At 40.5% G+C, this 72,089-nt stretch overlaps 1 long non-coding RNA gene across 1 annotated transcript; it reads right to left on the bottom strand.

Annotated features, from left to right (window-relative positions):
• Nucleotides 1-21,590: 21,590 nt before the first annotated feature.
• On the bottom strand, nucleotides 21,591-50,049 carry LOC129651683 (uncharacterized). The gene is made up of 3 exons (XR_008714270.1): nucleotides 49,869-50,049; nucleotides 47,965-49,515; nucleotides 21,591-21,713 (listed from the first exon to the last, which is right to left on the bottom strand). It is a non-coding gene; the product is annotated as an uncharacterized LOC129651683 (long non-coding RNA).
• Between the last annotated feature and the right edge of the window lie 22,040 nt (nucleotides 50,050-72,089).

Here is a 72,089-nt window from a genome sequence, read left to right as displayed (position 1 = left end):
CATTTGTACAAGGATCTGTGAGGTTAGCTGTGTGGTGAGCCTATACATTTATCTTAAGAGTGGTGGTGGGATCTTGAGTCTTGGCATGAGCATGTGAGAACATCATGGAGATTGTCCTGCCAGCTCTTCCTGAGAACTGTGGGCTAGGGTCAGTATGAGGCACTGCCTCAGGAAAGGGGGTGGGGGTTTAAAGAGACAGAGAAGAGAACCTGGAAGACTTTCCTGATTCCACCAGTAGTACAGAGCCCAACATTGCAGTGTGTGTGCTCAGTCACTTCAGTCGTGTCTGACTCTCTGCGACCCCATGGACCATGGCCCGCCAGGCTCCACTGTCCATGGGATTCTCCAGGTAAGAACACTGGAGTGTGTTGCCATTTCCTTCTCCAGCGATAAAGCATGAAGTGAGTGAAGGGAGTGAAGTAAAGTCATTCAGTCGTGTCCGACCCTTTGCGACCCCATGGACTGTAACCTACCAGGCTCCTCCATCCATGGGATTTTCCAGGCAAGAGCACTGGAGTGGGTTGCCATTTCCTTCTCCACAACATTGCAGTAGGACATGACTATTGATTTTCATCAAATTCATATAATCTTCCTTTTACTGAGAGTAAGACCACCTTTTATTCACTTTCTATTCCCAAAGTACATAGCACACAGGAGATGCTAGTACATGTTTAATTGATATCATTAGTTCTAGGCTAAGCTACTTCTGGTCAAATGTCAATTTTTCTCCTTACTCTTTCATCTCCCTACAGAAGATCATATTCATTAACACCATTGATGGGGTTTCTCTTTCTTTAAAATATTATAAATCAAACTTCAGATAACCAAGGTGGATACATAAGTGATCGGGGGTCATATTTTCCAATAAATGTGTCCAAGAATTAATAAAACATTTGACATTTAAAAAAAAATCAGGGACTACAATCCAGCTTCTAAAAAGAAAGAAAGCTGGTCACATTCATGACAACATGGATGACACTAAAGTTATGCTAAGTGAAATAAACCAGACCCAGGAAAACAAAAACTGCATGATTTTACTTACATGTGGAATCTAAAATGGCCAAACCCACAGAAGAAGAGAGTAGAAAAATAGTTATCTTTGGAGGAGGGGAAAGGGAGAGATGTTGGTCAGGAGTACAGTTTCAGTTCCAGTCACTAAGTCGTATCCAACTCTTTGTGACCTCATGGATTATAGCACGCCAGGCTTCCCTGTGTTTCACTGTCTCCTGGAATTTGCTCAAATTCATGCCCACTGAGTTGGTGATGCCATACAAAGATCCAAAGATCCAAAGATCTAATGTACAGCAACATCACTGTAATTAGCAATACTGTATTGTGGACTTGAGATTTACCAAGGATCTGGTGCTCTAAATATAAGAGAAAAAGAAGAAAATGACATCTGTGTGAAGAAATGGGTATATTAAATGGCTTGATTGTACTCTTTATCTCGCAGCGCATACAATATGTCAACACATCAGGTTGTACACCTTAAGGATATACCATTTTTATTTGTTAATTATACATCAGCACAGATTGGGAAAAATCACATCATGCAAAATATAAAACTGAAGGCAATGCTCACTGGGTAATCAGCAGAGAAACCTCCCACTGAACATGACATTTTGGTGCTAGATGATTCACTCAGTGCACATTAAGAGCTTGAAATGGAAAAATATTAAACCAGCCAGGCAGTCAGTCAGTCAGTCCTTCCATTCTTGTCACTAGTGTTTATTTCAGTTCCCATAACAAAGTGGGCTTGAGTGTTTTCCTTTTCAGTAGATTGAAGTATATGAGTAACATCTGTGGGGTGTGTTGGTACTGTTGAATGAAAGCTCAGAAATGTCAGCTTGAAATGAGTAAGACTTGGACGGGACTGATTGTAGGACAACTTCAGGTTCTCGCTCATCTGAGACTCAGCATAGAAATAAATCAGAAGCTATGACCTCTTGCCCCTCCTGGTTTTCAGAGGATGAAAAAAGCATCTAGTATAATACTACACCTCCAGGTATCAAGACAGAAAAAATAAGTATTCATTTTTTTTGAGAGGAGGGTAAAACTTATGAAAATATTCAAGGGAATAAAATGTTTTTTGAGAACTGTTGTTTAGTCACTAAATCATATCCAACTCTTTGTGACCTCATGGACTGCAGCACACCAGGCTTCCCTGTCCTTCACTATCTCTTGGAGTTTGCTCAAACTCATGCCCACTGAGTTGGTGATGCCATCCAAACATCTCATCCTTTGTCACCCCCTTCTCCTCCTGCCTTCAATCTTTCCCAGCATCAGGGTCTTTTCCAATGAGTCAACTCTTCACATCAGGTGACCAAAGTATTGGAATATCAGCTTCAACATCATTCCTTCCAATGAATATTTAAGATTGAGAACTGTGCATGGATGTGTGTTAAGTTGCTTCAGTAGTGTCTGACTCTCTGTGATTCTATTGACTGTAGCCTGCCAGGCTCCTCTGTCTTTGGGATTCACCAGGAAAGAATGTAGTCAGTCACAATTGCCTGGGTGCCTTTATTTGTGCATCATGCAACCATGTTTGAAGATGAGGACTCAGATTCAAGAAAAGGATATAATTGCTTCTGATAGCAGCCTTGAAGGTTTTAACTCACCTTGAAGAAAAGATGGTAGAGAAAGAAATGGTAACCCTAGAAAGACTTTACTGTCCAAGAAGGAGAGGCTGGTGGGCACATAGCTGGGGTGGGGGGTAGCAGCAACGAAAGTCATTTTTCTCTCTACTTATATTCTTCAAAAATGATTTCTTTTGAAAAAATTTGTTCAGAAACCATACTGTATGGTTGTTGTTGGAAGTATGATGAAATTAGGGTATGGAAAAGACAATGATAAAAGATCTGAGACTTACAGAGAAGGTAGATATAAATCCCCATGTCTCTGAACCTGGTTCCCACCAGCTTGAACTCTCTCCTTACTCACATATAATCAAGGAGAAAAACACAGAGTAGATCATCAAAATACAATTGTGATCACCCCAGTGAAGTGAAGTGAAGAATCTAAAGCAGAAAGATCAGTGAGGATCAGGGATTAAGAGACAATCTTTAAAATTGGGTATACTATATATAGGACTTAAATGATGAGTAAAAGTTAGGAAACTGTTAGACTGATGCTGAAGCTCCAATATTTTGGCCACCTAACGTGAAGAGCTGACTCATTGGAAAACACCCTGATCCTGGGAAAGATTGAAGGCAAAAGGAGAAGGGGTCAGCAGATGATGTGATGGTTAGATCACATCACTGACTCAATGGACATGAGTTTGAGCAAACTCTGGGAGATACTGAAAGACAGGAGAGCCTGGTATGCTGCAGTCCATGGGGTCACAAAGAGTCGGACATGACTTAGCAATTGAACAACAAGATTTTATCAAGGAAATTCCTATATGCAGATTGAAATTAGGCTGTGAGCCAAACGGACTTATGCCCTTTGGACTGCTCTGTGTTTTTGTTTGTTCTTTTTTTCCCAAACTTGACAAGCCAGATACAGTTATATTTGTAGAACTCAATTCTCTCCTTTTGGGCATCAGAACAAATGTACTCAGCATTTACCACCAATGTGTTTCTTTTTTTATGTTTGTGTTTTTTTTTTTTAATTTTTATTTCTGTTGATTTAAAGAATAACTTTGTAGGGAACCAGCTCTGCCTTTCAGGGAACTATTACAAATGTGGACCATCTTGGAGAAGGAATAGATCAAAGAATTGTTAGATGTTCTACAGAGAAAGTTAATTAATTGAAACAATGAAAGTTTGAAGACTTTGAAGACATCAGAGAGACATACAGAATTAGCATCAACTGTGTAACAAGGTTCTTGGGCAACATGATTAAAAAAAAAATCATAAATGCCAAAACTGGGTCTATTCTGGAGGTCCCCACAATGTTGGCCCCAAATAAACTCTGGTTTCATCAAAATATTTCACAGATTATTAACAGTAATTCCAGAAACTCTGTTACCAATCTTTATGGGATCATCTGATGTTTCAAACTTTTATTGGCTTCTGCTTTCAGCCAATCATTTCAGGTCTCTGAGCCTCAATTTCCTCATCTATAAAATGAAGTGTTAACTAAATTATTTAAATATACCATTACTCTTTTAAACTCAATGAGGTCTATAACTCTTCTTTCAGATATATTGCCTTTATTTTTTAAAGCAGAAAAATTACACAGATAATGCAAAATCTATTTCTTTATAAAAGAAGTAAAACATTGTAAATTAAAGTCAAGTTTATCATTCCCAGTCCCAGTGTCCTTCCATCTCTTCTAATCACCATGATTAGCTTGCAAAATTTTTAAATGCTTTTGTCTACTTATGTTTGCTAATAGAAAATATATACCCATTTTATTTGTATGTTTTCACATACAGTGTACTTTATTAAATATTTTTTTCTGTGATTTGATTCCTGTTCATTCCATAACATTCATAAAGACCTTCCAACATCAGTGCATTGAAATCTACTCCATTTCATAGCATGCATGTATCATCATGCTTCCAGGCATACCCATATTAATGAGCATTTGTTTTACTGAACATCTCTGAAAATGCCTTCTTGCGTGCATATGTAAATGCTAGAGCCAAAGTGCAAATGATTTTTATGAGTCATGGATAGGAATCCTTTAAATTTTACTAACTCCCAAATTATCCTCCAAGTAGCCATACAGGTTGATAGCAGCAGTTCATGAGACTTTCCTCTCCTCACGAAGACTCTTGCTTAAGTCAAACTTTAAAAACTTTTACCACCAGACTGCATGGAAAGTAACATCTCATTGTGTGACCCCAATTATTGGTGACACTGAGCACCTTTTCACATTACCTCTTTTTACATTTCAAATTTACCTATGGTGTCCACTCAAAGCTTACTGGAAATGGTCTCAAGGGTCTGAGCTCAAATCCTGTCTCTGGTATTTCTTGGCTGTGTCAAGTCACTGAATCTTTCTGTCCATATTTCCCTCAGCCATAAAAGAAGAACAGCAGCACCTGTTCCGTCTGGCTCAGTAACAAAACTGATGATACTTTCTAGGCATTGTTGAGAGTTATGCAACTATATCAGCAAAGGTGATCAAAGAAGAATCACCAAGAGTGATATAAAACAAGGGATTTCCTACAGGAATATGACCCACAATGAATGGGTAAGGACAGCACTGTTGTCATGACTGGAACTGGCTCTAAAGTTAGAGGGCAGGAAGTTGGAAAAGGGCTGGAGAGATGGAGCTGGAGTTGAAATGGTGAGAGCAAGGACAAACTGGGACCCCTGACAATGAGCTGGAACTCATAAGGACAGACAGAAATCCACATTGGTCTCTCCAAAAATTCAAATTAAATGAGGGGACTTTAGGGAACTCCTTGGCAGTCCAGTGGCTGCAGGTGGTATGGGTTCGATCCCTGGTCAGGGAACTGAGATCTTGCATGCCCCGAGGCACAGCCAAATAAATTAATAAATAAAAAGCAGTTGTTGTTATAAAAAATTAAATACATAAATAAAATGATGTGACTCTGGCACCTTTCATCAAAGAGCAAAACACACACTGGGCCCAGAAGTCGAAGAAGTTGAAGGGTAATCCAGCGGACCTGGAGAAGCTACCATCAAGATACAGGAACAGCCACAGGTGAGAGCTGAAATAACACCAGAGCTTGGCCCAAACTTCTGGGGGTAAAGAGAACACTGCTACGAGTCACTCCCTCCTCCCACATCTTATGGCTCTTGTCAACCTGGGACCCCACCAGCAGAGATTTCTGGGAAATGTAATCTCAGCTAAGTGTGCAAGCAAATGGGCATGCACATACGCATGCACACTACAAATCCGTAACAGCAACTCCAGGGAATAAGGACAAATATCAGTTTTGCTAGTTGCAGACTCATCAAAATGTTTGATCTGTGTACCTCCTGCTCATTTCATTCTACAGGCTGCCTTGTTCTACTCTGATCTGTGAAGAGTAAGATCAAGGGAGAGAAGTGATCAATTTTCTACACCTTCACAGGTCAAAAGGAAAACAAAATTTTATAAGAGACTGGTAAGAGAGACTGAAATAAAATCTGTGGATCTATGTGTTGCCTTTGAGGCAGACAGAAAAAGCTGAATTTAATTCCACTCTTTGTAGATCCCAGCCATGCATAAGTGCCTGGAGATCCCAACCTATGGGTTTTTCCTATTGCCAAGTGAAGTGCATCTTTGTCTCTTGGAACAGTACTGTGTTACAGGGAAAGAATTAAAAAGCGAGGACCATATAAGGACTACACTAATTATGAGCTGGAATGTGTCAGCCAGAAATGAGTTACAAGCTGGCCAGGGCCTGCAAACTATAGTTAGATATTTAATAAAGTTCAGGCATGCAGCTGCGAGCACTCCTGGATGTTTGCCACCTTTTATTATGGTGGCGCCTGGCAACATGCTTGTAGTGAAGGGTCTGTCAGTCTTTCCATTAGAAACTCCATCTTTTCAGGACCTTTCTAAATCTCTTTTTTACATCACATGCATTAGAAACTTGTACATGGCTTGTCCAAAATGAGGCTGTTTTTGTGGTGGTTGTTATCACTTTGCTTTTCAACTTTGAAGAAGTTCAATCTGGTTCTGCCATTTACTATACCAAAAAAAAAAAAAAAAAAAGGAAGGAAGAGGAGGAAGAGAAGGGGAGAGGGAGGAAGAAAGAGAAGGGGAAGAGGAGGGGGAGGAGGAGAGGAAGAAAAGGAGGAGGCACCTAAAATAGCTAATAGATAGATTGTCAGTTTGGTCCTAATTTTTCTTATAGAAATGACATGCTCCTTCTGGGACCATACTGAACAAGGAAAATACACTTCAGCAAAGTGTTTTGCTGAAAAATATAAAATTTGCTTATCTGGAGAAGAGAATGGCTACCTACTCCAGTATTCTTGCCTGGATAATTCCATGGACAGAGGAGCATGGCAGGCTACAGTCCATGGGGTCGCAAAGAATCGGTTTAAATAAACCCAAAGATAGCTAAAAGGTGGAAATAAAGTTTTCTATTTCTTAGCTTGGTATGAGATTGTTATCTTGATAACAAAAAAGAAATCAAAGTTTATGTTTCTCCATATATTTTTCCCCACCCCTCATCTCTGATAACCACTAATTTAATAAAGCAACTTTCCGCTAGGAAAATTTTATACACAACGCAAAAATACTGGGTTAAATAGGAGAATTTGCAATAATTTCCCAGTTCTAAGGAAGAAAGACAGGAGGGAATGAAGGAAGGAAGACAAAAAGGAAGGTATTACTTCTATAAATGCACTCATTGCTGTTAAGATGGATCCCAATTTCAGAAGAAAGTATATATGTGTGTGTATATATATATATATATATTTTTTTTTTTTAATGAGGGAAGAAGAAGAGTTTTAGAATAAAGAAATAGGACATACAGCTATTTATCATTTACAAGGAAATTTCAACCAAATTTTGCCAAATCATCCTTCTCTGCCCTTGAAATACCAGGCAGATTCCATTTTTTTCTAGCTACTTTTCAGGTTTAAAAATGCCAGCTAAATGTAGAATCAAACTGCCAAGATCTTATTGAATTTAAAATTTCTCCCCTGCCTCAGCTTGAGCCTGAACAAGCTTAGACGTTTGCAGGAGTGAAAGGGGTATGCTGAATCTCTCTGATTTATTTACGTTGCACTTTCCCTTCTTGTCCCCTCTCTCTGCTGCCTCTGACTTCTCCAAGTTTGCAATGAGGTAAGGATTAAATCTTAGACTGATCTGACCGCTACAAGACAATCCTGTAGTTACCTTGTTACCTTGGGGGCTTCCAATCATACCTGTTGTCTAAGATGTTTCCATGAAGTGTTTGTAACCAACATTTACATGCAATTCACTAGGGGGGATCTGGTAGACCTCCCCTCCCTAGGACGAGCTCCTGCAATAGTTTTGTCTGGTAACATGGGAAAATCAGGGAAAGAAGACAGAGCTCCCCAGTGACGTGGTTAAATCTGAATGATGTCCACAGTAGTAGCTGCCTCCTTTTACCTGACTTTTTCCAAATAGAAAGAGACAACATTTCCTTTATCAGGACAGAACGCAGACCATAGCTGCTGGCATGTTAGTTTATCAGGCAGTTGTGCCATGGCCGCTGACTTAGACTACACCATAGCCTTCAACACGCTGAACGCAGTGAGGCTACCAAGTGGGGAGGATGAGAAATTGTAGACTGCTTGCATGTGAAATATGTGTGAGAAACAGAGGTTGAGAAATCTCACCATGTAGAGGGTAATATGAAAACTTTTACTACAATGTTTTCAGTGTTACCCACTCCAGTACTCTTGCCTGGAAAATCCCATGGATGGAGGAGCCTGGTAGGCTCCAGTCCATGGGGTCACTAAGAGTCGGGCACGACTGAGCAACTTCACTTTCACTTTTCACTTTCATGCATTGGAGAAGGAAATGACAACCCACTCCAGTGTTCTTGCCTGGAGAATCCCAGGGATGGCGGGGCCTGTTGGGCTGCCGTCTATGGGGTCGCACAGAGTCGGGCATGACTGAAACGACTTAGCAGTAGCAGCAGCAGCAGCAGCAGCAACTATTTTATTCTTTGATAAAATAAATATATTGTAGATAACAGGAGTAGATTTTTGAGACTAGAATGAACTTATGTGTTGGATTGGAACAAGAGATATGAACTCATGAGTTAAGAATGAACTCCATATATATGCAGATAGATAAATATAGAAATATAAATATATTTGTGTGTACATGTTTCCTACTTGTGTTTGCTGAGGGAAACTAGGAGCAATGACAACCTTATAGCATTTGAGAAGACTTAGAACCCAGATCTTGATTTCATATACCAATTTCCAACTAAAAGATTCACGACTCCTTGGGAAAGATATTGATTCCAGGCTTGGGCCAGGAAAAATACAAGATGAGCCTGGAAGATCTTGTGATGCCAAAAAATAAGGAAGCATTTGAGAAAAAATAGAGGTATGCCAAAGAACAAAAACCCAACCTAGAGGGGCTCCCCATTGTCAAAGCTGCAATAATTTAATCAAAAATCAATTACAGTACTTGATTATAATCCACAGAATAATACAGTTATCAATGAATTCATAATGGTAAAAGTGAATAAATGGATCATTAAATAACGGGAAGATTGCACTTCTTTACAGAAGAATTTCAATTAATTAATGTAGAAGAAATGAGGGAAATTTTAAAAATCACCATTAACCAATACCACAGTAATAATTGTTGCAGAAAAGCTGTACCAATGGATGCAAAAACCACTGGACAAAACTTGAAGAAAAACAAGGTATCAGCATAGTCACAAAGTATCTCCCCTAAAAAGATATTTATTGATTACATAGGGGAAAATAGTAACATTACAACCAAAAAAAAAAAAGAAAAGAAAACCAACAGACACTTTAATCAAGTGATTGAAACTGATACCATAGTCAATAAAACATTTAATATCATAAATACTCTGATATGATGCACTAAGGAGCACACAATATCACTTCTGTGGTATTCTTGCCCAAAATGCACTATCTCAATATAATCACAAGCAAGCCTCAAGTAAACATGCATTGAGAGATATTTTACAGAAAAAGCGACTGCTGCTGCTGCTGCTAAGTCACTTCAGTCGCATCCGACTCTGTGCGACCCCATAGACGGAAGCCCACCAGGCTCCCCCATCCCTGGGATTCTCCAGGCAAGAACACTGGAGTGGGTTGCCATTTCCTTCTCCAATGCAGGAAAGTGAAAACTGAAAGTGAAGTCGCTCAGTTTGTGTCTGACTCTTCGCAACCCCATGGACTGCAGCCTACCAGGCTCCTCCATCCATGGGATTTTCCAGGCAAGAGTACCGGAGTGGGTTGCCACTGCCTTATCCAGAAAAAGTGACTAGTATTCCACAAAGTGTGAAGGTCATTAAAGACAAGGAAAGAATGCAGAGCAGTCATGACTGGGGGAGACTAAGGTGACACAAGAACTGAATGCGATGGCACTGGGTCCAGGGATAGGAAAGAAGCAGAGAAGAAAATTTGCTTAAATTTGAATAAAGTCTGTAGTTTACTTAGTAATATTGTACAAATGCTCATCTCCTATTTTGATAAGAGTACTCTGGTTATAAAAGCTGTTAAATTAAAGGAAACCAAATAAAGTTTATGTGTGAACCCTCTGAACAATATTTTCAACTTTTCTATAAGTCCAGGAGTGTTCTAACATAAAAGATTTACCAAAAATATCCTATAGAGGAGAAAAGTATTTTGTTGGGTTTTTGATTATCTATTTGTTTTATTGAAGCATAGTTGATTTATGACATTCTATTTGTTTTAGGTGTACAGCATAGTGATTCAATATTTTTATAGATCATACTCCATAGAAAGTTATCACAAAATAATGGATATATTTCTCTCTGATGTACAATATATCCTTGTTGTTCATTTATTTTATACATACTAATTTGTATATCAATCTCCTACACCTTTCTTGCTCCTCTTCTTTTCCCTCTCCCCACTGGGAATCACTAGTTTGCTTTCTATATCTGTGAGTTTATTTGTCTTGTGTTATATTCATCCATTTAATTTTTTAGATTCCACATATAAAGACAGTATTTGTCTTTCTCTGTGTGACTTATGTCACTAGGTAAAATGCCCTCTAGGTCCATCTTGCTGCAAGTGGCAGAATTTCATTCTTTTTTATGACTGAATAGATTAATTGATCATATGTACATGGGTTTATTTCTGAGCTATCCATTCTGTTCCACTGATTTGTCTGTGTTTTGGGGCCAGTACCATGCTGTTTTGATTACTATAGCTTTGTGGTATAGCTTAAGTTCAGAGAGGATGATATTTCCAGCTTTTTTCCCTTCAAGATTGCTTTGGCAAATTGGCATCTTTTGTGATTCCATATGAATTTTAGGATAATTTGTTCTAGGTTCATGAAAAAAAAAAAAGCCATGGATATTTTCATAGGAATTGCATTAAATCTAGAAATTCCTTTGGGTGTATAGTCATTTTAACGATATTAATTCTTGCTATCCATGAACACAGGTATCTTTCCATTTCACTGTATCATCTTCAGTTTGTTTCATCATTGTTTAACAGTTTTCTTTCCCTTCCTTGGTTTAGTTTATTTTCAGGTATTTTATTCACTTTGGTGTGCTTTTAAATGGGATCACCTTATTGCTTTCTTTTTTTGATAGTTTTTTTAGTAGTGTTTAGAAGCAACAGATTTATTAATCCTGTGTCCTGCAACCTCACTGAATTCATTAGTTTTAATAGTCTTTTGATGAAGACTTTAGTATTTTCTACATATAGCATCAAATCCTAAAAGATGATGCTGTGAAAGTGCTGCACTCAATATGTCAGCAAATTTGGAAAACTCAGCAGTGGCCAAAGGACTGGAAAAGGCCAGTTTTTATTCCAATCCCAAAGAAAGGAGATGCCAGAGAATGCTCAAACTACCACACAATTGCACTCATCTCACATGCTAGTAAAGTAATGCTCAAAATTCTCCAAGCCAGGCTTCAGCAATACATGAACCGTGAACTACCAGATGTTCAAGTTGGTTTTAGAAAAGGCAGAGGAACCAGAGATCAAATTGCCAACATCTGCTGGATCATTGAAAAAGCAAGAGAGTTCCAGAAAAACATCTATTTCTGCTTTATTGACTATGCCAAGCCTTTGACTGTGTGGATCACAATAAACTGTTGAAAATTCTGAAAGAGATGGGAACACCAGACCACCTGACCTGCCTCTTGAGAAATCTGTATGCAGGTCAGAAAACAGCAGTTAGAATTGGACATGGAACAACAGACTGGTTCCAAACAGGAAAAGGAGTATGTCAAGGCCTTATATTGTCACCCTGCTTATTTAACTTATATGCAGAGGCTCCTCCATCCATGGGATTTTCCAGGCAAGAGTACTGGAGTGGGGTGCCATTGCCTTCTCCATATATGCAGAGTACATCATGAGAAACACTGGGCTGGATGAAGAACAAGCTGGAATCAAGGTTGCCCGGAGAAATATCAATAAGCTCAGATATGCAGATGACACCACCCTTATGGCAGAAAGTGAAGACAAACTAAAGAGCCTCTTGAAGAAAGTGAAAGAGGAGAGTTAAAAAGTTGGCTTAAAGCTCAACATTCAGAAAACTAAGATCATGGCATCTGATCCCATCACTTCATGGGAAACAGATGGGGAAACAGTGAGAGACTTTATTTTGGGGGCTCCCAAATCACTGCAGATGGTGATTGCAGCCATGAAATTAAAAGACACTTACTCCTTGGAAGGAAAGTTATGACCAACCTAGACAGCATATTAGAAAGCAGAGACATTACTTTGTCAAGCAAAGGTCCATCTAGTCAAGGCTATTGTTTTTCCAGTGGTCATGTACGGATGTGAGAGTTGGACTATAAAGAAAGCTGAGCGCGGAAGAATTGATGCTTTTGAACTGTGGTGTTGGAGAAGACTCTTGAGAGTCCCTTGGACTGCAAGGAGATCCAACCAGTCCATCCTAAAGGAGATCAGTCCTGGGTGTTCATTGGAAGGGCTGATGTTGAAGCTGAAACTCCAATACTTTGGCCACCTGATGCGACAAGCTGACTCTTTTGAAAAGACCCCAAGGCTGGGAAAGATTGAGGGAAGGAGGAGAAGGGGAAGACAGAGGATGAGATGGTTGGGTGGCATCACCGACTCAATGGATGTGAGTTTGGGTAAACTCTGGGAGTTGGTGATGGACCAGGATGCCTGATGTGCTGCAGTCCATGGGTAGTAAAGAGTCAGACATGACTGAGCAACTGAAATGAACTGAACTGAACTGAACTGATATATAGCATCATATCATCTGCAAAGAATGACAGTTATTCTCTTTATTTTTCTTGTCTGAATGCTATGGCTGGTACTTTCAGTACTATGTTAATAGAAGTGGTGAAAATAGGCACCGTTGTCTCATTTCTGATTTTAGAGGGAAAGTTTTTCACCATTGAATTTGATGTTTGCTGTGAATTTGTTATCAATGAACTTTGTTTTGTTGAGATATGTTCCCTCTAACGGAGAAGGCAATGGCATCCCACTCCAGTACTCTTGCCTGGAAAATTCCATGGATGGAGGAGCATGGTAGGCTGCAGTCCATGGGATCACTGAGAATCGGACACGACTGAGTGACTTCACTTTCACTTTTCACTTTCATGCATTGGAGAAGGAAATGGCAACCCACTTCAGTGTTCTTGCCTGGAGAATCCCAGGGACGGTGGAGCCTGATGGGCTGCCGCCTATGGGGTTGCACAGAGTCGGACACGACTGAAGCGACTTAGCAGCAGCAACAGCAGTTCCCTCTATACCAATTTTGTCATGAATTGACATTCAATTTGATCAAGTAGTTTTCTTTATTTAGATTATTCTGTGATGTTTATTCTTCCTTTTGCTAATGTGGTGTATAGCATTGATTAATTTTCAGATACTGAACCATTCTTATATCCCTGGAATCAGTTCAGTTAAGTCAGCAGCATGCCAGGCTTCCTTGTCCATCACCAACTCCTGGCACTTACACAAACTCATGTCCATCAAGTCAGTGATACCATCCAACCATCTCATCCTCTGTCATCCCCTTCTTCTCCTGCCTCCAATCTTTCCCAGCATCAGGGTCTTTTCAAATGAGTCAGTTCTTTACATCAGTTGGCCAAACTGGATTATTGAATTCAGTTTGCTAGTATTTTGGTGAGAATTTTTCCACCTATATTCATCAGAGATGTTGGTAGATTGTTATAATTATATAGATTGTTAAGTAATCATACAGATTTAATAATCACTTGAGCTCAAGGCAATATTAAGAACTGTCACTTTTTTTTTTTTTTTTTTAACCCTGTGTACGAGACAGCAAAAGAGACACTGATGTATAGAACAGTCTTATGGACTCTGTGAGAGAGGGAGAGGGTGGGAAGATTTGGGAGAATGGCATTGAAACATGTAAAATATCATGTATGAAACGAGTTGCCAGTCCAGGTTCTATGCACGATACTGGATGCTTGGGGCTGGTGCACTGGGACGACCCAGAGGGATGGAATGGGGAGGGAGGAGGGAGGGGGGTTCGGGATGGGGAACACATGTATACCTGTGGCGGATTCATTTTGATATTTGGCAAAACTAATACAGTTATGTAAAGTCTAAAAATAAAATAAAATTAAAAAAAAAAAAAAAAGAACTGTCACTTTCAACCAAGTTGGCACTTTACAGACCATCTTCAAGTAACACAATTATCGGAGCCAGGGGTAGGGTAGGAGGGAGGTGTCATTTGAACTTTAAAGATGAAGAAACCCTAGCTCAGGCATGTAAAGTTCCATGTCAAGCTAATGAAAGATAGAATCTAAAACTGAGTGTGACTGACTCTAAACCCGAAGTTCTTCCTTCTGTGCTCTAACTCCACTGTAGAGAAACCAGTTCTGCATGGAGCAGATCATCTTTTGTGGATGTCAGTATAATTTAGAGCCTTATAGATCAGGCTTTGGAATCAAACAATCCAGTTCCCAGCTCTGCCATACCTTAGCTATGGAACTTTGAATGCTGAACCTTATTTTTCTCATCCACTAAATAGGGATAATGGTGGCTACCTCACATGTTCATTATAAGAATTTATAAGATTTTAATATTCAGCTTAGTTCCCAGCACCTAGAAAGCTCTCAAGAAATGATAACTTTGTATAATCAATTTACCCCCCTAAAAATATATGAATAAAAGAACCTTTTTAAATATCACTTCCTTGATGGTTCGGCAGTAAAGAATCTGCCTGCAATGCAGGGAATGCAGGAGACACATTTAATATTACTGAAACTCTAGTATCTAAGTGCTCTTAATAAAATGTTCAGTAAACATTTTATTGTTCATAAGAAATTTTATCAAAGGTTGGGAGTGGGCAAGTTATACTTGGAATTCAACATAACTTAAAACACAGCTTATAGTATTTTTTCACCATCTTCCCTTGCTATGAATGTGTGCGTGCAGCATGCTCAGTCATGTCCAACTCTTTGAGACCCCATGGACTGTAGCCTGCCAGGCCTCTCTGTCCATGGAATTTTCTAGGCAAGAAAAGTAGAGAGAGTTGCCATTTCCTACTCCAAGGGAATCTTCCCAACCCAGGGATTGAACCCGAGTCTCTTGCATCTCCTGCATTGGCAGGCAGATTCTTTACCACCTCACTACCTGGGAAGCCCCTTACTATGTATTCTAACTACCATTTTATCTTAAATTCTGATACATGCAAGGAAAACTTGACATTGCTTATTATTAGTTTTCTATTGCTGCTATAACAAATAACCATAGAGATTTGGGTTAAAACAACAAAAATTTGTTTATCTTACAGTTTCACGGGTTAGAAATCCAACATGATGTCACTGGGCAAAACTCAGAGTTGTCTTCACTTCTGGAAACGCTAAGAATCAATTTCCTTACTTTTCTAGTTTCTAGAGACTGCCCGTATTCCTTGGCTCATGGACACTTCCTCATCCTTAAAAGTCAACAAAAGTGCGACTTGTTCTCACATCACATCACTCTGACCTCTCCATTGTTACCTCTTCATTTCTGACTCTTCTCTTGCTTTCCTCTTTCACATTTGAGGATCCTTGATATTACATCATGGTTCCCAAATAATCCAGAATTATCTCCCTATTTTAAGGTCAGCTGAATATCAACTTTAATTCTACCTGCAACTTTATTTCCCTTTTGCTGTGTTATCTGAAATAGTCACAGGTTCCAGGGATTAGGGCATGGTTATCTTTGTGGGGCCTTTATTCTGCCTACCAGGCCACTTCACTAATTAAAAAGAGGATTAGCTAATAAGGAGTTGCAGGCAGAACCAAAGGAGCCAAAAGGTAGAAAACTACATCCTTGACAGTTACGTATGGAGAAAGCATAGAGCTCTGGTTAAAATAACACATATTTAAGGCCATTATCTTAAATCAATGAGCCTTTTGAGTGGAAGACTGGATCAAACAGAGCTCTGAGTTTTGGCTCAACCCACTACTTGTGTTAACTTCATCGTAGCATATAACATTTCTGGGGTTCAGTTTCCTCACCTGTCAGATGGAGATGATACAATCTCAGAGTGATTGTGTGAAATAAATAGGACAGTAAGTATCATTTTTTCTTTTTTAAATTAATTTTTGTTGGAGTGCAGTTCCCTGTGCTACACAGTACGTTCTGATTAGTTATCTATTTTATACATAATAGGGTATATATGTTCATGCCAATCTCCTATCTCATCCTACCCCCTTTCACCCCTGGTACCCGTACGTCTGTTCTCTGAGTCTATGTCTCTATTTGAGCTTTGCAAATAAGCTCATCTGTATAATTTTTCTAGATTCCACATATAAGTGATATTATATGATATTTGTTTTTCTGACTTACTTCACACTATATGACAGTCTCTAGGTCCATCTACATTTCTGCAAATGCACAGTTGTTCCTTTTTATGGTTGAATAATATTCCATTATATATATGTACCACATTTTCTTTATCTGTTCTTCTGTTGATGGATATTTAGGTTGCTTCCATGTCCTGACTATTGTAAATAGTGCTGAATGTATCTTTTTGAAGTATGGTTTTCTCTGGGTATATGCCAAGGAGTAGAATTGCTGGGTCATATTGTAGTTCTATTTTTAGTTTTTTAAGGAACTTTCATACTGTTCTCCATCAATTTACATACCCATCAGCAGTATAAAAATGTTTTCTTTTCTCGATACTCTCTCTAGCATTTATTGTTCATTTTATAATACAATAGCTTTAATAATAATGGCACCCCACTCCAGTACTCTTGCCTGGAAAATCCCATGGACGGAGGAGCCTGGTAGGCTGCAGTCCATGGGGTCGCTAAGAGTCCGAAACGACTGAGCGACTTCACTTTCACTTTTCACTTTCACTTTTCACTTTCATGCATTGGAAGAGGAAATGGCAACCCACTCCAGTGTTCTTGCCTGGAGAATCCCAGGGGCGGCAGGGCCTGGTGGGCTGCCGTCTATGGGGTCGCACAGAGTCGGACACAACTGAAGCGACTTAGCAGCAGCAGCAGCAACAAGGACGTGTGGTAGACTTAATACCAAGTGCTATGGTAAGAGCTTTAATATTATCTCTTTAATCCTCACAACCACCCAATAAAGTGATACTTTTTATTTTACCCATTTACAGAGCAGAAAACCAGGACTCAGAAACACTAAGTAATCTGCCCAGCTCGTATATAGTCAAGCCAGGAATACAGTTTTACGCTGCTCCAAAAACCTCTGCTCTGAACCACTATGACAGAATACAAATCTAAGGTATGAAAACCAGTTCAGGAGTAATTTATTCTTTAATTTTAAAAAATAGAAAGAAAGAAAAAAGACTAACACCTTGAAATGAACAAGTTCTCATGTGACACAACTAAGGCAACCCACTGTTCCCACCCACCACCTGCAACGGAGAGCTTTGCTTGGAAGCCACTTTTAGGGTTCTGCACAGAATAAGGTGATGTGATGCTTGAATGTATGTGTGTTTCTGAAAGGGCTGTAGGCTGAGACTCCACAAGATTTCATCCCAAGGGTTTCCTGACTCAATCATATTCCCCTCTCCCTTGAAGTTTTCACCCAAAACAGACACTTGTTTTCTGTTCTAGACTGATTCTGCACTGAACACTCCCAGGAAATCCTGCCATTTTGTTTTCCAGCACATTCTTTTCAGATAACAAGCCAAAAATTATTTCTGCTCTTTCACTTAATAAGAAAGCAGTGGTGCTGGGAAAACTGGACAGCTACATGTAAACGAATGAAATCAGAACACCTCCTAACACCACACACAAAGATAAACTCAAAATGGATTAAAGACTTAAATGTAAGATCAGAAACTATAAAACTCTTAGAGTAAAACATAGGCAGAACACTCGACGACATAAATCAAAGCAAGATCCTCTGTGATCCATCTCCTAGAGTAACAGAAATAAAAGCAAAAGTAAACAAGTGGGACCTGATTAAACTTAAAAGCTTTTGCACAGAAAAAAAAAACAAAACAAAACTATAAGCAAGGTGAAAAGACAACCCTCAGAATGGGAAAAAATAATAGCAAATGAAACAACTGACAGAGGATTAATTTCCAAAATATACAAGCAGCTCATACAACTCAATGCCAGAAAAACATACAACCCAATCAAAAAGTGGGGAAAAGACCTAAACAGACATTTCTCCAAAGAAGACATATAGACGGCTAGCAAACACATGAAAAGATGCTCAACATCGCTCATTATGAGAGAAATGCAAATCAAAACTACAATGAGATATCACCTCATACCAGTCAGAATGGCCCTCATCAAAAGTCTACAAACAATAAATGCTGGAGAGGCTGTGGAGAAAAGGGAATGCTCTTGCACTGTTGGTGGGAATGTAAATTGATACAGCCACTATGGAAGATGATATGGAGATTCCTTAAAAAACTAGGAATAAAACCACCATATGACCCAGCAATCCCACTCCTAGGCATATACCCTGAGGAAACCAAAATTGAAAGAGACACATGTATCCCATTGTTCATTGCAGGACTATTTAAAACAGCTAGAACATGGAGGCAATCTAGATGTCCATGACATCTAGATGTTCCTCACATCTAGTGAGGAAGTGGCAACTCACTCTACTCTTCTTGCCTAGAAAATTCCATGGACAGAGAGGCCCGGCAGATGAATGGATAAAGAATTTGTGGTATATATACATAGTGGAATATTACTCAGCCATAAAAAGGAACACATTTGAGTCAGTTCTAACGAGGTGAATGACCCTAGAACCTATTATATAGAGTGACGTGAGTCAGAAAGAGAAAGATAAATACTGTATTCTAACACATATATACAGAATCTAAAAAAATGGTACTGAAGAACTTACTTACAGGGCACCAGCGGAGAAACAGACTAGAGAATAGACTTATGGACATGGGGAGAGGGATGAGGAGGGTGAGGTGTATGGGAAGAGTAACATGGAAATTTATATTACCATATGTAAAATAGATAGCCAACAGGAATTTGCTGTATGGCTCAGGAAACTCAAACAGGGCCTCTGTATCAACCTAGAGGGGTGAGATCAGGAGGGAGACAGGAGGGAGTTTCAAAAGGAAGGGGATATATGTATATCTATGGCTGATTCATGTTGAAGTTTGACAGAAAAGAGTAATATTCTGTAAGGCAATTATCCTTCGATTAAAAATAAATTAAAAAAAAAAAAAAGGAATCATGAAGCTTTCCCTACATGTGCAATGTCTTTACAGTGTCTCTGGTAAATTATTTTCACATGTTGTCCACCAGACCCACTGACTTTGCTGAAAGCCCTTGCTCTCATGGCTGGGATGACCTCTCACCCAAGGGGTCAGTACCCAAAAGTCAGCATGTCTGACTGTGCTGTGTGCTTCATTACCCATAAGATTATGAATAATTGTGGTAATTGCTGAAGCAAATGAGTTCTAGCTAATTACTAGTGTGGTCTTAATCCCAGCAACAAGTGAAAGCAAGAACGCTCACTGACATTTCAGTCTATACTATAATGAATACAACTTGCAGTTTTAGCTGATGCCAAAACATTCACTATTATGAACAGAATCTGAAATCCCAAGGGAATTAGATAGTTGAGTGTTTAAACATGTAGGTTTTTTTCTTTCTCTACTTTTAATTTGCTGCAAGGTATTTTTTAGGGCAATTCGACTTCCTTTTTACCCTAGGAAACAGCATGAGCTTTCTATTATAATTTGCAATAAACTCCGGAAGTTGGTGATGGACAGGGAGGCCTGGCGTGCTGTGGTTCATGGGGTCGCAAAGAGTCGGACATGACTGAGCGACTGAACTGAACTGAACTGAACTATTAAGAATCACCTGACTCTAGAACCTGTTAAAAATATTATCAGAATTTAAGACATCACTTGTAAGGATAAAAATGAAACAATAGATTTTAAAGCTTTTTGCAAAGATGAAAGTACTATACAATTAAAAGTTATCATTATTACTTCCTTATAACTATGATTTATAATGCCATCTTTAAAATATAATTTGTTAATTACTACATGTGGTGTCAGTGATAATCAATACACACATGGATAATTATAACATGTAGCCTTTTTGGAATAATCCAAGAGTATTTTCTCTCTTTCCCTGGATGCATATTTGAATTGCTCTGATTTAGGGACTTTTCCTCAGAAATTGGAGACCAATAGCACAGATGGATATAGGAGCATAGCACATTACATAGCAGCCAAGCCAAGACTAAAATTCAGGTCTTCTGATGAGTAGCTAAATGTTACATACTGGACTAAGTATGTAAACATTTGGGTCATAGCTTTCATATCCTCTAAAATGGAGCAGGTAAGTTACATATAAGAATATTGCAAAGATAAAATGAAACAAAAAGGAAAAAGTGCTTCAGAATGTTAAAGGTACATGAAATCAAAGTTTATATGAACAGTAGTCTGCACTATTCATAACATTTATAGTTCCATCGTGAAATGAAAACATTTAACTTATTTTCCCATTCAAACTATTTTAACACCAAGTTTCTGAATTTAAGCTTTTTGACAAGGGTTAAAGCTTTGGTTGAGCTATAAAACCAAATGGGAGATAGGAGGCTGTTACCAGTTCTTCTCTGGTTTGAATCCCAAGGAAAGAGGGTTTAGGGATTTTCGCATGTCCCAGTTATATTGAGTTTGGTTTGCACCTGGCACTGCCTCACATTATCTAAAAGTCACTCTGCATTCTCAAATGAGCACTGTTCTCCAGGGAAACAATGACCTCAGCCAAACAGGGAACTTTAGAAAAATCCCTCTATCTTAATCTTTTTCAAAAGGAATTTTGGACTATGGGCCAGGGCTTCAAGGCTTAGATGATTTTAGAGAAGAGATGAGGATTGTAAATGCAATTGCTAGCCCACCCCTACCAGCACTTCCTGGGCTTCCCTGGTGGCTCAGATGGTAAGGAATCCATCTGCAATGCAAGAGACCTGGATTCCATCCTTGGGTCAGGAAGATCCCCTGGAGAAGGAAATGGCAACCCACTCCAGTATTCTTGCCCGGAGAGTCCCCATGGACAGAGGAGCCTGGCAGGCTACAGTCCATGGGGTCACAAAGACTCGGACATTACTAAGCACAGTATAGCACAGCATTTCCTGTCTTGCCAGAACATAGGCATTGATGGGCTCTCCTTTTCCTAACGGACATAATAAAAGCAAAGAGAACAATAGGAAAGAAATCAATAAACAAGAAAATGCCAGTTATTACAAAGTCTTTCTAAATCATTAGAATAAGGCTACATGATAGAAATAACTGGGTGATCAGAAAGTCCTTTCTGAGATGGCATTATAAACTGAAATCTCAAAGACAGGACGGCTTGGGAAGACTAACACCCCGTTTTAGTGTGCCTTCCCCATACTCTGCTCCTTTTCCCTTCTTTGCTTCCCCTACTATTGATCTAGGGCTCCTACACTGAAGCAGCCTTCCCAGTCCCTCGGCCATCTTTTTAGATTCATTTCATTCAAGATTCAAAAAGGATTCTAGCCTTCCTCAAACCATCCCTGCAATGTTGGTATTATTAAATCTTATTACTACTGGGGCTCAGAAATAACAACCACCACAGCAAGCAATATTTATTAGGTACTTATCATGTGTCAAAATATGATAAATCAAAGCAAAAGATCAATGGCCACAGCAATCCCTGGAGACTTAGGACGAAGGGCTTTCTTCCTTTTCCTGGGCCTCAAAAACTTGCAAGCAATCTGTGCATCCAAAAGAAAGTGATTAAGTACCAAAATCAACTAATAAATTCCGTACCTCAACTGTAGCAGTGAAGAATTGAGCCAAAATTATATGGGCTTCCCTGGTAGTTCAGCTGATAAAGAATCCGCCTGCAAAGCAGGAGACCTGGGTTCGATCCCTGGGTTGGGAAGATCCCTTGGAGGAGGCATGGCAATCCAATCCAGTATTCTTACCTGGAGAATCCCCATGGAGAGAAGAGCCCGGTAAGCTACAATCTATGGAGTCACAAAGAATCAGACAGAACTGAGTAACTAAGCACAGCACACAAATATATATTTTAAATATATTTTATATAATATTTACTGTACTGTTTAATATTGATATTTATATAATGATTAATGTGTATACAGTTTAGATTAAATAACTATATATTTATAAATATATATGCAATCTCACTAGCCCCTGAGAGGTTTGAGTCAGATCAGTGTGATCATATCATTCTCCAGTTCAATAAACTTTCAATGACTTCCCACTTCCCACATTGGAACCTGCAAACAGGTGACCTACAGGTGACCTGCAGACCTGCTAATCTCTTAGTGGGTTGTTTAAAAAAGCATACACAATATTGTAAAGATCAGAAAATTTCCCATTAAAACTCCCCAGTTCCCCAAATCTTTTGAAAATACAGAAGTTCTGACATCCCCTTTTCCATATGGCATCATCAACTGGAGTTGAACATCAACTGTCTACAAATTTTCATAAAAAGCAATGTCATTAAATGTCATTTTACATATTTTCTAACTTCTGTTTTGGTTTCTTATTGGATTCCTGGGAGATGTAGGAGTGTATTTCTAAATTCTTAATCAATACTGTTTCTCAAAATTATACTTTTGTTATAAATTTCTAACAATTGTATTCTTTACATATTGGGCTGTAAATGACATTCACTCTCACTTTTTGTTGAGAATTGCCTGATATCTAAGAACAAGGTTAGTTCTCATAAATCTTCTGTATGTTCTCTATGGGTTGGGGGAGGAGTTCCATATATGTTCATTAGATCTGGTTAATCTACACACTTACTGAGTGCTGCCTTGTCTATAAACATCTGAGGGTGTAGTCTGGAAACCTCTCGCTATGATGGTTGGTTTGTCTATTACTATAATTTTGTCAAATTTTGAAGCTCTTTCAATGTGATGTTCTCCAGATATTTTCTAGAATGTCTTTTGCCTTACTTACAATAGATTTTGTCTAGTATTAATCTGGCTATTCTACTTAAGTCCTTATTTGTCTGGTATAATTTTTTCCACTTACTTACTTTTAATTTGCTGTATCTTTTTATGTGGGCTATGTATATCTTAGTTTTCTGCACCGATGTTTATTTGTTGCTTTGTTCATCCAGTCAGACACTATTTCTCTTTTAATTATGAATTTTATTTTGCCAATATTTGTTTTGATTAATGGTATATCTGGATTAATTTTTATCACTTTGTTTTGTATTTTCTCCTTGTCCAACTTTGGAATTTTTGCACCTTGTCTTGCCCCCTTTTCACTCGACAGTGTTGTTTTTTCTCCCTTCATTTCACTTTTTACCTCTTCTGATTTAAAAAGTCTTTGTTCACTTATTTTGCTATTTGTATCCTAGAAATGATCAACATGCATAGTTAACATACTTAACTTTAAAAAAGAAAGGTTAATCAATATTTTTATATTCATTTTGAAAAACACAAATCTTACAGCCCTAAAATATTGATCATGCCTTGTAACTTGCATGCTATGCATTTGAGGATTTTATTCCTATACTGATTTTCAGCTCAGTTCAGTCGCTCAGTAGTGTCCGACTCTTTGAGACCCCATGGACTGCAGCACACCAGGCTTCCCTTGTCCATCACCAACTCCCAGAGTTTACCCAAACTCATGTCCATTGAGTCGGTGATGCCACCCAACCATCTCATCCTCTGTCTTCCCCTTCTCCTCCTGCCCTCAATCTTCCCCAGCATTAGGGTCTTTTCAAATGAGTCAGCTCTTCGAATCATGTGGCCAAAGTATTGGAGCCTCAGCTTCAGCATCATTCCTTCCAATGAACACTCAGGACTGATCTCCTTTAGGATGGACAGGTTGGATCTCCTTGCAGTCCAAGGGACTCTCAAGAGTCTTCTCCAACACCACAGTTTAAAGGCATCAATTCTTTAGCACTCAGCTTTCTTTATAGTCCAACTCTCACATCCATACAAGACTACTGGAAAAACCATGGCCTTGACTAGGTGGACATTAGTTGACAAAGTAATGTCTCTCTTTTTTAATATGCTGTCTAGGTTGGTCATAACTTTCCTTCTAGTGGAAAGAGTCTTTAATTTTCATGGCTACAGTCACCATCTGCAGTGACTTTGGAGCCCCAAAAAATAAAGTCAGCCACTGTTTCCACTGTTTCCCCATCTATTTCCCATGAAGTGATGGGATCGGATGCCATGATCTTTGTTTTCTGAATGTTGAGCTTTAAGCCAACTTTTCCACTCTCCTCTTTCACTTTCCTCAAGAGGCTCTTTAATTCATCTTCACTTTCTGTCATAAGGGTGGTGTCATCTGCATATCTGAGGTTATTGAGATTTCTCTGGGCAATCTTGATTCCAGCTTGTTCTTCATCCAGCCCAGTGTTTCTCATGATGTACTCTGCCTATAAGCTAAATAAGCAGGGTGACAATATAAGGCCTTGAGATACTCCTTTTTCTATTTGGAAGCAGTCTGTTGTTCCATGTCCGATTCTAACTGTTGCTTTCTGACCTGCATACAGATTTCTCAAGAGTCAGGTCAGGTGGTCTAGTATTCCCATCTCTTTCAGAATTTTCAACAGTTTATTGTGATCCACACAGTCAAAGGCTTGGCATAGTCAATAAAGCAGAAATAGATGTTTTTCTGGAACTCTCTTGATTTTTTGATGATCCAGCAGATGTTGGCAATTTGATCTCTGGTTCCTCTGCCTTTTCTAAAACCAGCTTGAACATCTGGAAGTTCACGGTTCACATATTGCTGAAGCCCGGCTTGGAGAATTTTGCGCATTACTTTACTAGCATGTGAGATGAGTGCAATTGTGTGGTAGTTTGAGCATTCTTTGGCATTGTCTTTCTTTGGGATTGGAATGAAAACTGACCTTTTCCAGTCCTGTGGCCACTGCTGAGTTTTCCAAATTTCCTGGCATATTGAGTGCAGCACTTTGACAGCATCATCTTTCAGATTTTGGAATAGCTCCACTGGAATTCCATCACCTCCACTAGCTTTGTTCGTAGTGATGCTTTCTAAGGCCCACTTGACTTCCCATTCCAGGATGTCTGGCTCTAGGTGAGTGATCATACAATCGTGATTATCTGGGTCATGAAGATCTATTTTGTACAGTTCTTCTGTGTATTCTTGCTACCTCTTCTTAATATCTTCTGCTTCTGTTAGGTCCATACCATTTCTGTCCTTTATCGAGCCCATCTTTGCATGAAATATTCCCTTGATATCTCTAATTTTCTTAAAGAGATCTCTAGTCTTTCCTCTTCTATTGCTTTCCTCTATTTCTTTGCACTGATTGCTGAGGAAGGCTTTCTTATCTCTCCTTGCTATTCTTTGGAACTCTGCATTCAAATGGGTAGATCCTTCCTTTTCTCCTTTGCTTTTCACTTCTCTTCTTTTCACAGCTATTTGTAAGGCCTCCTCAGATAACCATTTTGCTTTTTTGCATTTCTTTTTCTTGGGGATGGTCTTGATCCCTGTCTCCTGTACAGTGTCATGAACCTCCGTCATAGTTCATCAGGAACTCTATCAGATCTAGTCCCTTACATCTATTTCTCAGTTCCACTGTAAAATTGTAAGGGATTTGATTTAGGTCATACCTTAATGGTCTAGTGGTTTTCCCTCGTTTCTTCAATTTAAGTCTGAATTTTGCAACAAGGAGTTCATGATCTGAGCTACAGTCCGCTCCCGGTCTTGTTTCTTGCTGACTGTATAGAGCTTCTCCATCTTTGGCTGCAAAGAATATAATCACTCTGATTTCAGTATTGACCATCTGGTGATGTCTATGTGTAGAGTCTTCTCTTGTGTTGTTGAAGAAGGTGTATAACCATATATATATATATATATATATATACACACACACATATATGTGTGGAGAAGGCAATGGCACCCCACTCTAGTACTCTTGCCTGGAAAATCCCACGGACGGAGGAGCCTGGTAGGCTGCAGTCCATGGGGTCGCTAAGAGTTGGACGTGACTGAGCGACTTCCCTTTCACTTTTCACTTGATGCATTGGAGAAGGAAATGGCAACCCACTCCAGTGTTCTTGCCTGGAGAACCCCAGGGATGGCGGAGCCTGGTGGGCTGCTGTCTATGGGTTTGCACAGAGTCGGACACGACTGAAGCAACTTAGCAGCAGCAGCAGCAGCAGCACAGATATGTGTGTGTGTATATATATATATATATATATATAGCCTTTTATTGATATTAAATATATATATAGCCTTTTATTTATATTCAATCTATATTGATTTTATATGCCTATTAATTAGATTTTTAACTGCTTTATGTAGTCAGTGTTTGTATTTACCCAGAAGTACACCATATTATTTATTTACCACACCTCCTTGTGTCTCAGGTGTTCCTCAGGGCTCATTTTCCTCTTTCTGAAATATAGTCTTTAGATATTTATTAACGAAGAATTATTGGTAGTAAACTCAGGATTTCAATTTTTGGTTTGGGTGTTCTTTTGCTCCTTTGTTTTGTGCTGAAATGTCTTCATTTAACCTAATCTTAAAAATAATTTCACTGAATATTCAATTCTACATTTAATCATCTATACCAATAATTATTTTCTTTTTCATACATTGAAGAATATTACTATATTTTCTTTTAAGGTCCACTACTGCTTTTGAGAAGTTAGCTGTCAGTCTAGTTAACACAGCTTTGTAGATAATCTTTCTTTTCTCTCTAGTTGCTTTTTCTTATACTGATGGCTTCAAGATTATCACTTTGTCTTTGTTGGTCTGTGGTTTCACTAGCATGTTTTCAGATGGGTTTTCATTTTAATTCAGTTGAGATTCCTTGAGCATCCTTAACCTAAGGATTATAGTTATTCATCAACTGAGGAAACTGCTCAGCTATTATCTCTTTGGCTGTTATCTCTCCCCAGTTTTTTCTCATTTAACTTTCTGAGTTTTCAGTTAGACACTTGGACTTTCTTACTCTATCTACCATGTCTCCTAACTTCTTACTGAAGTAAGAAGTTTTATATTTTTTGTATTTTTATTTCTGTATGCTACTTTCTGGGTAACTTAGTCATATCTCTTCCAGTTCATTAATTTTCTTGTTAGCTGCTTTCAATTTGGTATTTACATACTCAGTTTTTATTTTAATTATTATATTGTTTATTTATGGAAATTTTATGTGGTTTCCAATACAAATCTACAGTATTCACAGTTTCTTATACTTTTACCATCTTTTCAATGTCTTTATTTATTTATTTAATGTATGAAATTATTTTAGAGTCCATATCTGATGATTATGCAGTTCTTACAAATCCAATTCTACTTTGTATTTTTTTGTTGACTTTCTCAGGGTATTCAATTTCCTTGTATATATTTTTAAAATTTTTATGATGAACTCATGTTCCTTTGACTTCATCTATGGACAGTCTCTGAAACTATTTAAAGTATATTACTCAAAAAAAAAAAAAAAAAAACTGCTCTGTTTGTTCCTACCAGTTGTTTGCAGGCACTTACCAGCTCAGGACCACTTGGACTAAATTTTGGTCTGAGAATATTTTTAGACGACTCAGGTACAGTGAATTATGGCCTCCAAACTAAAGTGAACTCAGACTGATGGGTTAGAAATTCTCAGATGAAGTGTTTTCGGATTTTTCTTTTCTTTCTTTTTCAAAATAGCATTCAAATCAAAGTCCAAGATACTCAAGTCTCCTTTGTGGGGATGGATTTTCTAGTTTGCCCATTGTGAGGGTCATCCATTAGGGTCCTGTTTTTAAACAGAGCTTGCCAATCAGACTTCCTGCCCTGTCTGGACCCTAGGCTGCGTCTTTTGACGTCCATGCTGTATACCGTTAAAACCAAGTTTCTACACAAGGATCACTGACAGAAGCACACAAGGAGAGAAAGGTGCTTTCTTATGAGTTCTTGTCTTTTTTCTTTTTCTTTACTGTCAGCTCATTTGGGCTTTTTAAATATTTTATTTTAAAATATAGTTTATCCAGCATTTTAGGTGTTCTGCACCCAAAGGAAGAGAAGAGAAAGAGACAGTTTGTGGTGTTTGGGGCTAATATCCTTCTTTCTGCCCTCAGATTGTAAATACTGTAAATAAAGCTACTCTATTCTATTTAATTAACCATTCCTGGCACACAGTTTGTTCAGTTCAGTTCAGTCACTCAGTTGTGTCCAACTCTTTGTGACCCCATGGACTGTAGCATGCCAGGCTTCCCTTGTCTGTCACCAACTCCTGGAGCTTACTCAAACGCATGTCCATTGAGTCGGTGACGCCATCCAACCATCTCATCCGCTGTCGTCCCCTTCTCCTCTTGCCCTCAATCTTTCCCAGCATCAGGGTCTTTTCAAATGAGTCAGCTCTTCGCATCAGGTGGCCAAAGTATTGGAGTTTCAGCTTCAACATCAGTCCTTCCAATAAACATTCAGGACTGATCTCCTTTAGGATGGACTGGTTGGATCTCCTTGCAGTCCAAGGGACTCTCAAGAGTCTTCTCCAACACCACAGTTCAAAAGCATCAATTCTTCGGCGCTCAGCCTTCTTCACAGTCCAACTCTCACATCCATACATGACTACTGGAAAAATCATAGCTTTGACTAGATGGACCTTTGTTGGCAAAGTAATATCTCTGCTTTTTAATATGCTGTCTAGTTTGGTCATAATTTTTCTTCAAGGAGCGAGCATCTTTTAATTTCATGGCTGTAGTCACCATCTGAAGTCACTATCCTGGCACACACTAAGCATTTAATAAATGTTGGTTGAAATAAATCTGTTCTCTATTATTTGAATAAAATTCTGAAAACATTTACAGAGAGAGTATAATTTCCCTCTCTTGGGTTCTCTGTTTTACTCTTTTTCACATATATAATATTTCTTTTCAGTCTTTATGTAGTCTTTATTAATAACATGCTAAATCACAATAACCCTCTGAATCAAGCAACATTTTTTACCTGAAAACTCAATTATCAGGCACTAGCCCAACATCAGCTATTTGAAATGAGATGATTATATAAAGTGTGGGAAGGCCTGACTTGGCAATGCAATTTGTCTATAATTAGGCTTGTCATGGGGCTTCCCATGCAGCTCAGTGGTAAAGAATCCACCTGTCAAAGCAGGAGACGTGGATTCGATACCTGTATCAGGAAGATCCCCTGGAAGAGGAAATGGCAACCCATTCCAGTACTCTTGCCTGAAAATTTTCATGAACAGAGAGGCCTGGTGGGCTACAGTCGATGAGGTCTCAAAGAGTCAGACAAGACTGAGTGAACGAGCATGCATTCAGAATTCCTCATCCGATGGTATCAAACTTTTACACCTAAGTAACCCTTACATCAGAGATGAGTGAATACATAAATGGGGCCCAAAGACATAGAGTTTTTTTAATCTTAAAAAAGTTATTAAAATATTAATTTGTACTCCAGAATAAGTTGATATCTCTTTTTAGCAAACATATTTTAAATTATTCACGAGCAAATTATATACTGTCATCATCACCACCAATTTCATGCCAAGGTGTCCATTGAAAAGATGTACTGCATTTGCATTATAGCTTTGCCTATTTCCAGGATATGGGAGTGTACTCTGCTTTTGGAAACACCACATTACACAATTTAAATGGAGAGATATGTGAAACTCACACACACACACACACAAAAGACCGCTCTGGAAAGAGCCCAACTTTTTTACTCAGACATTTTACCTCTAACCTCACATACAGTTCTAATTCAAGAGCAGGGAGCTTAATCGCCTAGGAGGTATTGCTTGGAACATCAGTGAGCAGTAAGGGCAAGGTTGGGACTGTAATAAAACAGGAGGACAGGTCCAGTCCAAAGGAGTAGGGCTGCCAGTCACCTGCAGCCCAGTGTTTCCATGTGGGAGTGCAGATCAGAGCTGCAGATCTCCCAAACCAGGAATCCAGGTTCTTATGTGCCTTCTCCTAATTTTAAAAGTTTGTCTCAACCAGGTAGACTGGGAAGCTTTGAGTGATTCCTCAAGTTTTAAAATAGAACATGAGAGATGATTTTCATAATTTTGCAGTAGAGAAAAAGCCTTCTAAATTATGACAAAAAAATCAGAAGATGAATGTGTGTGTGTGTGTATGTTCAGTTCAGTTCAGTCGCTCAGTCATGTCCGACTCTTTGTGACCCCATGAATCGCAGCACACCAGGCCTCCCTGTCCATCACCAACTCCCAGAGTTCACTGAGACTCACGTCCATCGAGTCAGTGATGCCATCCAGCCATCTCATCCTCTGTAGTCCCCTTCTCCTCCTGCCCCCAATCCCTCCCAGCATCATAGTCTTTTCCAAAGAGTCAACTCTTCGCATGAGGTGGCCAAAATACTGGAGTTTCAGCTTTAGCATCATTCCTTCCAAAGAAATCCCAGGGCTGATCTCCTTCAGAATGGACTGGTTGGGTCTCTTTGCAGTCCAAGGGACTCTCAAGAGTATTCTCCAACACCACAGTTCAAAAGCATCAATTCTTTGGCGCTCAGCCTTCTTTACAGTCCAACTCTCACATCCATACATATATATATATAAAACTTGGTTATATCTGTATATACTGCAGATGGTGATTGCAGCCATGATATTAAAAGACGCTTACTCCTTGGAAGGAAAGTTATGACCAACCTAGATAGCATATTCAAAAGCAGAGACATTACTTTGCCAACAAAGGTCCATCTAGTCAAGGCTATGGTTTTTCCAGTAGTCATGTGTGGATGTGAGAGTTGGACTATAAAGAAAGCTGAGCACTGAAGAATTGATGCTTTTGAACTGTGGTGTTGGATAAGACTCTTGAGAGTCCCTTGGACTGCAAGGAGATCCAACCAGTCCATCCTAAAGGAGATCAGTCTTGGGTGTTCATTGGAGGGACTGATGTTGAAGCTGAAACTCCAATACTTTGGCCACCTGATGCGAACAGCTGACTCATTGGAAAAGACCCTGATGCTGGGAAAGATTGGGGGCAGGAGGAGAAGAGGATGACAGGGGATGAGATGGTTGGATGGCATCACCGACTTGATGGACATGGGTTTTAGTGGACTCCAGGAGTTGGTGATGGACAGGGAGGCCTGGTGTGCTGCGATTCATGGGGTTGCAAAGAGTCGAACATGACTGAGCAACTGAACTGAACTGAACAAAAACATCAGAAACAAAGTCACATGCAAAAGCTAGCAAATATTTGCAGACAAAATACTAATTTCTTAATATATGAAGTGTGTTGGAAGTGAGATAAATATATATTCCAATAAAAAATATTGGCAACAATATGAAGAGATGGTTCACAGAAAAAGAAATGGTTGAACAACATCACTCATAATAGGAGACATGTTAATTAAATTACGGTGATATACCATATTTCACTGGCTTATTTGGCAAAGATCAAAGAGCTTCAAATCACATTGTTGGCAAAGAGATGGAAAACAGACCTCTCATACATTGATAGAGGATTATACATTGACCAGAGTCTGCAAGATAGTATTGTCAGAATTTATCAAATTTATGAACATACTAACCTTTTGACCCAACAAGTCATTTTGCATTCAGGTACATAAAATGAGTCAAGGACACATTTACAATGATATATATTACAGTACTCTCTGTGCACACTTTTTGTCCTAAGTACAAAGAAGAGGATTTAAATCAACTGCTAAATGTTTGTATGGGCCCATATTCATGCTTTTTCTGTGGTAGGCAAGAAAACATAGTGGTAAAGAGTATATGCCCACAAATCAGATTCCTCATTGTCTAAATAAGATATACCACTCACTAGGTCTGCAGTGTTTGGGCTGGTTATTTAGCAGCATGGGATTCAGTTTGGTCATCTGAAAAATGGCAGTGGTAATAGTCACTACTTCATAATGGAGTTATTGAAAGGCTCAAATGAATGCAATTCATGGAAACGATTTTAAATACATTCTAGTGTGGCTAATCATATTTTCCAAAGATGGCTCCCATCTCATGTACTCTTTTGCAATGTGACTTTGTCCTCCTCTATTAAGAGATGGAGTGTGTTTTTCCACTCCCTTGAGTCTGGGCAGACCCTGGATCTGCTTTGACCAAGAAGATATGGAAAAAATGATGCTGTACCAGTCGTGATAGTGCTTAAGTGGCCTGGTAATATTCACTTCTGCCTTGTAGAAGTCAGCTACTGTGTAAGAAGTACAATACTGTGAAACCACCATGCTATGAAAGCCCAAGTCACATGGAGGGGCTCTGAAGGATGAAATGCCATATGGAGAAAGATAATTCAAGGAGCACTTGAAGTCTCAGATATGTGAGTGAACAAGCCATCTTGGAAGGGGGACCCATAGCCTCAGTTGCCCCATCTAACACCATATGGAACAGAGACAAAATACTTAGCCAAGACTTTCCCAGAGTCCTGACCCACAAAACCATAAATAAAACAAAATGGTTATTTTAAAGTAGTAGATTTTGGTACAGTTTGTTATACGGCAATAACCAAAATATCTTTTATAAGATGTTCAAAAAATGGTATCTGCTATTATTTTATACTAGAAGTACATGAAGTCCCTCAAAAAATTACTAAAATAGCCATAATCATTTCATTAGCAAAAATATGTTTTTATTATTTTTCAAATGGTATTTTAGCTGATGTCACAAAAGGGAGGTTTTCAAAATTCCCCAGAAATTAAAAAAAAAAATGAACATAAGAAGGGATGAATAAATTTAATCTAAAAGTGTTAGTCACTCAATCGTGTCCAACTCTTTGTGACCCCATGAACTGTAGCTCACCAGACTCCTCTGTCCATGGAATTCTATCATATACTGATGCATATATATGGAATCTAAAAAGATGGTATTGATGAATTTATTTTCAGAATAGCAATGGAGAAGCAGACATAGAAAACAAACCTATGGACATGGGGGAGGGGAGGAGGGAGAGGGTGAGATGTATGGAGAGAGTAACATGGAACTTACAATGCCATACGTAAAATAGCCAACAGGAATTTGCTGTATGACTCGGGAAACTCCAACAGGGGCTCTGTGACAATCAAGAAGGTGGGCTGGGGAGGGAGGTTCAGGAGGGAGGAGACATGGGTGTACCTATGGCTGATTCTTATTGCTGTTTGACAGAAAACCACAAAATTCTATAAAGTAATTATCCTCCTATTAAAAAAATGAATAAAGTGACAAAAAAAAAAAAAAAAAAAGAATACTGGAGTACATAGCCATTCCCTTCTCCAGGGAGATCTTATAGACTCCAGAATCAAACCTGGGTCTCCCACATTGCAGGCAGATTCATAAATGTCTGAGTGACCACGGAAGCCCTAATTTAATCTAAACCATGTAAAATTGTTGGGAAATTCTAGACTTATGCAAAACACACTTACTTTTAAAATACAAAGATAATTCAAATGTTCTCATATTTTACATTTTCAGATCCTGTTGCTTGGGAACAAACATGAGGGAAAAAACTAGATATGAATCTCTCCCATATGTGTGTTTACCTCTTAACTTATTCCTATTCTCTAAAGTGATGCATGAACACCATGAAAAAGCAAAAAGAGAGGACAATGAAAAAGGAACTCTCCAGGTCAGTAGGTGCCCAATATGCTAATGGAGACCAGTGGAGAAATAACTCCAGAAAGAGTGAAGAGATGGAGCCAAAGCAAAAACAACACCGAGTTATGGATGTGACTGGTGATGGAAGTAAAGTCCAATGCTGTAAAGAGCAATATTGCATAGGAACCTGGAATGTTATGTCCATGAATCAAGGCAAATTGGAAGTGGTCAAACAGGAGATGGAAAGAGTGAACATTGACATTTTAGGAATGAGCAAACTAAAGTGTACTGGAATGGGTGGATGTAATTTGGAACCATTATAACTACTGCTGTGGGCAAGAATCCCTCGGAAAAAGTGGAGTAGAGATCATAGCCAACAAAAGAGTCTAAAATGTGTACTTGGATGCAATCTCAAAAATGACAGAATGATCTCTATTTATTTCCAAGGCAAACCATTAAATATCACAGTAATCCAAGTCTATACCCTGACCAGTAATGCTGAAGAAGCTGAAGTTGAATGGCTCTATGAAGACCTACAAGACCTAGAACTAACACCCAAAAAAGATGTCCTTTTCATTATAGGGGACTAGAATGCAAAAGTAGGAAGTCGAGAGATACCTGGAGTAACAGGCAAATCTGGCCTTAGAGTACAAAACGAAGCAGGTCAAAACTAACAGTTTTGCCAAGAGAACACACTGGTCATAGCAAACACCCTCTTACAACAACACAAGAGAAGACTCTACACATGGACATCACCAGATGGTCAATACTGAAATCAGATTGATTACATTCTTGGCAGCCAAAGATGGAGAAGCTCTATACAGTCAGCAAAAACAAGATCGGGAGCAGACTGTGGCTCAGATCATGAACTCCTTATTGCCAAATTCAGACTTAAATTGAAGAAAGTAGGGAAAACCACTAGACCATTCATCTATGACCTAAATCCAATCCCTTACAATTATACAATGGAAGTGACAAATAGATTCAAGGGATTAGGTCTCATAGACAGAGTGCCTGAAGAACTATGGATGGAGGTTCGTGACATTATACAGGAGGCAGGGATCAAGGCCATCCCCAAGAAAAAGAAATGCAAAAAGGCAAAATGGTTGTCTGAGGAGGCCTTACAAATAGCTAAGAAAAGAAGAGAAGCTAAAGGCAAAAGAGAAAAGCAAAGGTATAACCATTTGAATTGCAGAATTCCGAAGAATAGTGAGGAGAGATAAGAATGCCTTCCTCAGCAATCAAGGCAAAGAAATAGAGGAAAACAATAGAATGGGAAAGACTAGAGATCTCTTCAAGAAAATTAGAACATTTCATGCAAAGACAGGCACAATAAAGGACAGAAATGGTATGGACCTAATAGAAGCAGAAGATATTGAGACAAGGTGGTAAGAATACACAGGATAACTATACAAAAAAGATCTTCATGACCTAGATAGCCACGATCGTGTGATCACTCACCTAGAGTCAGACATCCTGGAATGGGAAGTCAAGTGGGCCTTAGGAAGCATCACTACAAACAAATTTAGTGGAGGTAAGGGAATTCCAGTTGAGCTATTTCAAATCCTAAAAGATGATGCTGTTATAGTGCTGCATTCAATATGCCAACAAATTTGGAAAACTCAGCAGTGACCACAGGACGGCAAAGGTCAGTTTTCATTCCAATCCCAAAGAAAGGCAATGCCAAAGAATGCTCAAACTACTGCACAATTGTACTCATCTCACACACTAGTAAAGTAATGCTCAAAATTCTCCAAGCCAGACTTCAACAGTATGTGAACCGTGAGCTTCAAGATGTTCAAGCTAGACTTAGAAAAGGCAGAGGAACTAGAGATCAAATTGCCAACATCCGCTGGATCATTGAGAAAGCAAGAGAATTCCAGAAAAATATCTACTTCTGTTTTATTGACTATGCCAAAGCCTTTGACTGTGTGGATCACAATAAACTGTGGAAAATTCTGAAAAAGATGGGAATACCAGACCACCTAACCTGCTTCTTGAGAAACCTGTATGCAGGTCAGGAAGCAACAGTTAGAAAGGAGTACTTCAAGGCTGTATATTGTCACCCTGCTTATTTAACTTATATGCAGAGTACATCATGCAAAATGCCTGGCTGGATAAAGCACAAGCTGGAATCAAGATTGCCGGGAGAAATACCAATAACCTCAGATATGCAGATGATACCACCCTTATGGCAGAAAACAATGAAAAACTAAAGAGCCTCTTGATGAAAGTGGAAGAGGTCAGTGAAAAAGTTGGCTTAAAACTCAGGATTAGAAAACTCAGATCATGGCATCTGGTTCAATCACTTCATAACAAATAGATGGGGAAACAATGAAAGCAGTGGTTGACTTTATTTTTTGGGCTCCAAAATCACTGCAGATGGTGACTGCAGCCATGAAATTAAAAGATGCTTGCTCCTTGTTCTATGACCAACCTAGACAGCATATTTAAAAACAGAGACATTAATTTGCCAACAAAGTTCTGTCTTGTCAAAGCCTTGGTTTTTCCAGTAGTCATTTATAGATGTGAGAGTTGGACTCAAAGCTGAGCACCAAAGAATCGATGCTTTTGAACTGTGGTATTGGAGAAGACTCTTGAGAGTCCCTTGGACTTCAAGGACATCATACCAGTCAATCCTGAAGGAAATCAGTCCTAAATATTCATTGGATGCACTGATGCTAAAGCTGAAACTCCAATTTTTGGCCATCTGATGCAAAGAACTGACTCATTGGGAAAAACCCTGATGCTGGGAAAGATTGAAGGTGGGAGGAGAAGGGGACAGCAGAGGATGAGATGGTTGGATGGCATCAATGATGAGATGGAGACAAGTTTGAGTAAGCTCTGGAGTTGGTGATGGACAGGGAAGCCTGTTGTGCTGCAGTCCATGGGGCTGCAAAAGAGTCGGACATGACTGAGCAACTGAACTGAACTGAAAGTGATCATGAAACTCCCTGAAGGTGCAGTGATTAAGAGTCTGTGCTTTCACTGCAAGAAGCACAGGTTTGATCCCATGGACAGAGGAGCCTGGTGTACTACTGCCCATGGGGTGATAAAGAGTCAGACACGGCTGAGTTACTAACACACACACACACACACACACACACATGCAGAACTATGTCCTTGCATGCTGCCAAAAAAAAAGAAAAGTTAATAAAGTGATTTACTGATTTAAGATGAAGTTTTAATAATGACTCCTTAGACAAGTGAAATCTCTCTCTTATAAAATACATGGATAGACAGCTAATCAGGTATCCTTTGTTCACCCACAATTTGGCTAGTTACATTAGTAAAAGATACTTAAGCTGATTTATGTCAACAGACAAAGCATCGTAGTATCTTTTCAATAATACTGTATTCAGATAGAACCACAGACATTACTGATATCTTTAACCAGTCTCTGCAGTCCAGTAAACCCCCAATTCAGCTGCCTTCCAGTTGCTTTAGGTTAACTTTCCTCCTCTCACATTGAAATTGTTTTGTAAAAAAGGGGCAATATCTTTACTCTTACAGAGTTCCTTTAATACTGCTCTCTCTCCACCCCCATTGGGCTTTGCCTATGGTAGATGCTCAGTAATTATCAGTTAAAATAAACTTTAAAAAACTGAGTAAGACCCAGCCTTCATCCTAAGAGAGATTTCAATCTAACAGAAGTAGGTCAGAAAACAGCTACTGACATGGTCTACAGACAGCCTTGTCACTGGCCCGAACATTTTGTTTTAAAGAGTAATAAATTATTTCATGGATCTAATCCTTTTACCCTTGAGTGCAATTTCTACTGTTGCTTATGACTGGAAATAGGAATGGAGCTCTAGATTATGAGTCATGGGTTCTGAGAGCACAGCTTTTGATGGGGAAAACATTGTTGCATAAAGGGAATTGATGCAGAGAGTAATAATTAGGATAATCATCACCAGTCATGGCGTGCTCACCGTGTGCCAAGCATGGTATAGATAACTTTCTACATATTATTTCATTCATCTTTACAACAGAACAAAAGAAGTATAATTATCAGGATTTTATAGTTTTGGGAACCAAGGTTTAGAGAAAATTTAAGTAATATCTCCCTCCACCCACTCACCCCATTCACCATCACCACCAAAAACATTAAAGGCAGAAGTCAGACATTCTTACTCAGTCAGTTTGACTCTGGAGGGATTTCAATGACAAGTCCCTCCCTCCTGACCACGTGTGTGACCCATTAGATTCACATCCCCAGATCCTTGAATCTTATGCCAAATCATACAGGAGACAGTGATGGAGATGAGTCACGTAACAGTAGCATCTTAAAAAGAGTTCTGTGTTCTCAAATCCACATAATCCACACAGCTTCATGGGCTCCTTCTTGAGGCCTGGTGGGGCAGCTCTTCACTTCCTCCACGATTTAATTTGCCAGCCAGGATTCTTCCAAGTGCTTCTTTCTTTATCAGACTGAATTTCTGTTGTGTTCAAGCAAACAACCACAACTGACAACTTAGTACCAAAGAGCATGACTACAGAAGTGAGATCATCACACTGAGATGGGCACAAGGAGGTGAGACTCCCATCTGTGAGGCGGCAGGCCTGGGAATCAGCTCAGACAAGCACTCACGAACCTGAGCAAACCAGTGCCTAGGGTCACCCAGACAGCACATCTACAGCTGGTGACACCTGAGGACCTGGGAGGTCACTGCCCCAAGGGAGGAACACTAAGACCACAGGCCTACAAAGTTGATTCTGAACACAGGATGAATTACAGCTACAAAACACATGCTCAGACATGAAATTTCCACCTCCAGACATAGAAGAAAATCCATGGCTTTTCTGAGTGGTATGTACATTTACCTATGGCTGATTCATGCCGATATATGGCAGAAACCAACGCAATATTGTAAAGCAATTATCTTCCAATTAAAAATTAATAAATTTAAATCTATTTTTTAAGTGCTTCTTATCATCTTACAGATGAACCAGTGGAAAAGCAAACCCAAAAGATTGATACTGCTATTTGCTGAATCCAAATATTAATACCAGTTAATTCCACAACTTTGCAGTCTCTTATTTGAATACTTGGGCCTTGATCGGGAAAGAGCAGAATTCTTCCAATTGGAACAGTGATATTTAGAGGAAGTGGAAGTTTAAATTTAAATATTTGTTTGTTTGTTTATTAAATAGAGGGAGTGGAGAATCCGGAGAAGTCCATTTAATTCTCACAAGAAAACAATGAAGTATATGGCGTTTTATAGACAAGAAAATATGTTATAGGGAAAAAAAACAAACCCGTAGGTTTCACACTGTAAAAGGCAGAGCCAGAATTTAAACCAAGAAAGTCTGATCCAAAGCCCACGCTCTAAACCATGGTTCAACAAACTTGCAGTGAAGGACTTTGCAGGTCGAATGACAGCCATCTGCCCAAGGATTTGGCTCTGTCGATAAAGCAACAGTGTATAATACAGAACAAATAGGTATGGCTGTGATCTGATACACTGAAATGTGAATTTTATACAATTTTCACAGATCAGTAAATATTATTCTTCTTTTGAGTTTTAAAATAATTTTTAAATGTTAAAAGCCATTCTTAGCTCATGAGCCATACAAAAGCAAGCATTGCTGGAGTCTGCCAACTCCTGCTATTGACTATATGATATTGTGTCAGGGAAATTGAAACTGATCTTTGAAAACGGGCCCATGATTCCATAAAAATGTACCCTTGAAAGGCTCTTTCTAGGTAAATACAGTATGCATTTATTCTCTGGCTTATAAGCTACAGGTCATCATGCCGCCAGTGATGGCAGAGCACATTTTGAAAACATCCCCGTAGACCAAATATGTAGCTATAGAAGACAGAGAATCAGGTATTCATTTCAAAAAAATAAAATAAAAGATCACGTGAGCAGGAGGCACTTGAGTGTTTGGGGGAAACAGCCATGCTGACGTGAGGCCAGCTGAAATAGAGTTCTCTGCCAAGGAACTAAAATACAAAGAGACAGATGTGTTTACTTTGCTTTCTGTAAATCATTTATGAGAACTTTAATATGGCTACTGAGTATACTTTAAGTTTGTTAGACATTTTCCTTTTTTGACAAGGGAAAAATTTGTAAATTGAAGAGCTCAATATGTGAACTTAGGTTCCAGAGTCAAAGACATGTTTGAGCTCTTTGGAAGAAGTTTCTCTCGGATCATTCTGCTCCCTGCTGCTATGTATATGACCAATGTATATTTCCCTGGGGTCACTAAAACTCAGACATTAATAACAGAAAGTCATGGTGTCAATTATAAATTCCACATCTGCTTTCAAGAAAGACAGAGAAGGACTTCCTTGGCTGTCCAATGGTTAAGACTCTGCACTTCCAATGCGGGGGGCATTGGTTTGATCCCTGGTCAGGGAACTGAGATCTCACATATTGCATATGGCTGCTTTCCCATTGCAGAGTTCCACCAGGTCTGTATGACCCTCAAAGCCTAATATATTTGCTCTCTGGTCCTTCGACAGAAAGGTTTGCTCACCCCTGAGTGAGGCAGATAATGAGGCAAAGGACTGAGCAGGCAGGGTGAGAGGATGAGGGCTAGTCCAGGTGGCACTGACACCTCCATCTATGAGCACATGCAGGTGGGGCACTGGGAGAGCCTGGAAAGAATGCCTTGTGCCTTCAAGGGGATCAGGACGAGATGGACCAGCTAGGAAACCCACTCATGAATGCACCCATGGGTGGCATTGCATCGTTTAAAGTCAAATTAAAGGACAGACCAAACGTTCTTTGGAATTCTACTGAAATGTGCTAGAGCAGCATACAGAAGCCAACTTCCATTTAGATTAAACCTTTCAGAAAAAGCGCAGTAACTTTGTGTTTTGGAGGAAGGGCTGAGTATACAGAGAGATGCATGTTACAAATATATTTCAAAGGTCTCTAGTAAGGAGTGGGACAGGTGCAGAAGACTGAGGCTTTGCTCTTTTTTAGATTTTTTTGAAACATTTTTATTCGATTTTAGTTGATTTACGTTGTTGTGTTCATTTCAGGTATACAGCAAAGTGAATCAGTTATACAATATACGTGTGTGTCTGTGTGAGTCACTGAGTCGTGTTCAACTCTTTGCAACCCCATAGGCTGTAGCTCGCCCAGGGTTCTCTGTCCATGGAATTCTCCAGTCAAGAATACTGGAGTGGGTTGCTATTCCCTTCTCCAGGAGATCTCCCCAACCCAGGGATAGAACTCAGGTCTCTCACACTGCAGGGAGATGCTTTACCATCTGAACCACCAGGGCAGCCCATTCATATACATATATCCATTCTATTTTTTAAGATTCTTTTCCCATATAGGCCATTACAGAATACTGAGCAGAATTCCCCGTGCTATACAGTAGGTTCTCATTAGTTATCTATTTTATATATGTGTGCTTAGTCACTTCAGTCATGTCCAACTCCTTGCAACCCTATAGACTATAGCCCACCAGGCTCCTCTGTTCATGAGATTCTCCAAGCAAGAACACTAGAGTGGGTTGCCATGCCCTCTTCAATTCCTTCCCAACCCAGGAATTGAACCTGAGTCTCATGAGTCTCCTGCATTGCAGGCAGATTCTTTACTGACTGAGCCACAGAGGAAGCCCCTATTTTATTACAAATAGTAGTGTGTACCTATCAATCCCAATTTATCTTTTGCCCCACCATTTTCCTCCTGGTAACTATAAGTTTGCTTTCTATATCAGTGACTCTACTTCTGTCTTGAAAATAAGTTCATTTGTACTCTTTTTAGATATCTCATATAAGTGATATCATATATTTGTCTTTCTGTGTCTGACTTACTTCACTCAGTATAACAATCTCTAGGTCCATGTTGCTACAAATGGTATTATTTTGTTCTTTTTGTGGCATAGTAATATTCCATTGTATATATTTACCACATCTTCTTTATCCATTCATCTGTAGATGAAGATTTAGTTTACTTCCATGTTCTGGCTATTGTAAATAGTGCTGCAATGAACACTGAGGTACATGTATCTTTTTGAATTAAGATTTTCACCAGGTATATGCCCTGGAGTGTGATCACTGGCTCATAGTTCAATATTTTTTAATTGAAGAATAGTTGATTTACAATGTTGTGTTAGTGTCTGATGTATAGCAAAGTGATTCAGTTATATATCTATAATGTATATTATATAATATATAAAAGATATAATGTACCATGTCAGATTTTTTTAATTATTAAGCATAATTCCCTGATTGTATAGTAGTTCCCTATTATTTCTCTATTTTACATATGGTAGTGTGTCTCTGTTAATATGAGGCTTCATTCTTGACTGTGTATACCTCTGTAGTACTTAAGTATTACAATAAGCATTTTTAGTAATTTGCTGCTGCTGCTAAGTTGCTTCAGTCGTGTCTGACTCTGTGTGACCCCATAGACAGCAGCCCACCAAGCTCCCCCGTCCCTGGGATTCTCCAGGCAAGAATACTGGAGTGGGTTGCCATTTCCTCCTCCAATGCATGAAAGTGAAAAGTGAAAGTGAAGTCGCTCAGTCATGTCCAACTCTTCGAGACCCCATGGACTGCAGCCTACTAGGCTCCTCGTCCATGGGATTTTCCAGGCAAGAGTACTGGAGTGAGGTGCCATTGCCTTCTCCATTTAGTAATTTAATAAAGTAATAAACATGGAAAATTTTGAAAAGGAAGAAAAAATATGTCCCATTAAAGAATTGTAATTATTAGTTTTGTGGGCTCAAAGATGATGGCAATCATTTGATTCTGCAAGAAAAAGGAAGTGGAAGAAGCAAATCAGGAAATGCTTTAGGAGGATGTGACATTTGCAATAACCCTTTAAGCATCTATAGGATTTGACAGGGTGAAGAGGGCATCGCCTGCCAAAGAAATGAACAAAGACGCAATGGTGGGGGTGCTCTGGCCACAGTGAAGAAAGAGTCTGCCCAGATGGTCTTTGCGCTTATTGATTTGGGTACTTTGTTTACAAGGCTAATTTAGCTGATATGTGATATGCACACAGATAACTCCACAAAACAATCAGCTATGAAGGTGTGTTTAGTTACTTATCAGCGGAGATTGCAGCAACAAGAAAAATTACAAGAGATAATAAAGAATAACACTTCTTTTACACTAAAATAATGCAGATGATATGGGGCCATCTTGAAGAAATACAGCCACACTTAAAACAGAATAACTAAAGTGGATCAATCCAGCAACCTCACTTTTCAGATTAATTAGCAACTCTAACTTTTCCTGATACAAATGAATTTGGAAAGCCAGCTCCCAGGTTAAAGGATGGTTACTATGCCTTCTTAGCAGTATAGTCTTCCAGTGACTCTAAAATGGACCCTGCCTTTCCCAAGACTACTGAACCAACATCTCTGCGGTTGGCAACTGAAAGTCTATTTTTATCAGACTTCCAGGTGCTATTTCCAGAACTGTGCTTGAGTGTTGCCTGCAGAGGGATGGGTCACCAATGGGCTGCTTCAGGGGCAAGGGCTCTGGGTGCAGCAGACCTGGGTATGGCATAAGCCGTCTTAGAGGAGGTCGCCATTAACCCACCAGAGAGCCAGCAGAACTAACACAGGACTGGGGAAACAGACTCTTAGAGGGCACAAACAAAACCTTGTGCACACCAGGACTCAGAAGAAAGGAGCAGTGACCCCACAAGAGACTGACCCAGACTTGCTCATGAGTGTCGGGAGTCTCTGGTGGAGGCATGGGTCAGCAGTGGCCTGCTGCAGGGTCAGAGGCACTGAGTGCAGCAGTGCCTGCATGGGACCTTTTGAAGGAGGTCACCATTATCTTCATTACCTCCACCATAGTTTGGCCTCAGGTCAAAAAATAGGGAGGGAACACAGCCCCGCCCATCAACAGAATATTGGATTTAAGATTTACTGAGCATGGCCCCACCCATCAAAACAAGAAAAGAACCAGTTTCCCCCTCAGTCAGTCTCTCCCATTAGGAAACTTCCATAAGCCTCTTATCCTTATCCATCAGAGGGAAGACAGAATGAAAACCAAAATCACAGAAAACTAACTAAGGATCACTGCCTTGTCTAACTCAATGAAACTATGAGGCATGCCATTTAGGGCCACCTAAGATGGACGTGTCATGTTGGAGAGTTCTGACAAAACGTGGTCCACTCGAGAAGGGAATGGCAAACCACTTCAGTATTCTTGCCTTGAGAACCCCATGAACAGTATGAAAAGGCAAAAAGATAGGACACTGAAAGATGAACTCCCCAGGGTGGTAGGTGCCTCATATGCTACTGGAGATCGGTGGAGAAATAACACCAGAAAGAATGAAGAGATGGAGCCAAAGCAAAAACAATACCCAGTTGTGGATGTGACTGGTGACAGAAGTAAAGTCTAATGCTATAAAGAGCAATATTGCATAGGAACCTGGAATGTTATGTCCATGATTCAAGGCAAATTAGAGGTGGTCAAAAAGGAGATGGAAAGAGTGAACATCAACATTTTAGGAATCAGTGAGCTAAAATGGACTGGAATGGGTGAATTATTAGATCTCATAGACAGAGTGCCTGAAGAACTATGGACAGAGGTTCGTGACATTGTACAGGAGACAGGGATCAAGACCATCCCCAAGAAACAGAAATGCAAAAAGGCAAAATGGTTGTCTGAGGAGGCCTTACAAATAGCTAAGAAAAGAAGAGAAGCTAAAGGCAAAGGAGAAAAGGAAAGATATACCCATTTGAATGAAGAGTTCCAAAGAATAGCAAGGAGAGATAAGAAAGCCTTCCTTAGTCATCAATGCAAAAAAATAGAGGGAAAAAATAGAATGGGAAAGACTAGAGATCTCTTCAAGAAAATTAGAGATACCAAGGGAACATTTCATGCAAAGATGGGCACAATAAAGGACAGAAATGGTATGGACCTAACAGAAGCAGAAGATATTAAGAAGAGGTGGCAAAAATACACAGAACTATACAAAAGGGATCTTCATGACCCAGATAACCACGATGGTGTGATCACTCCTCTAAAGTCAGACATCCTGGAATGGGAAATCAAGCAGGCCTTAGGAAGCATCATTATGAACAAAGCTAGTAGAGGTGATGAAATTCCGGTTGAGCTATTTCAAATCCTAAAAGATGATGCTGTGAAAGTGCTGCACTCAATATGCCAGCAAATTTGGGAAACTCAGCAGGGGCCACAGGATTAGAAAAGGTAAGTTTTCATTCCAATCCCAAAGAAAGGCAATGCCAAAGAATGCTCAAACAAGTACACAATTGGACTCATCTCACACACTAGCAAAGTAATCCTCAAAATTCTCCAAATCAGACTTCAACAGTATGTGAACCGTGAACTTCCAGATGTTCAACCTGGATTTAGAAAAGGCAGAGGAGCCAGAGATCAAATTGCCAACATCTGCTGGATCATTGAAAAAGCAAGAGAGTTCCAGAAAAACATCTACTTCTGCTTTATAGACTACACCAAAGCTTTTGACTGTGTAGATCACAACAAACTGTGGAAAATTCTGAAAGAGATGGGAACACCAGACCACCTGACCTGCCTCTTGAGAAATCTGTATGCAGGTCAGGAAGCAACAGTTAGAACTAGATATGGAACAACAGACTGGTTCCAAATCGGGAAAGAAGTACATCAAGGCTGTATATTGTCATCCTGCTTACTTAACTTATATACAGAGTACATCACGCAAAATGCCGGGCTGGATGAGGCACAAGCTGGAATCAAGATTGGCGGGAAAAATATCAACAACCTCAGATATACAGATGACATCACCTTTATGGCAGAAAGTAAAGAAAAACTAAAGAGCCTCTTGATGAAAGTCAAAGAGGAGAGTGAAATAGTTGGCTTAAACTCAATATTCAGAAAACTAAGATCTTGGCATCCAGTCCCATCACTTTAAGGAAAATAGATGGGAAACAATGGAAACAGTGTCAGACTTTATTTGGGGGGACTTCAAAATCACTGCAGATGGTGACTGCAGCCATGAAATTAAAAGACACTTGCTCCTTGGAAGGAAAGCTATGATCAACCTAGACAGCATATTTAAAAGCAGAGACATTACTTTGCCAACAAAGTCCATCTAGTCAAAGCCTTGGTTTTTCCAGTAGTCTTATATGGATGTGAGAGTTGGACTATAAAGAAAGCTGAGTGCCAAAGAAGTGATGCTCTTGAACTGTGGTGTTGGAGAAGACTCTTGAGAGTCCCTTGAACTGCAGGAGATCCAACTAGTCTGTCCTAAAGGAAGTCAGTTCTAAATATTCTCTGGAAGCACTGATGCTGAAGCTGAAACTTCAATACTTTGGCCACCTGATGAAAAGAACTGACTCATTGGAAAATATCCTGATGCTGGGAAAGATTGAAGGTGGGAGGAGGAGGGGATGACAGAGGATGAGCTGGTTGGATAGCATCAATGACTAGATGGAGATGAGTTTGAGTAAGCTCTGGGAGTTGGTGCCGGAAAGGGAAGCCTGTTGTGCTGCAGTCCATGGGGTCTCAAAGATTCAGACACAATTGAGCAACTGATATTAGGTGCTACTTATGGACTAAAATTTGAAAACCTCACTTCTAAAATGTGCACAGTATAGTTTCTTGGTGTCTACTATGAATGATCCTACTAAAGACATGTTAGAGCATTTGGAGATATCGCCTGTAACTTGAGTGCCACAATCCAGTCACTGCAAATTAAACAAGATAGGGTCACTTTCTTTTGGGCTCATCTGAGCTACATGAGGGACTACTTGGATGTCAGATCAATGTTTCTTTTCTTCCCTAAACATTCTTCCTACAGTTTTGGAGCTAGGGAAGTGAAGTAACTCACAGAAAGCACAGGGTCTGATAATTAGATAATGTCAATAAATGCTGGTTGCCTCCCTCCATTTAATTCATCTCTTAACTTCCTGTGTTAATTTGTCTTAAGTGATCACATGTCCTTACAGTGCAGCCGCAATTGCTCCTAGACTCCTGAATACTTTTCTTCTTGATCAGTGACTGCAGAATGCAGTCCTTTTGCAGTCAATGTCTGGCTGCTCTCTTGAGCAGTGGTTCTCAAGCTCTACTCCACTGTGTAACCCCTGAGTCCGATGGGATCTCATGCTGAGGGCAGCACCCAAGCAATCCATGTCACTGTGGTTAAAGCAAGGTGTGAGGGTGGGCAGCCTGCCCTCCTCAGCCCCTCCCTCATCCTCTCAGACCAACTCCCCTGCTCAGGGGCCCAGCTGGAAAATCATTCTCTTAGAGTTTTTTGGCATCTGAGAGATGGAAGAAATGTGGTGTGAATGTTACAAAAGTGACAAGAATAGATTCTTGATCACTGGAAAGAGAGCAAAGCACTGAAATGAAGGCAAAAACAACTTTGAAATATTGCTGTTATTACAAAATGAGTAGGTGAGATAAAACCAACCTCTCCACAGGAGTGACAGTTTTGAGAAATGTTCTCATTGATTCCACTGCTCTAATGCAGTCACCATGAACTACATGGGATATTTGGAAAGTGGTAAATAGAAAGGGAACAGGGGTAAAATCATGTAAAGTTGAATAAAGTTCCAAAGCATAAGAACATATCAAAACGACACTATAGCAAAGGGGGTTGTCTTTGATGGGCTTGGCTGAAGAATGTCTATAACATGGGGCTTTCCCCCAAACCACAGGTCCTGAGGGTCTGCTGCCTACCCTCCAGGTGGGGCCAGGGACCTGGGGAAGGACAGAGGGGTAGAAAAAGCTGAGGGATGAAGAGAAGAGGAAGCAGGAGGGACACAGAGAGTCAGGAGAAAAAAGGGACCTTTGGGATGCCCATCAGAAAGGGACTCTGCATGGGTGACCGGCCTGCACTCAGTGCCTCTTTGTCATCACCTAATTGCAAGTCTGTTGTTGTTTTTTAGTCACTAAGCTGTATCTGGCCCTTTTACGAGCCCATGGACTGTAGCCCAACAGGTTCCTTTGTACCTGGGATTTCCCAGCCAAGAATACTGAGTGCATTACCATTTCCTTCTCCAGGGGATCTTCCCACACAAGGATCAAACTCAGAGTCTCCTGCATTGGCAGGTGAATTCTTTACCACTGAGCCACCTGGGAAGCTCAATTGTAAGTTTTCTGTTAAGTATTGTCCTTTATACTCCCCGACATCTCCAAGAAGCAGCAGAATCTGCTTCATGATCTTTCAGCAGCTCCCAAGTGCCTTTAGGGTAAAGCCCAGATTGTGGAAGGTGGCCTCTGAGGACCCCTCCAGACATGCCCCCATCCTCTTCTTCAATAATTTATCCAACAAGTATTTTAGACCACCTACTACATGTCATGTAAATACACTAAGTGCTAAATACTGAAGAGTTGCCATGTCCACCCTGAAAAGTAGCCATTCTGTCTCTCTTCACTCCCTCTGTCAACTCTGCCCGCTTCCCAGACCCTTCTTGCCTCTGTGATCAGCTCTGCTCTTCCTACAGGGGCTTTCTTCTACCCTCCTCCCATCCCTGACCTTCCTCTGTGCTTGCATAGCCCACATTCCCCTCTCCCCCACCTCCCAGATATTTTCACACCCGGGGCTCATGCTGGGCTAACTGCCTACCTTCCTGGTTAGTGGTAGATGGATGGGGGGCAGGGAAATAACAGCAGTTGTGTGTTTGGGGTCAGCCTTGTTCAGTGGGTGTTCCCTGAGGGAATTAAGCCCTACAGAAAAGAAAATGGGTTACTGTCCTCTCAATTCTCCCATGGGTGGGGGACATTGTATAGGAACAGGGCCGGATTCACCATGTTCTCAGGAATTTTTAAATCAGCTCCGAACCAATAATACCAGGCTTCCCGGGTGGCTCAGTGGTAAAGAATCCACCTGCCAGTGCAGAAGACCCAGGTTCAATCCCTGGGTCAGGAAGATCCCCTGGACAAGGAAATGGCAACCCACTCCAGTGTTTTTGAGAATATTCATGAGAATCCCCATGGACAGAGGAGCCTGGCCGGCTATAGTCCATGGGGTCGCAAAGAATCAGATATGACTGAGCAAATAAACAACAACATAAATCAGCAACATCACTTGGCCAGCTCACAGGAACAGAACTTTCAGGGAAATTCAGCACTAGCATTCCGGTGCTGGAGAGACAGAAAGCCCTGGGATTCTTTCAGCACCGGAGGTACATTGTTCCTCTAGGCCCAGAGACGCAGTGACTTCTCACCTCGCCTTCCTCAGCTGGCAGCGTTTACTTGCTGGGCGCTTTATTACTTTCCCTCGCAGACGCCTCTGTTTCTCATTAGAGCCAGAGGCCTGAGCCCCTGAGAGCTGATAACAATTTCGCCCCTAGACAGACCTTATTGGTTAACTGGAAAAGGCAGGTTAATGGTGTCTGCACGGAAGGTATATTATTAGAAGTAAGTCTGTGAAGCAAACTCCCAGTGACTCTAATCTTCGGAATGCTGACTCCCGGGGTCAGTAATTGGGCACCGCAGAATTCACCAGAGCAGCAGGCCTAAGCCTGTCTTCAGACCTCTTTGAAATGTGGTTCCTGGGCTCAGGGAAATAATTGCTTCATTTGAAGGGGGTGGAGAGAGATGAGGGGAGAAGAAACAACCTTCATTATTTCTCCAGTTTATCAATGCACCATGTTCTCCATATCCCGGTCTAATTAAAATAACACAGGCTGTTTGAGAAACTCAATCATTTCACGGTGATTTTTGTCAGTTTGGTCCTCCTGCCAGTTCAGAGATGCCTAATGGCCGATAAGCCCGTGCTCTGGGATTCCTTCCCTCAGTCATTAATTCAGCAACACAGTGCCGCGGTGCTTGTTAACTGTTCTTTACCCCTCTTCTATGAAAACCCTTAATTAACAGGGAGGATATTTTAATGTCAGTGCTTTGCAACTTTCCAAAGAAAAATGCCAATGTAATCAACTTGAACTCTTGACCACTGCTCCTAACACGAATCTTCTTCTTCTTAGCCAGCTGGGCTACCTCTGTTTCACATTCCAAATACACAGGCTGTGATAATTCAGGAGTGTGGTATCAGCACCAGGAAGTGCTGGAACATGCAGTTATTCAGGAGATCCCTCTGAAATGTGTCCGTTGTATTAGGGCCCTGGTTATCTGAGAAAAGCTCTAGTTATGATCCCAAGATCCATTTTACATGTTCCTGGAAAAGGTGAGAGGGACAAAAAGAAAAGACAGTATTACTCTTTGAAGGGATGATTCTGTGTAACCCTTGTGGCCAAACTTAATTCAGCCTCACGTAGAAAAAGAAAAAAAAAATGAGAGAGGAAAACAAAGATGTAAAATAAACTAAAATCCACACACTAAAAAGAAAGAAGTAGAGAGACAGTCAGGAAAGAAAATAAACATTTAATCCCACCATGGCAAGGTTGGCACCAAGTTTTCTGGCCTTGTGAGACAGGCATTGCAAGAGTTTCTGGCATGTGGCCAGCCCGGCCTGGCCTCCATCATGAGGGAACCACTGCAGACGCAAGGGAGCAACCACTGTGTGGTTACCTTAGAGACCTGAGGCATGGTCCTTTCAACCGCATAGCCTTGGAGCTTTGGGTCTGGCCCTTCAATAACAAGGCACAAGCCCCCATGTCTGCTGGACACTTGGCTTAAGACTCTTCCAACTCAGCTTCCCAGGACATCATTCTCAGAACCAGAGCTGAGAGCCTCCAGGGCCTCGGAGCCATTCCAGTATCTGACCTAAAACCCATCAGCCCTGCCACTGAAATGGCCCTTTGACCTGCCGTGTTGGTGAACCATTGGCCCGGGTTAGCACATATGATCTTGATGGCTTGTAGAGGCAGTCAGCATGCTTACGCTGGGGAAATAAAGATAATATGAAAGGCAAGAGAGTGGATATAAACCAACTCCACACGAAGTATAAGAAAACATTTTATAGCAAATTACCACTTCTCTCAGTGTATCACTGATAACTTTATCAGTCAGTCAGTCAGTTCAGTCACTCAGTCGTGTCTGACTCTTTGCAACCCCATGGACTGCAGCACACCAGGCAGGCCTCCCTGTCCATCACCAACTCCCGGAGCTTGCTCAAACTCCTGTCCATTGAGTCGGTGATGCCATCCAAACATTTCATCCTCTGCCAACTTTATAAATGTTATTAAAATAATTTTAAAGATTGTTTTAAATTTTCCTCTTCTGTTAATTACTAGGCGGATGCAGGTGTTCCTTGTGCTTCTCAGGCCACAGCAGAAAAGTATTAGAAAGAAATATATCAAAACCCAGAGTCTGGAATTTTAAAAATGAGATTCAGATGTGTCTATAAATCTGACAGAGAGATGCAGGGAGGCCCTTCAAGCTGGGGTGGGCAAAACATGCCTGGAATTTGGTCAGTGACCTCACCTGGCCACTTACTTCATTAAGTGTGCTGCTTTGGGGCACACACAGGTCTGGGGTCAGCCCGGGTGTTTTCATGCCTCTTCTACCAGCAATACTGTTTGCTCGCCTTGGGGGCTGCCCAGTGTTCTGCCTCCTGCTCAAGTGTCATGACTCAGCCAAACTCAAGAGGCAGGAAACTGAGCTGGATGGATCACTGGTTTGATCTCAAGTGACAAATCCCTTGTTGTGACTTCTTCCATAGGCAGGAGATTGTTGATGGGGGTGGGGAAGCCGGGGGAGAGGCAGAATCAGCAAAAGGTCAGCAGGTGAGTATTCACCAAGATAGCACCCCAATCCACATGCTGTGCCCATCAGCCTTGCTCCCATTGAAATTGTGCCCACAAGGTTATCAGAAACTAGTGACTGACAGAAATTCTTGAGCTGATCTTGAGGCTTGCTAAAAATCCCTCCACTTGTAGCCCTGCTTTCATTGAACAAGCTCGCCTTAATTATTTTGTGGCAAATTGCACATCCTCCAAATTTCACAGACCCTAAACAGTAGATCTTTGCCAGAGTTGTTTTTCAGGAACTTCAAGTCACTGTGTCTAGTTCAACCTTGAGCTGACTAAGTCTGGTTAAGACCATGGACCCTAAGACTGGGCCTGCTCAGGGGTCCAGTGAATGATCTTTTGATGTCAGATGGCTCCAAACTCCATTCTCAGACCATGCTGCTAAGTCGCTTCTGTCGTGTCCAACTCTGTGTGACCCCATAGATGGCAGCCTACCAGGCTCCCCCATCCCTGGGATTCTCCAGGCAAGAACATTGGAGTGGGTTGCCAGTTCCTTCTCCAATGCATGAAAGCGAAAAGTGAAAGTGAAGTTGCTCGGTCGTGACCCCATGGACTGTAGCCCACCAGGCTCCTCTGTCCATGGGATTTTCCAGGCAAGAGTACTGGAGTGGGGCATCATTGTCTTCTACGTCAGACCATGCTAGATGTCTATATTTTTGAACCTACATCCCACAAAGAAGCATGTAACTCAGATAGGCTTGCACAGAACCTCATCTTTTTCATACCCCCAATCACCTTTCCCTATCATGAAGTTCATGCTACTTTTTTAATCCCATGTCTCAAGCCCCTTGCCTTTGGGGCAGCATATCTGAGATGTTCTCCCATCTCTTTGCTCGGCTGCTTCATGAATAAACCCTCTCTTTCCTGCAAACTTTGGCATCTTAGAGTTCTGGCTTGCTGTGCTTCAGGCAAACGAACCTGATTCAGTGACACTGATACCACCTGCACAATCACATAACCTATCAAGAGAACATGGAAAAGTGTTCAGAAATCTAGTACATGGAGGTGTCATGTAGGAAACAGCAAGAATTCTGGAGTCAGGTAATTCTAGGTTCAATGCCTTGGTGGCCTTTTCATTCCCTAGGTGAGGCTAGGCAAGCAACTTAGCCTTCCTGTGCCTTAGTCTTCAGTTCTGTAAAATGGAGATAACAATACTCACGTGGCACAATTGCCAAGAGGAATGAAACAACAACATATGCAAAGTGCTTGCCACAGACAATTGGTCCTTTGTTAAGATGTATCAGATCCCATTGCTTTCCTTTTCCATATGATCTACTACAAAACTATCAGCTTAATGGAGTAAGTACAGGAAGACCTGGGAGACATAATTCTGGTCTCTTAACAAGGGAGGTGACGTAGATACAATAAAAGAAAACAAAACAAGGCTCCTTAACCTGAGAATCACTGGCAGTAAAAAGATATTTATGGCTAGAAAAGAGAGTCACATGGCATGGGACTTTTTACTTTCACAATTCAATCACCCAGCTGAGTGACTGAGATTATCACGATCTCTTCATTTCATTTTCCAAAAGCCTGATTAGTCATGAAAATATTTTATGGGAAGTAATTTATAATGTCCATGTTTTATAGTTATATTTGCTTAATAATCGAGCTCACAGGTCCATCCCAGTTGGGTCCCCTTTCCTGTTTCCTGGCTTTCCACCATGTCACAAAATCCAGCTCTACTATCTTCTTTCTGAAGTACAGACTTTTACCATGAGGGCCCTGAGAGAGAGGGAGACAGAGGAAGAAAGAGGCCTCCTCCCATAGCCCGCCTCTCCAGCCCAAGACAAACTGCTCTTTCTTCCAGCAGGGTTGACAATGAGGGTCTCCGTTGCGTTACTGCTCCCTAGAGGCCCAAGGCCACCTCAGTTCAGTTCAGTTCAGTCACTCAGTTGTGTCCGACTCTTTGCGATCCCATAAATCGCAGCACACCAGGCCTCCCTGTCCATCACCAACTCCCGGAGTTCACTCAGACTCATGTCCATCAAGTCAGTGATGCCACCGAGCCATCTCATCCTCTGTCGTCCCCTTCTCCTCCTGCCCCCAATCCCTCCCAGCATCAGAATCTTTTCTTAGTGATTGCTAATAATACTTGTCCAACTTTAGTTTGTTAGGAGAGAGTCATTTTTACATACACCCGAGTGTAGACCAGCTGGCTGCTGTAGATTCTTCCCCACAAAATGCAGGACATCACACCATGAGTCTTCTGCACTCCTCACCACATCAGGCCTGGGTCTCTGGGAACACAAATCATTCCACAAAGAACATACACAGCTTCATAAGAACAGACAACAGTTTGTAGCACACACACACACACAAATTCCCCCAAAGAAACCCAGCTAAAAAATGCAATACATGTCACCAAAAACAAGCCCAACAAACAAAAATTAAACCTCATTCTGCTTACTCCCCAGTTTCTCCCAACAGTGATTGGGTGAGTACATACTTATTGATTCATTGCAATTCATTCATTCATTCAACAAATAGTCATTCGTCACAGCTAGTGTTCTGGGGGCCAGGGACACTGCCTGTCTTTATGAAATTTAAAAGTAATAGCCCATTATAATCCTTTCCCAAAATTAAATATATACCCACGTGTGTGTGTGTGTGTGTGTGTGTGTGTATGTGTGAGTCACTCAGTTGTGTCCAACTCTTTGAGATCCCATGGACTGTAGCCAGCCAGGCTACTCTGTCTATGACATTCTCTAGGCAACAGTGCTGAAGTGGGTTGCCATTCCCTTCTCCAAGGGATCTTCCTGACCCAGGGTTTGAACCTGGGTCTCCTGAATTGCAGGCAAATTCTGAGCCACCAGGGAAGCCCACATACATGTACACATACATTTAAAGAAAAGAAAGAGCAAGCTCATCTCAAAGGCTTGAATTCAAGTTTCCCACTCTGATAAAATAAAACATTTCTAATCTTTGAAGTAATTTCCATTTCTGCCCATTTTGGCTTTAAAAAAAAAAAGCATGAAGGACTGCATCCTGTTTATACATGACCTTCATCAGCACTGGCTGATTCTCATAATGCTGCTTTCTCTTCTAGATACTCACAACCCATGCATGTATTGATCCACTGCATTCTTATCCAGGATTTACTTCTGCAGGATCTACCTTTTTGTTTAAAAACATTAAAAACATTCTCCACTTCTAGTCTTCCAGTGCATCTCCTAATCGTCACAAAATATGTCTGTGCCTGTATATTAAAAGGGTCACAAGAGCAACAATCATTTCTAGTAGATTTTCTGGTACCCCTGGCTTACAGTCCCCGTTTCCTAGCAAATGTTCCTAAGGATGTAGGACCTGATGTTGTGTTGAGCCTTTATTTAGTGCCATCGCTGTGCTGAGACCATTATGCTCACTATCCTCTTCACTTCCCTCAGCAGCCCCGTGAAGTCATCTCTTCACAGAGGAAGGTGCTGAGGATCACTGAGTAAGGCTCCAGCCAGCTAGCCATGGGCAGAGCATGAAGTTGGCCTCAGGAGGGCCAGTGGAGAGTGGTGGAGAGTGAAAAGGGCCCAGGAGAGAGCCTATCCTTAACTAAGAAGCAGGTGCCCAGCAGGAGAACTGACCAGATTCTGAGGTTCATGCCTACCTGTACCCCTGCCAACATCTCCAGCCTGGTGTGTGGGCATGGATTTACTCAGCCAAGTCTTGCTCAAACATTGACTTCTCAAGTTCTGTTGACTGAAATGGAATTGGCAGTTAGGTTGTTTTCCTTTTCTTTTGTTTCAGTTGCAGAGAAAATAGACAGCCTTGTCCACAAAACACTCCATCAGTATAGGCGGGACGCAGTAGGTGGGGGGACAAGTCTTGATAGCCTGCTTCAGATGTCTCCCAAAAACCACTTTATTTCCCATTTGAAGGAGAAAAGTGAAGGGAAACCATTGTTTTCACTGAAATCTAAAGTTGTCCTTCTTTGTCAGTTTTATAAATGGGGTTGAATCAAGCTTAAGAAATTTAGGGAATGAAAGCCCCCAAAGAAAATGTCTAGAAGTACCTTCCTGTACTTTTAATGTGTCCTACGTTCTGGGATATTGAAATTCATCCAAGAACTGCCACCTTCTCCAAGAAGCTGGCCCTCTCTGCCATCTCCCACAGATGGAGTCTGTCTTCCTTTAAGGGAATGATGCCATATGTCAGGGAGCCATTTCAAAGTTAAGCAAAAAACCACAAATGGATCTAGGTTTTTCAGGTCTGGAGCACTGACCTTCCACCCACATTTCATGGGCAGGCCTTTACACTGCAATCACGTCTAGATTTTTAGAGGCTTTTTCAAGACGTGTCCGGATTTGGGGAGGGTTTCCTTTTCAGATAAATGCTCCAGTGTTGACTGCTCTGTGTCTGAGCTGGCTCAAGTAAAGGCATATTCATTTCTGTGGGAATGTTGGAACATGGAGTGGAAGAGGTTCTTTCTGCTCACAGCTGTCTCTAATCTCAAAAGTTCAAGTCTCCGAAGCTGATAGATCATTATTCAAAGTAGTGAATCTGACAGGAGGATGTAAGCCCTCTCATGATGGGCTGGGATTTGGTGCCATCACAAACAACTTTTTAGATGAAAATAAGCTGTAACCAAATCTTTCAGTGGATTCAAGAGAAAAGCTGCACTTACATCTTCTTCCTGCCATGGTTCAGGAGTAGAACTCAGAGGCCCCCTCACTTAAAACAGTTCTCATGGTGACCTTTAAGCGAAGTCATCCAGTCCATGCTCAAACAAACTCTGCAGAGACCTTGCCTCCTAGCCTGAGTATTCAAATATAAGTTAATTTGGAAACCGCAACTGATTAAAGATGCATAGCATTATCTTGACTGACTAGCAGATATTTGGTGATGAGATACATCTCCATTGCTGGAAATAAAAATCCTCTCAAAAATACTAATTTTTCTCAAACATTTTTTCCTGTCTAAAATATCTGAGGGGGACTTCCCTGATGGTTCAGTGGTTAAGACTTCATCTTCCAATGGAGTGGGTGCAGGTTCAATCCCTGGTCGGGGAGCTAAGATCCCACATGTCTCAAGATCCCAAAACATGAAACAGAGGCGATATTGTAACATATTCAATAAAAACTTTAAAAATAGTCCACATTAAAAAAAAAAAAAAAGACTTTAAGAAGTAAAAATAAAACACCTGGGGAATAAGATGTACTCCCTCAGTCAAGCAGCTGACTCTGGGTGTGGTTTGGGGTTGAAAAAGAAGAAGGTACCTCCTAAAGGGATGACGGGATGACAACCTGTCAGAGAGAGAGTGAAATTTAGAAAGCTCCACCAGTGATTGGAGTGTGCTCACCCAGCACTCCCAGCAGCTCTCTCCTGTCTTAGAGTAAAAAGTGAAAATATTCATTTCCCATAAGACAACCAAACACCAAAAGGTTATTGAGGCATCTATAACTTAGAACAGATGCTGTAAGTGACCATTTATTCAACAAGGCTATGTTTACTGAGGGCTGCAGAAAACCCCTAGCATCATTCCACTAAAGAATGTCATATAGCAGATACATCCTACTACTTTGGGCCAGTAATTATTATGGTCTACATGTGCTATTAAGCAAAAATAAACTTACTATTTGTCACTTAGTGATTACAGCTTATATTTATAAAGCTAGTTTAGCAGTCTTTACTGAGAATAGATACATATTTTTCTTTTTCACTAGCACTTTTTAATGTTTTCTCTTACATGTATTCTCTCCCATTTAACAAAATTTGCTTATAAAACTGTTAGACAAGGCAAAGTGAAATATTTCACTCACAGTATTTTCTTAGACTATTCCTAAGTAAAATAAACATAAATGGCCTAGATTTTTTAAAATACTCTAGAGTATGAATGGAAAATAAATCATCCATTGTGTAATAACATTCATTGGAAGAACCTGCAAATAGATTTATTCTGCCTCAACCCTTCCCTCACTCCCATATGGGAAAAATAAAAGCAAATCATTTTTGTTTGACATAAAATCTTGACCTCTGTTGCATTCATGGCTGCTGAGAGAACAACATAGTCAGCAGAACCCCCTGGAGTGTGAACCATTGATCTTAAGTTCAGGAAGTCATCAAGTCTGCAGAAGTTTTCCCAAACTAGAAAACCACTTGCTCCTTTCATTTTGAAGAGACTGACTTCCTGTCTTCATCTTTATTCTTAAGCCATCACCAGAAAAGAACTCGGAGGAGTCAGCAGGAGAATTTATATCATAGCCAAGCAGAGCAACTTTGGGCTTGTGGATACACAGGATCCACTCATGTGTTGGTCATTGAGAGCAAAACTGGCTCCATATGCATACATGCACACACACACACCTCATTGTCTGTCTGGTCTTTAGACAAGGACCATTACACATTGATGTCAAGGAAACAAGGAAAGAAAAAGTTCAATCTGTTATTGCTTAAACCTATTTACAAGAGAAAATGCATTCAGATGACCTATTCAAAAGGTTTTAACTTTATTCCAAGTGGCCAATGTGCATGAAATTAGCCAGTTTTCTACCTTTTTAAAGAATATGAGCTGTTAATATTTTTATTAATATAGGATTTGCAGGATTGTAGGATTATTACAGGACTTATTTTGGTAAGGGTCCACTTCAATCTCTAACATTTCCCCTTTTTTCCCTAGGTTTTAAAAAATCATGTATCCAAGAAAGATAAAAGAGTCAAGTCAAAAATCAATATTTTGGGGATGGGAGGTCTTCTGGACACAAGCCTTATTGTGTCCTATAGCCCATCTATTTCAAAGCTAGATGCTTTGGAAGCCCATCTCTCAGGTGGAAGTCTTGAAAGTTGAGGTAGGAGATGTGAGGTTCAAGCCCTTAGCTCCTGAGGGAGAAGCTGGGAATCAGGAGTTCCCTCCAATATGTCACAGCACTGAGCGGCAGGTTGGTGGCAAGTCTGTCTTTCCCATCCATTTCAAGGTGGGTCTTTTCTCATTCTCTTGATGTGTAGGCATAGCTCAGTGTTTCTGGATATCTTTCAGAGGGAATTGTTCTCTTGTAGCTGTAGACTCGGTGTATTCCTCAGAGGTGAGTTCAGGAACCTCTTACGTTGCCACCTTGAACCAGAACCTGAAATTACTACTGACATTCAGGAATGGGAGGAAATGGGTGGTGAGGGTCTGAAAATGCCATTAGAACAGAAAGGAAAGGGATTCTCATATAAGTGGTGGAAGTCACTTAGCAATCTGGAATAAGGGTTTTTACATGTGCGCGTGCACACACACCCACACACACACACACACCCGTTGCTTCAACAAAACTGCCACAGGATTTCTCCCTTGCATTCTCATTCCCACAGCTCTAAGGCTGGGCCACATTATATTAACTGGCTGATTTCACTTGCCTCAAGTGTATCTGATTTGCACAAGTCCACAAAGATTTTGCCAGTATTCCCAATGAGACCCATGAGTCAGTTACCCTAGAGTTCCCTGGGCCCAGTGGCCTCTGCGCTGAGGGCACTGAGAGACTCTGCCTTCAGGGCAACCACAGCACGCCAGCCCTGCCATCAATAAACCTGTGTTCCCACAGTGTCAGCAGGGAACCACTGGGGGAGATTGGAGGGTGCCCATTGCTCATGTCACTCTACAGCAGTCCTGAATTTATTTCTCCAGGCTGCCACTTTTTCCAACTTTACTTATGACCAGGAGAAGTACACAGTGATAAAAAGAGCCAGGCCATGCACACACTGAGGTCACTCTCACTTCCCAAATGGCCTATGGCAGGGTCAGCAACAGGCCAAAGCATGTGCAAGAATAAGGACGTTTTTGTTTTTTTTTCCCCCAGATTTCCCTTGTCTGTGATACAGCTGGAAGCGTGGTCACTGATTTGGTCAGGAGAGATGATAGCTGTTCACCTGTGTCCTAAATCTGCTACCCTAATGATGACCCCATGACATGTCCACCAATGTGGTTTCCCACCTCTCCAAATTCTCTCTTCCCGTAGATCTTCTGTGGAGGAAGGCTGAAATCGGGAACCAGCCTCTGACTTCAGGAATAAAACTTTCTCCTTCAAACTTTCCAGAACAAGAGAGCGACGCCAGCTACTAATCTCAGAACATGGATTTAACAATTCTTTTCAAAAAGACAAAATAACGGTTTTCAGTCCAGCAAGCACACACAACTTGTTAAATTGATTAATGAAAGTGTGTTACTATTACACACAGAATAAACATTATTGTTAAAGATGGACACAGAGCTACCTGCTAGCAGCTTATTTTCAGTCACCTGTAAAATAATATTGCCATGGGTTCACATGACAAAGCTATCGGTAATTAGTTAATTGACATAATATTGCCAACAATTTTAATCATGTTTGAGAGGCTCCTCAAATAAGTCATGATTCATTTAGCTACTATCTCCACCTCACTAAATCTTAAGTTCTGAGATGACAGTGATAAAATTAAAACATTCTGACCTAAGAAGTCACAAAATAAAGATGCCACATGCCATGTACCCATTTTGACCCTTTGTGTATGTAAATAAAATTTAATTTTGGATGTCTGGTTTTAATGGCATATTTTTCCCTCTAAGTTTTTAATTAATTAATATGATACTGACAGCTCAAGATTCACAGCTCTAAATTGACTTAAGAAAGGGGAGTTGGGGTGCTTAGATTGCCTGGGTCTAGGTTGGGGTGAATCATGGCAAAGGCACTGAGGGGCAGTGGGATGGCATATTGCTCGCCGGGTGACTTCACCCAAGTTATGGAATGTCTCTGTTACTCAGTTTTCCAGTCCATATGGTGAGGAAAATTATAGTGTCTCTCTCATCAGTTCTTATGAAGATTTAATGAATTAATGTATAAAGTTCTTTGAACAGGTAATACATACAAAGCACAGAGTAAATAGTAGTTGCTTTTGTTTTCAGTGGAATTTTCAACCACTTACAGGATTGTTTCCCTCGACAGTGCCTCAAAATCAACACATCTAGAAAAAGCATTGCTCTTCTCTTTAGAGCGGCTCCCTTTCCCAACTTCCTTGGAAATAAAACCCCAGGGCAGTGGTGCCACTACTCAATAACTGCAGAAATATCAATAACCAATATATTTGACTCCTCCTATCCACCCCGGACCCTGTCCGGCCACCAACCTGCCACCAAAGACTCTTCATTCTTCTTTCTAAATCGGTTGCTTTGTCACATCCTCTATTTTCCAGCTGTAATATTGTGATACAGTAAGAACTGTGAGTTTGATCTTTGTCCCTGGTTCCTAGCACAGAGTTTTTAAAACCCTTGGAATTTCCTGAGAGTTAAGGGTGAGAAGAGCATCCTTTGTTGTTCACAATAAGCCCTTCTCAACTTTACCTGAGTTTATGCAAAACCCCATTTGGATAATGGGTTCTGATGCCAGAGGAATTTACCATCAGATTAGCAGGCTGGACATTTCAGTCCCACCATCCTCTACCGCTAGGGAGGAGAAAAGGGCATGGAATTTTTAGATGTTAAATAACTTCAAATGAACTTCAGCTGGTAATGAAACATTAAAAAAAAAAGTCGCCAGTGGCCAACGGTTTAATCAATCATGCTCATGAAGGAGACCCTCCATGAAAACACTAAGCGCAGGGACACGTCCATAGGTTGGGAGGGTGATGCATCCCAGGGACAGAAGCTCCTGTGCTGAGGAGACATCCAAATCTCCCCTTGTGGGCCTCTTCATCTAGCTGTTCATTTGTAGCCTTTATGATACCCTTCATGACAGATGGGGAACAGCAAGTTAAATATTTTCCTGAATTCTGTGTGCTGTTTTAGTAAATTATGAAACCTAAGACGGGGTCACAGGAACGCTGACTTGTTGCCAAGTCAGAGGTGTTGGGCTTCCCCCAAGTGGCTCAGTGGTAAAGAATCCACCTGCAATGCAGGAGAGCCAGCTTCAATCCTTGTGTTGGGAAGAGCCCCTGGAGAAGGGAATGGCAACCCACTCCAGTATCCTTGCCTGGAGAATCCAATGGACAGAGGAGACTGTCAGGCTATAGTCAATGGGGTCACAAAGATTTGGACACAACTGAAGCAACTAAGATTCAGAGGTGTGGGTAACCTGGGGACCTACTACTTTGGATTGGTATCTAAAATGGGGACAGTCTTGTGGGACTGAGCCCTTAACCTGTGGGATCGATGCTAATTTCAGGTAGTTAGTGTCAGAATTGAATTAAGTTGTAGGACACCCAGTTGGTGTCCACAGAGAAATGGAAATTTGCTTGGTGTGGAAAACCCCTACATTTGGTGTCAGAAGTGTTGTGAATAGAAAATGGATTTCCTTTACAGCCTCCACATTCCAATGAAGACTCTTGTTACTTCAGACCTGAGTCACCACAGCCTCTGGGTTAGCAGACCCCCTCCCCCAGCCTCTGAGTCCCTGAGTCTAATCACCCTCTGAGACAGTCTGCATGGAATGGATACTAGCTGACACCTGTGTTGTATGGACTTCAGTGGCAAGAGACTCACTCAAAGTAGCTTCTGTTGATGGAAGCATGCTTATGGAAAACAGGGTCATGTGGCTTTGTCTCATGAATAGGGTTGTCAGAGAAATCTGGGGACACACTTATACTTAAAATCATCTGTTGATTATCTGAAATTCAAATTTAACTTGGTGACCGGCTTTAGTTTGTATGGTTGGCATTGTTATTGTTATTGCTTTGTTTTTTGTGTTTGGTAAATCCAGCAACCTTATGTCATATACAACCAGAAGGACATCAAGGGCCTTTAGTTTACAATGGCAGCTAGATTGTCTAAATAAAATAGATCTCACCCATCCAATACCTCTAAGGACCAGTGTGCAGTAGGTCTTGTGTAGGATGATGTATGATATTTTCTTTTAAAAAATGCACAATGTGAGGGTTGCAAGTTAAGTTTTATTTGGGGCAAAATGAGGACCATAGCCCAGGAGACAGCATCTCAGATAGCTCTGAGAAACTGCTCCAAAGAGGTAAAGAGGAAAGTCAGTATTTATGTGATTTTGGTGAAGGGAGAGTACATACAACCAAATACATGGTAAACAATCCATCTGCCAATGCAGGAGACATAAGAGATGCAGGTGCAGTCCCTGAGTTGGGAAGATCTCCTGGAGGAGGGCATGGCAACCCACTCCAGTATTCTTGCCTGGAGAATCCCATGGACAGAGGAACCTGGCAGGCTATAGTCAGTGGGGTCACTAACAGTTGGACACAACTGACATGACTGAGTACAGCACAGCACAGAGGTAGACTGTAAGTGCCCATGGCAAGTGTCAGTTTGTAGTTGACAATGGTAACTAACACTAGTCTCACATGTTGGAAGAGTACCTCTTACCTCTTCAGCAAGTCATGGAAACTGCTATAAATTGGTGTACTCTGAGCATACCATACCTGAAGGAAGCTGCTCCTATTCACCTCCACCCACTGTTGCCACCAGGGATGTGGCAGAAAGAGTAAAAAAAAAAAAAAAAAAAAAAAATCCCAATTTTTTTTCTAAATAGAAAAGCTTTTGATATTATGCCATTCACAACTAATTTAATAAGAAAACATTGCTTTGGCAACTCTGTGTGGGCAGACAGAACAAAAAGGTGTATTGACCACATCAACTGGCCTTCAGGCTACTATCTGCTGCCTCTACTCTACAGAAACAGTGGAGATCAGTCCTCAGCTGGAAAGAAACATCCCTTGCCTCAGTCATCCTTGGTCATTAGAGTAACCAGCAGTAAAGCGGTTCTTGACCAATGAACTCTCTTGGTACAGCTTGATTTGAATTCTCTGAAAGAGACAATTTGATTGGGTTGGCCAGTCACTTTGCATACAGCACTCTTTTGGGTCATTGGCCAGCCTCGGGAAGGGTACAGTATTCTAGTCTAATCAGCTGTACCCTGGGAAGAGAATTACAAGGTCCAGACCCCTCACATGGCTCTCACTCTGTAACACCAGTGGTACCAGGTTTCTTTCCGTTCCTCTTTCCTCACTCTTCTGTCCCACCACAGAGTTCTCTTACCTCTCTTCTCTGAGGTCATATCTCTTCTTTCTTATGACCAAATTAATGGCTTCACATACTTCAGCTCTCAGCCTGTCACTTCCTAAGAGAATCCTTCCTTGGTCTTTGAATAGGTCTGTTACTGCCACGTACCCACAAATGGCATTCAGAACATCTTCTGGTACTGTGCAAACACTGGCCAACAGCACATGGGTCTCATCAGAATGGGTTCTGGAATGACTCTGGAGGCTTCCTTCTGTGCCAGGAACTGACTATTTAGTGCTAACTCATGGGGGAGCCATATTGGGGTAGCTGGAGATAGAGGGCAGCTATACTGGTGTTTTAATTATCTACTGCTGTGTAACAAACCTCCACAAAACTTAACAACTTAGAATGATAATTTATTATGTCTCACAGTTTTGCAGTCTGGGTTGGTTTTGTCTGGGTGGTTTTCTTCTTCAGGTGTTAGAGTAGGAATGTCTCAGATGGCTTCTTCACTCACGTCTGGTGTTTTAGCTGGGATGACTGAAGAGTCAGGACCTGGCTGAGCATCACTCTCCCCATGTGACATCTCCCCATGACTAGCTCGGTTTCCTCATAACACTATGGTGTCAGGATACTGTGCCTATGATAGATTGCAGAATTCTCATTCCATCTCTTCAGAGCCTTCTCCTGACCAAAGCAAGTCCTAAGGCCAGCCCTATTCAAGAAATTAGAAAGACTTCACCTCTTGGAGGGTAGAGCAGAATTTATGTACAGAGGGAAGGGAAGAATGGTGGCCACCTGAGGACAATATCTACCACCATCAGTGTGGACACATTCAAGTACCTTCACCGTGATACAGCAGTTCAATGCATTGTGGCTGGATATCAGCCAAGTTTGTGCCTCTCTTTTAGTTGATTGTTGCATTTTTACATTTGTTTATGACTTATTTTGCTAGACTCTACAGGATTGCAGGAACGGTGACTGTGTTTGCTCTAGTGTCAGGTGTGGTGACTGTCACACTGCATCATTTAGTAAGTATCTGTTGAATAAATGAATGAATATTCCCTTTTTAAAACTGCAGCCAAAATTATCACAGAACTGTTTCAAGTGACTAAAATGCTTCCATTTTTGTGTGGTGAAATTTGATAAAGGGTTTTTAAATGGGGAAAAACAAAGTTTAGTGTCAGAGTTCTCTTTGGCAGAAGAACTAGTTTTGCTTAAAGGCACTAGAATGCATATTTGGGTACCAATACCAGGTGTTTGCGGGAGGCAGAGAGGAGAAAACCGAACTGAGAAAGAAAGACAATACAACAGGTTTCTCCTTCCCTCCCCTGTCTTATGGATGTTCTTAACGCCCAGCACAGATTCCCTACAACTGTTAAAATCATCAATAAGAAGAGCCACCCACCAAGAGCCACCTCCCAGGAAGGCTCTCCTTAGGCAAGAATGAATGCATTCTTCCAGCATGGAATGCTTAGCGTGAGGTAAAGGTTTTATTTGGGAAGCAGCCTGGGGTAAAGAAAAGAACCAGAGTCAGAAAAACTGGCTTCTCTTCCAGCTTTGCCACGCTGTAAGAATTAACCCAAAGTAAGTCACTTTTTACTCTAAAACAAACTCCAATATCTGCAGGGGGCCCAGAGAGTTTCAGCTCCCACCCCTCCTGACCAGCTTAACTAAGCCCCTGTGTACTGTTACAGGATGTGACAATCCTACCCTTCAACCTGTTTGTGCCTACTCGTGATGCCCATCTTCCTGCTGACCCAGGCATTAAGAAGTCCAAGCCCATACCACTTGCTGCATAATAGCCCAATCAATTGAGAAACAAGTTATTGGGGCAAGAAATAGTGGCTTTATTTAGAAAGCCAGCAGACCAAAAAGATGGTGGACTAATGTCCTAAAGAGCCATCTTACCTGAATTAGAATTCAGGCTTCTTTTGTACCAATAGGGGTAAAGTCCTGGTTCCAATCAGACTCTGGAAGGAATGTGTTTATTTTTTCTTTCCTGCAGCTATTCATAGGTAGCCCTGGTCAAGAGGTTTTCTGTGAAATAAACAAATGTATTTTAGCTTAATGCTCATTACACAGTCAGCAGAGTTCCCAGAAAAGAGCCATTACTTTTTATGGGGGGTGATACAGTTTATATATATATATATAGTCTTTTTCATATTATTTTCCCATATAGATTATTATAGAGTTGGAGAAGTAAATGGAAACCCATTCTGGTATTCTTGACTGGAAAATTTGAACAGAGGAGCCTGGTGGGCTACAGTGCATGGGGTTGCAAAAGAGTCGGATGTGACTTAGCAACTAAACAACAACAACAAGCAAATTATAGAGTATTGAGTAGAGTTCCCTGTGCCTTACATTAGGTCCCTGTTGATTACCAATTTTATAAATAGTAGTGTGTATATGGGACTTTCCAGGTGGCATTAGTGGTAAAGAACCTGCCTGCCAATGCAAGAGACATAAGAGATATGATTTTGATCCCTGGGTCCAGAAGATTCCCTGGAGGTGGGCATGGCGACCCACTCAAGTATTCTTGCCTGGAGAATCTCATAGACAGAGGAGCCTAGTGGGCTATGGTCCACAGGGTCGCAAAGAATTAGACACGACTGAAGCGACTTGGCAGCAGCAGCGATGTGTATATGTTAATCCCAACCTTGTACATGATCCCTCCCCACACCTTTCCCCATAATGTATAATTTAAACTTATAGGCAACATCCCTTTAGTGATTAACTTGTAGCAAAAGCAATAGAATACCAAGGTTAAAGTAAAAGAAACAGATCCAATATGGAGTCAGATTTGTTCTTCCCTGTTACTCACAGTCTTGACAATCTGAGATGCATCAGACGGAGCTCATCTATACATCTGCTTACTCACAAGACATTGTAGTATTTGCCTCCAGAGTCTCCTGCCTCCCATCTCCATTCCACACACTTATGGCCACTTCCAAGTCTAGGTCCTCCTGGAACTCTGCTCTGGCTTGTTTCCTACATCCTTGATTCTAGGCTCTCCTTACTTCACTGCTTCTAAAGATTTCTAACTTTCCTTGCTTAAGGAGAGCAGACCCTGGTGGTTTCCTACCCTAGAGCCCTAAGGTAGACTTACCACTTACTGAGAAGCCATTGAAGCTGAAACTCCCAGGCCACTCACTGGGCTGGGCTCCCTTCCAAAGCCTGGGAAAAGCAAGCATCTCACGTTCAAGGTTACATATGTGTGTAAGATATTTTCACCACAATTGGGTGTGATCACTGTCATTTTCCACCCCAGTTCCCTGCCTCACACTCCCCCTCCTATTGAATGATGGCAGGGTGCTTGTAGGTAGTTTATGGTGTACTGATAAGGGGAAGTGAAGCTGGGGAGCATTCAACATGGGCTTAGTAGACTATGTGGTTCACTGCAAGGTAAACCCACATTGGTTTAAAGCAAATAGTATGGTTTATGAAGCATCTGGAATACAGCCAGAAGCCAGAATTTTTTTTTTACGCTTTTTTTTTAAGCAGTAATACATTAAAATATATATATAAATTATGAATAAAAGTAACCGATAAATTATTTGATTATTTTATGATTTGATTAATAATTCAAATCATATGAATATATGGGAAACCATGTTAATTTCTTAATAATTTGGTACAAAATATTGACAACAAATTCAGCACAAAACTCACAATGCACATTATGGTCAGGACATTGGCAACTGACTGTTTTATGAGTGTTGTGAATAAAAGGTGTGTCTGTCAACCACACCAGGCACAGAATAACATGCAAGAGAACTTGAAATACCCTAAGACATTACAATGCATTTATGAAAGAAATTAGGTGACAGTGTCTTCAATTTTAACAACAATCCTTAATCTTTGATGGCATTACTGATAGCAAGTTATCAAACTGAAAAATACTTTTTTAAGTTATCAATTTAGAAAAAAAAATTGATCTACCACATTGAGAAAAGATTGAATTATCTTTTTCTCATCACTGTAAAAAATTATACACAAATTATTGCCAGGTGAAGAGAGTTTTAAAGAAAATATTTCATAGAGATGTGCCAGGCAGTTACTTAAAGTGTTATTATTTTTGTTTATTTATTTTTAATTCTAACTTTGAATTCATGACTTTATATGTCTTTTCTTAAAAAAAGAATTCCAGAGTGTATAACCATCCAGCAACATAAAACCAAATCTGCTTTGCCAGTAGCTAATTACCCTTCCTCTCTCCTAAGAAAATTCGAATTTTTTTCAGGGACTCACTTTCTTCTATATAACCCTGAGTTTCAAGGAAGATGGTCCTTACCCATCTCATGGGGTTGCATTCCTTCTGCCAGCCATTACCTTAGGCATACACCTATGATGTAATTCTGGTCAGTGGATAGGAAAAAGTTCTAAGGGGGATTTGGGAAAAGGTTTATTTTCTTTGATTAATGGGGAGGAAAGGCCATTCTTTGATTAAAGAGAGAAAAAAGGCCACTCAGGGTGGGACTCGCTATCGTTGTCAGCTGGACATGCTGTGTTTGGATGGGACAGCTGGAAGAAGTGCAGCAGCTATCTTATGACCATGAGGAGATCCAGCCTTAGAACAAGCTCTCAGAGAATGACATAGGGAACAGAGCTAATCTAGGCTGTACTCACAGACTTCTATATGAAGTCATAATATATTTTCTCTCTGTTAAATTCATGTAAGTCAAGTTTTATTACTTGCAGCTCAAAGCATCCCAACCGATACACTTACTGTCACAGATTCCAGTGCCTCCAACAACCTCTCACAGGTGATTGTCTGGTTCTCTGTAGTCTTGCTCTATCCTACACATCCCACCATATTCCCAGGTCTCCCAAACTCACACTCTCTAGTCTTAATGGGATACACACTGTGCATACTCTTTCCCACACGTTCCTAAACAAGAAATTAGTCACATGCCCTGCCTAGTTTGCCCTTCCCTTTGTCCTCAGGTACCAGACCCAACTCAAGCTGTAAGGTCCACATGAAGACTTTTCTGATTAACTCAGCTTACTCATTTCCTATTTATTTCTATATCTGTAGTTCTTTATCATATAATATGACATATAATATTGAATTATACAAAATAGTAAAAAATGTCCCATCTTTTTAGGCCTCCTCTCATTAATTGTATCTCCATGAAACTATCTTTTCTATCTTTAACACTTATTCAAATGCATATCTATATAAAAACTTATCCAAGTTCCATAATCTTAGAAATACTTAGGAATTAAAATTACTTACAGTATCAACAGTATTTTTTAATAGCTTGCCTGTCTATTATGTGTACAATATGGCTTGTAAAAAGCTTCCAACCTTAAATCAGCCCACTACAAGACCTAAAGATGGCTGATGCTACAACCCAAGCACATCAAAGACTTTAAAATGAATAAAAACTAAGAGCAATGTTAGGTCTGAAATGCAACTCTTTCCACTTATGTATAAATGTGTATGGATTTTTTATGATGAATAACTCAATACTTGCCTTATAAGCTCCTTAAAATGATTTTAAAATAATCACTTACCTCTCCTTGCTCTGAGTCAAGCAACTAGCTAAATTAGCACTGACATCTTTGAAAATGAAGACAGATACATTTGTATTTTACATAGGCCAAAGCTAAAACAAGACAGACAGCTGCATTTGCTTTAGCTGGCATCTAGCCTTGAGTTATGGCTAATATATAACACATATGTTTTATTTTTTGTGCCACTGAAACATACTTTTGCATTTTTCTTCATGGTGGTATATTTGTAAACATTCCTCCTGTCTATGGATTTTAAGTGTACAAGTTTCTCTCTTCTGAGCTTTGAGTCTAAAATCTGCTTGCTGAGGCTTGTGAACCACACCACAATCTCCCTCCACCCTCCACCCCCATGTTTCCTACCTCTTTCCTCCACACATTTTAGCACTGAGTTCACACCTATTGAAACACTCAAGAAATGCCCATTGATACACATCTATCTATACATATATTTATTAATTCTTCCTTATTTATTTAGGGATTTGGTGATAAACTGATTAGATCCCTGTAATCATGGATTTTATGTCTAGTTTATGTCTAGTCTAGTTTAATGAGTAAAACTATTAAATAACTACAAAAATAAATAGGTATAGCTATAATACTGGCTTTTAGTTAAATTCAAAATGTGCCTTCCCACTTTATATGGCTTCTCAGCCCTAGTGCACAATTGCCATTGCATCTAATCCTTATGTTATGCAATGAATATTCATGATATTCAAGAATCTGGGAGTACACTGGAGTCTTATGGAGAGAAGAGCAGATCCCAATGTAGAGACTCAATTTTCAGGAAACCCAGTCTGATGAGCTCTGAGAAGCTCCTCCTGTTTTTCTCTAAACAGACTGTAATCTGGGTAAGCCATCTCTTTATACTACATTGAATTATCCTTTCACTAGTTTTAAAAGTGCATGAATTACAAAAGTTTACATTACACTGTGCTGACAAATACTCCTAAAATACCACAGGCTGAAAACAACAAAAGCTGATTTCTCACTTATGTTACACATCCTTCACATAGAACATTCTCCTATTTATCATCCCCACTCAAGAGCCCAACCTGAGGGAGACTTCATCTCCCAGGAAAGAAGGAAGGTTGGAAGTGAACACCAAAAATGAGTATGTAACATACTTCATTCACAATTCATTGGCCAGAGCTGGTCAGGTGGGTTCACCCAACCACAGAGATGGGAGACTTAGCTTACCATGTGACTGGAAGGGGGAGAGGTAGTTATTTATGTGTAGTGCTAATAACTACCAAAATGTGATTCACAGGAGCAAAGTCACCTGAAAGGAAGGCGAATGTCAGTCCAGGAGCAACCAGATACCTTGGAATCACTGGCTTAATCCCTGGATGTTATCTTCAGTCAGATTAACCTCCTAACTTTATATCACACTGTGATAAGATGCTTCTTGGGGAAGTTGGCACTCATTTAAAAACTTAAATATACTAGAACGATTCTTCTAAGCAGAACACATCCATGGGAATTATATGATCAGTGTATATTTTCTTGAGTATTCTTGAGGGCTAGGACCGCTAAAACATCCACAGATGAATCGATAGAGGAAGCCAGTGCCCACAACCCAGCCTTTAAGAAATGCACACAGGATTCACTTCCCATCTGTGTGAAGGGAAGGGATGGGTGTGGGATCCTGGGTCTGGTTCTTACAGGCACTGAAGGATGTAACTGCACTGACTGCCTAACACAGAGAAGGTAGCTGCTGGCTGGTTTACTTGTTAAAGAATCTATCACAAGCCTAATTCCAGCCCCACTGGCCACATTTTGTTCACCAGTGATGCCTTAGGAAACTACAGTTGTGTTGTCCAACATAGCATGCACTAGCCACACATAGCTCTTTGAAAAGTTATTTTATCTTATTTAAATTGGATTTAAATTTTAAATTGCATTTTAATTATAATTAAATACAATTTGGAAGAAGGAAATGACAACCCATTCCAGTATTTCTTTTTTTGTTTTTCTATATATACACCACTTCTTTATTCTTCAAGTCTTTGCTGAAGGCTCTCATCCACTGCCAACAGGAATAGAAATTGGCAGAATCTTAAGGAGAACAACTTGGAAAATTATACCAAAATTACACAATTTGATGTGCATATTGATGCCAGAAATTCCAGTTTCAAGAGTGTATCTTACAGGTGACACCATGGGCACATGGGTCTTTTTTTTTTACTGGAGGCTAATTACTTTACAATATTGTGGTGGTTTTTTGCCATATATCGACATGAATGAGCCACGGGTGTACATGTGTCCCCTCATCTTGAATCCCCTCCCGTCTCCCTCCCTATCCAATCCCTCTAGGTTGTCCCAGAGCACTGACTTTGAGTGCTCTGTTTCATGCATCAAATTTACACTGGTCATCTACTTACATCTAGTAATATACATGATTCAGTGCTATTCTCTCAAATCATCCCACCCTCACTTTCTCCCACATAGTCCAAAAGTCTGTTCCTGTTTTTCTGTCTTACATATAGGGTCATTGTTACCATCTTTCTAAATTCCATATATATGTGTTAATATACTGTATTGGTGTTTCTCTTTCTGACTTACTTCACTCTGTATAATAGGCTCCAGTTTCATCCACCTCATTAGAACTGACTCAAATGTGTTCTTTTCTTATAGCTGAGTAATATTCCATTGTGTATATGTACCACAACTTCCCTATCTTTTTGTCTGCTGATAGACATCTAGGTTGCTTCCATGTCTTAGCTATCGTAAACAGCGCTTCAGTGAACATTAGGGTACATGTGTCTCTTTCAATTCTGGTTTCCTTGGTGTGTATGCCCAGCTGTGGGATTACTGGGCCATATGGCAGTTCTATTTCCAGTTTTTTAAGGAATATCCACACTGGTCTCCATAGTGGCTGTACTAGTTTGCATTCCCACCAACAGTATAAGAGGGTTCCCTTTTCTCCACACTCTCTCCAGAATTTATTGTTTGTAGACATTTTGATGACAGACATTCTGACCAGCATGAGATTGTACCTCATTGTGGTTTTGATTTGCCTTTCTCTGATAATGCCATTTCAGTATTTCTTGCCTGGGAAATCCCATGGACAGAAGGGCCTGGTGGGCTATGGCCCATGGGGCCACAGAAGAGTCAAACATGACTTAGCAACTAAACAACAGCAAATACAATTTTAAAGTTAGCTTCTTAGCTGCACTAGCTTCATTTCAAGGGCTCAGTAGCCATATGTGAACACCTACTAAAGGGAAAAGGCTCTTCACATGACAGCCCAGCACAGGGGCCCTGGGGAGCAGATAAGTTGGTGCTATGGACTGTTCCCCTGCCCCTAAATCCATAGGTTGAAGCTCTACTCCTCAGAGTGAAGGTGTTTGGAGAAGGGGCCTCTGGGAGGCGGTTAGGGTTTCCTGAGCTACGCAGCCTGTGGTGTCATGTGACGGCAGCCTGAGCTAGCCAAGACCGGCAGGGACGAGACTATTTCACCATGTCAGCCTTAATGTCCCAATGAATTTGACTCCACAGATCATTCTCGAGGCCTCTCAGGGAGGAAAGAATGTGACAAAGGTAGGGAAGTAATAGTTGTTAAGTGCTTACTGAGACTGCGGCTTTGTGAATGTGGCTAGACATCTTATAAGACTTAATATT

Source organism: Bubalus kerabau, chromosome 4 (genome assembly GCF_029407905.1).
Source record: "Bubalus kerabau isolate K-KA32 ecotype Philippines breed swamp buffalo chromosome 4, PCC_UOA_SB_1v2, whole genome shotgun sequence".
NCBI lineage: Eukaryota > Metazoa > Chordata > Mammalia > Artiodactyla > Bovidae > Bubalus > Bubalus kerabau.
The sequence above is the reverse complement of the archived record's forward strand: the minus strand, read 5'-3'. Positions and strand labels throughout refer to the sequence as shown.